At 31.3% G+C, this 72,089-nt stretch overlaps 6 protein-coding genes across 8 annotated transcripts in view; 2 read left to right on the top strand and 4 right to left on the bottom strand.

Annotated features, from left to right (window-relative positions):
• Positions 1-29,640: 29,640 nt before the first annotated feature.
• On the top strand, positions 29,641-37,763 carry LOC109787986 (early nodulin-70). The gene is made up of 12 exons (XM_020346629.3): positions 29,641-30,111; positions 30,587-30,635; positions 30,722-30,929; positions 32,914-33,088; positions 33,168-33,239; positions 33,320-33,568; positions 33,684-33,810; positions 33,921-34,207; positions 36,552-36,745; positions 36,951-37,036; positions 37,261-37,337; positions 37,486-37,763. Exons 1-12 carry the CDS (start codon positions 29,767-29,769, stop codon positions 37,624-37,626), a joined length of 2,010 nt encoding a protein of 669 aa, XP_020202218.2. The 5' UTR covers positions 29,641-29,766; the 3' UTR covers positions 37,627-37,763.
• Positions 37,764-47,837: 10,074 nt separating this feature from the next.
• Positions 47,838-54,705, top strand: LOC109798902 (sulfate transporter 2.1). 2 transcript variants are annotated; one of them, XM_083071420.1, is made up of 13 exons: positions 47,838-47,882; positions 47,952-48,014; positions 48,635-48,683; positions 48,793-49,000; positions 49,149-49,323; positions 49,856-49,921; positions 50,007-50,237; positions 50,551-50,677; positions 51,245-51,531; positions 53,193-53,386; positions 53,506-53,594; positions 53,882-53,958; positions 54,330-54,705. In XM_083071420.1, the coding sequence occupies exons 1-13, from the start codon at positions 47,853-47,855 to the stop codon at positions 54,453-54,455; spliced, it is 1,722 nt and encodes a 573-aa protein (XP_082927546.1). In that variant the 5' UTR covers positions 47,838-47,852; the 3' UTR covers positions 54,456-54,705. The 2 variants fall into 2 exon arrangements, with proteins under 2 accessions (XP_082927546.1, XP_020214927.1); XM_020359338.3 differs by lacking the exon at positions 47,838-47,882 and having other exon boundaries at positions 47,955-48,429.
• A 2,940-nt stretch (positions 54,706-57,645) lies between these two features.
• Positions 57,646-61,778, bottom strand: LOC109800268 (bifunctional aspartate aminotransferase and glutamate/aspartate-prephenate aminotransferase). The gene is made up of 10 exons (XM_020361045.3): positions 60,905-61,778; positions 60,591-60,834; positions 60,363-60,456; positions 60,125-60,228; positions 59,644-59,892; positions 59,444-59,557; positions 59,185-59,268; positions 58,590-58,760; positions 58,383-58,496; positions 57,646-57,956 (listed from the first exon to the last, which is right to left on the bottom strand). The coding sequence occupies exons 1-10, from the start codon at positions 61,006-61,008 to the stop codon at positions 57,816-57,818; spliced, it is 1,419 nt and encodes a 472-aa protein (XP_020216634.1). The 5' UTR covers positions 61,009-61,778; the 3' UTR covers positions 57,646-57,815.
• Positions 61,779-61,924: 146 nt separating this feature from the next.
• On the bottom strand, positions 61,925-64,661 carry LOC109803392 (Tetratricopeptide repeat (TPR)-like superfamily protein). Of its 2 annotated transcripts, XR_003803444.2 has the most exons (3): positions 63,415-64,661; positions 62,544-62,594; positions 61,925-62,379 (listed from the first exon to the last, which is right to left on the bottom strand). XR_003803444.2 is itself a non-coding variant. In XM_020364942.3 (2 exons), the coding sequence occupies exon 1, from the start codon at positions 64,493-64,495 to the stop codon at positions 63,416-63,418; it is 1,080 nt and encodes a 359-aa protein (XP_020220531.1). In that variant the 5' UTR covers positions 64,496-64,656; the 3' UTR covers positions 61,925-62,379; position 63,415. The 2 variants fall into 2 exon arrangements, 1 of the variants encoding a protein (XP_020220531.1); XM_020364942.3 differs by lacking the exon at positions 62,544-62,594 and having other exon boundaries at positions 63,415-64,656.
• Positions 64,662-66,114: 1,453 nt separating this feature from the next.
• Positions 66,115-67,520, bottom strand: LOC109796516 (heavy metal-associated isoprenylated plant protein 23). Its single transcript, XM_020356187.3, has 2 exons — positions 67,190-67,520; positions 66,115-66,739 (listed from the first exon to the last, which is right to left on the bottom strand). Exons 1-2 carry the CDS (start codon positions 67,347-67,349, stop codon positions 66,441-66,443), a joined length of 459 nt encoding a protein of 152 aa, XP_020211776.1. The 5' UTR covers positions 67,350-67,520; the 3' UTR covers positions 66,115-66,440.
• Positions 67,521-71,758: 4,238 nt separating this feature from the next.
• LOC109796507 (Eukaryotic aspartyl protease family protein) overlaps positions 71,759-72,089 on the bottom strand; it is a 4,217-nt gene continuing 3,886 nt past the window's right edge. The window contains exon 10 of the mRNA XM_020356179.3: positions 71,759-72,089. This exon is cut by the window's right edge and continues 163 nt beyond it. Coding sequence (XP_020211768.1) covers positions 72,020-72,089 — 70 coding nt within the window. The 3' untranslated portion in view covers positions 71,759-72,019.

Genomic DNA, 72,089 nt, shown 5'->3' with positions numbered 1-72,089 from the left:
ATTGCTTAAGACTTTGCTAAAGGATCGAAGTATGAGTTGAAGAGAATGATGGTGCTGAGAGCTATTACTAAATTCCCAACTTTGGTGGAGAAAGCAAAGGTTGTGGAGAGGTTAAAATGTGACAGTCAAGTTGTGAACAAAATCTTTAGGTCCTTTTTAGATAAGTTAGTACTTGTACTTATTGATGACATATTTATCTATTTGAGATCCTTTGATGAGGAGCACATGGAGCATCTAAAGTTGGTGTTGGAGATTTTGAGGGATAAGTAGTTGCTTGCTAAACTCTTCAAGTATGAGTTTTCATTGAATAAGGTGAGATTTCTATGTCATGTGATCTTCGCTAAAGGGATTTTTGTTGATCCAGTCAAAGTAGAGACAATGTTGTAATGGGAACATCCTCATATTATTTCTAAGATTAAGAGTTTTGTGAGGTTGACGAATTACTATTAGAGATTCATTGAAGGATTCTCCCCAATAATAATGCCTCTAACTCAATCAACTAGGAAGGATCAACAATTTGTATAGACTGAGGAATGTGAAACATGTTTTTAGGAGCTGAAGAGGAGGTTGATGATGAGTGCATGTAATGTGTGATTCTATTGTATATTTAACACTCTTTTTGAAGTTATTGTGTGCATTTAACAACAATTCTTCTCTAATTTTAGTAGTAATTAAAAGGAAAATATTAAATAGTATGTAGTGAATTTCTAATTAAAGTTTTCTCTCTCTTGTGTAGGGAAAAGTAACAAAATTATAGATCCATGACCATAGCGCTAACTCATGATTACAATTGTGAAGAATGGTGAAAGAATGAACAAAATCAGAAACCCATAACTATATTGGTGATTTGTTGACCTAACAAAAAAATAGTTTGATTTTTATTAAGCACATCAAGTTAACATTAGTAAACGTACATAATTTAACTACGTACATGTATATAAAAAATACAAATTACAACAACCACAAAATGAACAAAATATATGTATAATATAAATTAAAATGCAACTTATGTCTTATCATTTTCAAAACTCTCTTTCAAATTTTTAACATAATTAAATTTTTAAAAACTTTAATTTAGATATTTTAGCTCTTTTTTCTTTCTTTCTAAACTACATGTATTATCTATAAGAAACAATGTTCAAGATTTTATATAATACAAATTACATATTCAAAGTTCAAATTCATAACTATCGGTTAAAGTATAATATAATTTCATTCCAATTGATCTTTGCAATATACTGTTAGAATTTAGTTAAACTAAAATAATATGCTACTGCATCAAGAATGGCATTTTATTTTGTTGCCAATTATTTTATGCTTATATACAATAATTGAAAATAATGTTTTTTTTAATCAATTTGAGTAGTATATATATAGTGTTAAAATAATCAAACTACAGATAATCGAGGATTCCTCATAACATGGCGATAAAATAATTGGGAGAAGAGACAATTTTGGCGTTTTAAATGAAAACTTTAATTATCAATTCCTTAGGTATTACATATCATGGAAAAATACTAGAGATATCTCTGTTTGATTTCAGTACATCTTAAAATATTTTTTTTAATTGTTATGAGAATTAAACTCGGCATTAATGAACTTATATATTCTATAATTCAGTAATTTTTTAAAGCAAAAAGCACAGTAACATAACTTATTTTCTTAATATTTTTATAAATATTATATAATTATATTAATTTAAAAATAAAACTTAACCCTCCCTTTTTTTTCGAGGCGAGTACAGAGCATACTTGCTTCAAATATAAGCTACCGAGATCATAATACTATCATAGTATCAAGAGTTTTCGAGAGAGAGAAAGAGAAGTGATTTAGAAATCCATGAGTAAAGAAACACAAGAGTTTTTATTTCCAAACTTGCTTGTTACAAACTGAGAGAGTATCCCCTTATATAGACTCGGAAGAGCTCTTTTTATGATAAGTGGCCGACATCTTTTGCACTAGTGCCAATCCTATTAGCTAATTAAAAGATAAGCATGAAAAGGGACCCTAATGGGTCTGATTCATACAAATTGACGAACTAGTCTGACTAAGATGATAAGAACGAATAAAGAGAGGGACCCACATAGGTCTGACTCACACTAAAATACACACTCTATTATACAAATGGTGGCAGACAGTCTATAAAGCAGATTCCCATCATTAATCTCCTTTAATGATAGGCTCGTGATTAGGAGAGAGATTTGGATATGATACATGTGAGTCTGAACAATTATTCATCATTGATTCCTACATGGTAAAACTTATAGTTTCACCCGCGTTTAGTGACTCTAGTGTGCTTCGTATCCTGTTGTCATATCATCTTTTAAAAAATGAATTAGGTTAACTTAATTACAATCACAATAATTTGTGTGGTATATGATTAACAACTGTAATGTAATTTGTTCAGGATCTTTCTTCCAAATTAAAAATGCTTTTTTTAATTTGGATTTAAAAAATAGTTTGCATATTCGGCAATAATTATTGGTCTAGCAGTCTCAATTATTGGGTGCATTGCTAATTTGGTTAATTATAATATAAAAGTGGAACCGAAAACGAAAAGTATAATAATAATAACATTTGAATTATTTTAATGCCTTGAACCAAAGATATATAGTATAGGATATGTGGTGTCGTCACAAGATGGACCCATCAACATCATTCCCGTCAATTATGTTTACAGGTGTTCGTTTTTAATAGGTGATGGGTCTTTGTCTAACATTTTTTATTATCTTTTTTCAATGGTAGCCTTAATTTGTTCAACTATGTATTTCTTTATATTTTTCCATGAGCATATCAAAAAAGCAATATAATTCCCTAAGATTATCGTTCTCAATTATGTCTGCATTAATATACTAATTAACTGCATCAAATCATAATTGGCTCCTTAGAAGAAAATTAATAGATATTAGTTATTGGAGTAAATTATATTGTATTTCATGAGATTGCATGAACTTTTTTAATTAATGCTTAAGCTAGCAACTTATTTAGTAGGACATAATACAATGTTTTTAAACAATTAAAGAGACTTGGTATAAAATATAAAGTGTCAGTGTAATGTTATTTAAAAAATTAAGAAAGTTATTATAAAGATAGGGAAAAGAAAAAGGATATAGAGATAAACTTGACAAAATTTTAAATAATGTTAATGTAATTGTTAAGCACTCGAAATTATGGGACTCGAAAAGGGTTTGACTAAGGGCATTGCCTCAAGACTACCATACATGGAAGACTTATAACTAGTCCTAAAGGGGGGTACTCGAGATAAGGTCGAATTGAGATTTGAGAGCATTCAAGATGGAAACAAGACTTCACATGGAAACATTCAAGATAGGGTCGAACATAACGCACTTCGGAAAAGTCGAACAAGGAAATGGCTAAGCCAGAAGCGGTTATCAAAATCAAAGGAGAGAATAAGAACACGTGGGAAAAGCGGTTTAAAGAAGTTATTATTCTGAACCACGTAGCAAATGTAGTGGGTAGCAGTTATGGGTTAAGAGCATACGTGTACAGAATTAACCACTCATTATGTCTCTATAAATAGAAAGATCACGGATCTCTTCAGGGTCGGAAATTTCATACTCACATTTCTGTAAGCACTCTCTGCCTGCGCATATGGCTTTCGTGCACGCATCTGCTGGGTATCAATTTCTTGACCACTTTTCTTTGCTTTTTAGGAGTAGAATTAGCATAGTTCTCTTAGTTATTTCTTTTAATCACGTAGTTATATTACTTTGATATTGTAACTCTGGAACATGATGCAAGTTGAGCCATGATTTGTATTGCAAGTATTTTAATTATTCATTCTGTTCATCTTTACATTTATATGTCTGGAAATTATTGCTTGTTAATTATTGAAGAATCTTTAGAAACAAGTAATCACTGAATCTTCCTACTACTCCTCCTCTCGTTTTATAAGACTAAAACTCAGAAACATCACATATCTAAATTGAAACGTTTTTCGTGCTAGTCTAAATAAAAAGAGCCCATAAAACATAATTCCACCGTAAACAAATTGGCACGCCCAGTGGGACTCGTTTAATTTAGAACATAATTGGACTAGTTTTGGGTATGTATGTTGCATGAGACTTAGGAGTGGAAGAACAATGTCTACGTCTAATAGAGAAACAGGCACTAACAACAATAATCACGTAGATGTAGAACAAGCAAATTCTAATCCTGATAATGTGACTAATGTAACCAGGGGGGCAACGTCTTCATCCCCTGTGTTACTCGAAAACACAGCTAGGCAAACAAATGTTACTCAGGAACTAGCGAATGTCACTAGAGAGTATCCCTGGGGTATGCCACAGAATTGGCGAAATACCCAACCTGTGCATGTCGAAATGCCAATACCGCTAATAGGACCCAATTCACAAATGCATGTATCCCCACAGGGTTATAATCCTGGGCCGAATGGCATGGGTTTTGTTATGCAAGACCCGTATCAGCATGTAGGAACAAGTCAGGAGGGTTCATTAATTCGACAAGGTAGTTACATGCCCACGGGTATTAGTAATCAAGCAATGATGGCCCTTCGACAACAAATGGACCATAGTAATCATGACATGGTCAATTTGTTGTCTACTCAGATGCACAACATCATGACACCCCTTTACGAGCTAATAAACAAAATAGGAGATAAGTTGGGTAATGGGACTCCTTCGAGAGCAATGAGTGTGAATCTGAACGATACAGAAAACCCTGGGGGGCATGGAAATTTGCAAAACATAGTTCGACCTAACAGGAACCCTAATGATAATTTAGACCAAATGGTAGAGAGGATACTCAATAGACATGGATTCGATATAGGTCGAAATGAACGTCCATATTTTGTGTCAGCCTTCCCTGATTATATCACACAGGTAGAACTACCCCGTGGAGTAAAAGTCCCAAAATCTCGAAATTCGCGGGAGAATTAACTGAGTCAACAGTGGAACATATAGCTAGGTACGGGGTTGAATGTGGGGATTTAGCAAATAATGAATATTTGAAAATGAAATATTTCCCTAGTTCATTAACCAAGCATGCTTTTATATGGTTTACCACTTTGCCTCCTAATTCGATACATACTTGGGTACAGTTAGAGGGTAGTTTCCATGAGCATTTCTTTAGAGAAGAAACGAAGGTTAGTATAGTCGATCTAATGAACATTAAAAGACAAAATAATGAAACGTTAGATGACTATTTAAATAGGTTCAGGCATTTGAAATCTCGATGCTATATTAATATACTTGAACATGAATTAGTTAGAATTGCAGCAACAGGATTAAATTTTTCGATACGCAAGAAATTAGTAAATGAACAATTGAGGGACATGGCCCAACTTGCTGAGAAGGTGAGAAGGATCGAACAAATTAAATGGGAAAAAGAAAGGTTGAGAAAATTTGACAAATTTGTTCGAAAAGAGAAAGTAGCGTATTTAGAAAATTCTGATTTTAGTGAAGATTCTAACTGTGAAGCTTCGAGTGAAGATTTTGAGATTAATTTAGCAGAACTACGTCCCAGACCTACGTACCAGTGTCAAACCAGGGGGTAATATGGAAGGGAATTCGAATAAGAAATACAGTTTCGATATAACCAAAGCAGAATACAGGATACTCGAATAATGAAACTGAATACCAAGCACTCATTACTGGACTTGAGATTCTTAAAGAATTGGGCGCTAAAGATGTGGTAATTCGAGGAGATTCACAACTGGTCATCAAACAATTAACTCGAGAGTATAAGTGTTTAAATGAAAAGTTAGTTGAATTCAAGACGCGAGCTGTGCAGTTATTTGACACGTTTGATGAAGTAGAGTTACAACGCATTCCTCGGGACTCAAATCTTATTGCAAATGAGTTGGCTCAGATAGCCTCTGGATATAAAATTAGTAAAGAATGTCTCGAATATCTGATTTATACAGAGAATGAAGTGTTAGACCATAGAGAAATTCTAAGTATAGGTTCAGCAAGTCAACAAGATTGGAGGAGCGAATTGATCGAATACTTGCGAAATCCTAATATAAAGGTCGAAAGGAAAATTAAACTCCAAGCTCTCAATTATCTCTTACTAAACGATGAATTGTACAAAAGAGGCTTCGATGGAGTTTTGTTCAAATGCCTTGGAACTCACGAGAGTTATATAGCTATGCCAGAAATACATGAAGGCATTTGTGGAGCACATCAAGCAGGTGAAAAAGTGAAATGGGTTTTGTCGAGAAAAGGTTTGTATTGGCCAACTATGCTTAAGGATTGTATCGAGTTCGCACGAAGCTGTGAAGAGTGTCAAAAACATGGACCAATACAAAAAGTACCTGCAAGTGAGTTACATTCGATCATTAAGCCTTGGCCATTTCGAGGGTGGGCAATTGACATTATAGGGCAAATACATCCACCACCCTCGAAAAACCACAAGTATATATTAGTGGCCATTGATTATTTTACGAAATGGGTTGAAGATATTCCATTAAAAGAAGTTGAGCAAAAAGATATAATTTATTTTGTGGAAGATCATATTATCACAAGGTTTGGGATTCCCCAAACAATCACTACAGATCAAGGTACAGTATTTACAGGTCAAAAATTTGCTCAATATGCCCAATCGAGAGGGATTAAGTTAATAACTTCAACACCATATTATGCACAAGCAACTGGTCAAGTGGAAGCTGCTAATAGAGTAGTGATTGGCTTAATCAAGAAACATATCTCGAACAGGCCTCGAAACTGGCATGATACTCTTGTCCAAATACTATGGGCTTACAGAAATTCACCTCGAGATGCCACGAAAACTACTCCGTATAAGGTAGTTTATGGACATGAGGCCATCCTTCCTATTGATATTAATTTACAATCAATTCACATACAAAAACAAAATGAATTACCTATTGATGATTATTGGAATTTAATGTATGATGAGTTGATTTCTTTAGAAGAAGAAAGGTTAATTGCGTTGCAAAATATTGTTCAACAAAAGGGAAGAGTCGAGAAATCATACAACAAAAGGGTTAAAACACAACAATTTCGAGTTGGGGACTTAGTGTTAAAAGTGATTCTTCCCATGGATCAAAAATCTCGATATCTAGGAAAGTGGTCCTACAATTGGGAAGGCCCCTTTATAGTCGAACAAGTTTATTCAAGCAATGCATGTGATTAGAGAATTAAATTCGAATGCAAGCAAAGTAATAAATGGAAAATACTTAAAGTACTTTCATAGAAGGGTAGAATGCTGATTGTTCAAGGATAGACAAAGGTGAAGATAGAAAAGAGAAATCTAATTATTACAAAATTTTGATCTAAAATCCTTGAAAGCCTTATAAGCTTCATCCAGGCTTTGCCTTCGAGCAGTACATTGAGCCTCCAAGTGTTTCTTTTGTTCCAAGGTCCTCGTAAGTCGAAAAGATATGGCCTTGCCTTCAGCTTTGAGACTTGTTTGACGTTGTTTGATTTCTTGACTCTGGACTGTGATACCATCTTTCTTCGAGCGGGTTTTGTCCAATTCATGTTGAAGAGCCTTGATAGTTGTTTCTATATCTTCCTCCTCTTTTTGTAATTTTTGCAAGGAAGAAATTAGTTCTGCCGTTGAGCTCTTGATGGAAATCAACTCCTCACGAAGGTTCTCGAGCTTAACACGGTCGTCCTCGCTTTCGATTTCAATCTGAGACACTTCCTGAAAGGCAGTGGACCATTGAGCTCGAAGATCCCATGCGAAGCTGAAGGGCTTAATAAATTCCTGCAACTCAGAATGAACCTCAGGAGGAAGATCCGAATAAGACAATAAGTCTTCAACCATCTGTTCCACTTCTGTCTTAAACGTAGGAAGGAGAAAGGCTTGATCAAGGTTTTCGACATACGCTTTCAATCGGAAAGAATCAAGCAAAGGTTGATAAGATGGAATCTCAGAACCTTGCTCGATGACTTTTTCTTTTCCTTTTTCTTTTTCCGACCCAGAAGGGCCACTCGTCCAATTGTTCAACACCTCGAAGATATTATTAATATCTTCATCCTCGTCATTAAAGAAGCTCATCAGGTCCAAATCTGGGGAAGGAATTGATGAAAGGCCCTGGACGGAAGAGGTAGTATCCTTTTGAGTTGAGAGAGAAGTTGCGAAGGGTCTTGGAGACTCGGTCGAATCTATACAAAAAGAGACAATAGAGATATAAGATAATTTTGTTCAGAATCACAATAAGGATGTGAAGTTAAAAGAAATATACCCTTGTTTGGACTCAAGGGGGGTTGGAGCGTGATAGAATCTTCACCTTGGGCAGACTCTTGCTTAGGCTCCTCATTCACCAGAGGGTCTGATTGAGGAACCTTGTCTTCTTTAACCTGAGGAGGAATCTCTATCGAAGCCAAAACTGAAACCATCGTAGCAACATCTAGTTGAGGGTTGGTTAACTGCAAGTAAATCACAAGGTTAGGATAAGGTTTTGGGAGAAAGATCAAATAAAAAATGAAAAGTGAACCTGTTGGGTTGTTCCAGTAACTAGAGGCACATCTCTCGACACATCGTGAGAAGAATCAAGTTGGATGACTTCGACATCCTACAATAAAAAAGGTGTTAGAGAAGTCAATGGCATAGGGAAAATGAAATCGAAAAATTTTAACTTACCGTTGACACCGATTTCATTGCATCTTGAAGAAGCTTCACAGTCGGAGGCTTCTGGGATTTCTTGGAAAGAGAAACTACCATTTTTCCTTTCCCTTTATCCTGCTTTTTAGTGGTCGAGACCTGAAAGTGAGGACAATTGTATTATTAAGAAATGTGAGCAAGAGAGTAACACTGGTATTTGGGTTGATTCACTTACAGTGTTGGTACTGCCTGAGTTCACTTTTTGTTTCTTTGAAGTTTCGATACTCTGTAAGGTAAAGGCGGGAAAAGGTAAGATGAAACATTCGAAAAGTTTTAGTAAAGAGTGAAATCGAAGTGAATGGTACCTTAGAACGTAAAGAAACTTTGTCAGCAGCAGTCTTTCTTTTTCGACCTTTCTTTGATGTCTCCTTATCTTCGTCATCCTCACTCTCCCAATTAGGGGTTTGCTCAACATGTTGTGGAACGCGTTGAGGAATGACGGCTGCAAAATTCGAAGAAAGAGATGAGATAAGTTCAAATCAAAATCGAAGAAGAGTGGTGAAAGACATTTACCAGGAGGAGGGTTAACGTTATTGACCCAACATAGTGGCCACCATTTGCTTCGAGGAAAATCATACACGGAACATCTCGCATAGGTAACTCGATCCTTAACAGGAATCTCTTTGCGCTCGAGGTAAAACGGGTCGAGTGTCTTCACCCAAGGAGGGTGAGATAAATGTTTAACTAAACCAAAAAGAGCATTCGGAAGAGGAGGTATGTGTTTTGGACAAAATTTTTTGAAATCAGTTTTACCTCGAAGGTTTATTACCTTTTTTGAGCGAATGTTCCTTTGTACCATTTTCGATAACGAGACCGAAGCGTCAAAGATGGTTCGATGCACATTGTCAGGTCGATAACAAACCTTAAAAAATTGTTCGAATTGATAAATTATAGTTTGATTCTTGAAAGTACCTGTTTGTTTGGGACCCTGCGAAGAAAGTGGGGAATTAATCAGCTTTGTTAAAAATGTATCGAAGTCGATCATTTTGTCAACATGATACTCACACCACCAACGAAGAAAACATCGAGAAACTAAGAACGAAGGGGAAAAAGAGCGAGGCGTGAGGTGAAGCTGTTTTTCAGGACGTAAGATGAACTCCAAAACTTCTTCGTAGTTCCCTCTCTCGACACAAATATCAGAATCTATTTTTTCTTTACGTCGAAGAGGGAGAGGTTTCATCTGACAAAGTCCAAATTGTCGAGCGAAGAGTTGAGGTTGGTAAGGGTAAATTCTGACATCTTTTTGACGCATGCCAGACATAATCACATCCCAAGATAGGAATCTAGACCAGATCTCGACAGAATCAGGTGTCATATTCCAGACTTGATTATTGTGGCGAAGCCAAGTAGGACCTATCAAAGAGGTACGTATGAACGGAGCCAAATCCTCACTAAATTCTGCGAAACTGAAAATTGCAGAAATATATTTCGAGAAGTTGTCAACCAGACGTTTTCTAGGAGTAAGTGTGGTGAGGCGAGCTCCTTCGAGGGCACACGTTGGGGCAAAAGATGAAGTCAGTAAGAGCTTGTTCTCCAAAATGGCGTTCAGCCACAACTGTAGTAACCATAGAGGCCCAGATAGGTTTCGAGGACCAGATTCTCGAAAAAGACTTTCCGAAGCCTCATCGAGACATGTATACAGAGAGGCTAGCAAGAGTTTACTTAAACAAATTTTCTTTTTAAGATGTAAGGCCTGAGCTAAAATGTAATAATATTTTGGAACCTGAAGAGAGGGAGTACAGAAGACACATGCGGATAACCAGTACATCAAAAAAGCAATATGTTCAGATTCTGAAACAGGGGTGCCAGGTTGTCCTACATGAGCATTGATGAAGGCCAGGTAAGTCTTCTTGTCCCAAGTAATCGAAACTTCTTTGATCGAAATTTCTTCTTCGACAGCATCAGGGTAGAATCTATCTCCTAAGGGGGTTAAACCGGTTATGGCCGCGATATCTAATAGTGTGGGACTAACAAAACCACAAGGAAACTCGAAAGCACGAGTCTCTCTGTTCCAAAAGAAGATTGCAGAAAGGAGCATTTGAGGATCGAAGAGATGAAGATCAAATTTGGCGAGTTGAATAAACTCAAAAATGCCAGCTTCTACCCAAGAAGGACCCATTGCTTGTTCTACTCGAAGTAACCACTAAAAATGTCTATCTTTAAGAGGGGAAAAAGCCCTAAAAATCTTAGTGGTATCGCTGAACAAAGATAAATCTATTTCCGAAGAGTAGATGAAGGGTAAGGACGACTCGTCTTCAGGTAACAAAGTATTCCCAAATTTTTTCTTGTTTTGACCCATAAACGGACCTAAAAAAGCATGAGTACTACCATTGGCAAGAGTAAAAGGAAGAAGTACCTGGGACTGATAAATTTTAAGGCTTGCCTCCTCCATGCCTGGGATAGGGACGAAGGTATCGTCCCCATCTTTAACCTTGCACATTTGAGCGCCAGTCATAAACAAGGAACCCGCCTGGGTTGAAGTGGTGGTGGCCATAGTGGTTAAGGGAGTGTTTGTCATAGTAGCCAAGACGGAAGAAGAAGCAGTAGTAGGAGTTGGAGATATAGAGGAAGCTACGGCGGCGGAAGTGGACGCAGCAGAAGAAGCCATAACGAACAAAAGCAAGAACAGAGAGAACGGTCGGAGAAGAAGATCAAGAACCAGAGCAAAAGAAGGAACAATGAGCAAGAAAACTTGGGCACGAAGGAAGAGAATGGTGAAAACGATTTAACCCTAGGGTGAAAAAAGGTTTTAAATGAGGTAAAAGGGCCTAGGTTGAAATGGGTTGGGCTGGAAAAAATTATTTGAAATTTAAATTAAATTTTCAAAACAACCGCCAAAACGTTTCATATCAGAAGACAAATTTATGGAAAAATGGAAGTATGCGCCGTCAGAGCCATCAATGTCACATCCAAATGGTCAGTACCTTAATTAATGACGAGAAAAGGTTTTCATCGAAGGAATGATTAGTTAACATCAAGAAAAGTGAACATCAAGAAACAAATCGAGGAAGTATCGAAGAACAACCTTGATAGGAATTTAGTTCTCCCCTAAGATGCTCATCGAAACGAAATTCCTAGGGGGGCATTTGTTAAGCACTCGAAATTATGGGACTCGAAAAGGGTTTGACTAAGGGCATTGCCTCAAGACTACCATACATGGAAGACTTATAACTAGTCCTAAAGGGGGGTACTCGAGATAAGGTCGAATTGAGATTCGAGAGCATTCAAGATGGAAACAAGACTTCACATGGAAACATTCAAGATAGGGTCGAACATAACGCACTTCGGAAAAGTCGAACAAGGAAATGGCTAAGCCAGAAGCGGTTATCAAAATCAAAGGAGAGAATAAGAACACGTGGGAAAAGCGGTTTAAAGAAGTTATTATTCTGAACCACGTAGCAAATGTAGTGGGTAGCAGTTATGGGTTAAGAGCATACGTGTACAGAATTAACCACTCATTATGTCTCTATAAATAGAAAGATCACGGATCTCTTCAGGGTCGGAAATTTCATACTCACATTTCTGTAAGCACTCTCTGCCTGCGCATATGGCTTTCGTGCACGCATCTGCTGGGTATCAATTTCTTGACCACTTTTCTTTGCTTTTTAGGAGTAGAATTAGCATAGTTCTCTTAGTTATTTCTTTTAATCACGTAGTTATATTACTTTGATATTGTAACTCTGGAACATGATGCAAGTTGAGCCATGATTTGTATTGCAAGTATTTTAATTATTCATTCTGTTCATCTTTACATTTATATGTCTGGAAATTATTGCTTGTTAATTATTGAAGAATCTTTAGAAACAAGTAATCACTGAATCTTCCTACTACTCCTCCTCTCGTTTTATAAGACTAAAACTCAGAAACATCACATATCTAAATTGAAACGTTTTTCGTGCTAGTCTAAATAAAAAGAGCCCATAAAACATAATTCCACCGTAAACAGTAATATACTCTGACTTTATTAACTTGATTTCGAAATGTATCTTAAAGAGATAATTGTGAAGCCATACTAAGTAGCTTCTGAATCGTGATAATTTTTATAAAAAAAAAGTAAATTAATACTATTATATACAAGAGACGCTCTTCTTGGAACACAACAATAAGTTTCGATGTAATTTCCTCGAGGAATTTTGAGATATAGGATTCGTTTGTTTAGTTTTTTTTTATATAAAAGCATTTTTTAAATAAAAATAAGTACTTTTTTTTAAAAAACTTTTTTGATGTGTTTCTCTAATTTTTATTTTTATTTCAAATAAGCATGTTTCTACTTTATTTTTTAAAAAAATAACTCCTATCTATTTCTTTAAAAAAAACATTTAAGCCACATATAACAGTTAGAAACACAAAGAAGACAAATATTTTAAAGAAATAAGAAAATATTACACAATTTTATTTAATGTGATCTGATTACACATATTTTTATCCACAATATCGTTTCATTAAATTTTTATCATCTCAAACTGTATTACAAGTTTTATAATGAAATTTCAGAAACACTCCATACAAGTTTTGGGAAAACTTAAGAAATCTTATTTTCTCATGCTCCTCTTAGCTCATTTAGAGCGTGACCCTCTTTATAAGATGAGTGATACATTTTATCAGAAGAGACTTTATTTGTTAACCTTCCCTCTTAACATTATAAGAAGAAACGAATTTTTAAAATAAGTAAAATATTTTAATTCTAAATAATATTCTAATCAATAATAATAATAATAATATATTTCTATATTTTAAACAATACCACATAAATTAAAAATTAAAAATTTGAATTCTTATCATAACCATTCCTTCTTCAATTATAAAATTTTAAATTTTATTTTTAGTTCTTGTTATTGGAAATGCTTGTCTAGCTTCACCACTAATAACAGGCCAAAAAGAATGCACATGAAAAACATAATATAGTGACAACAATGAAGTGTATTTTAAAACTTTATATAAAATAAATTGAAATCAATTTATCTATTTGACTATAATGAAGTAAAATATAATGAATATATTATTTATTTTGTTTACAACATATTTTTTTTTAATAGAAATTGATGATATAGACTATTCTTGAAATGATATAAAAGATTAAAGATAAAATAACAATAATTTTTTTAAGAAACTAAAAGTAAAAAAAAAGAAAAAATTATAAGGACAAAAATTGAGTTTAAACTTATAATTTATTATAAAATTTACATGCAATTTTATATCTTGTAAATTTATGAGAGCCGTCCAACTCTTCAATTATTTATTTGTTATTATTATTATTATTATTATTAGTTTATTACCTTTTTATTATTATTATTATTATTTTATTAGTCTTTTATTATTATTATTATTATTATTATTATTATTAGTTTATTGCCCTTTTATTATTATTAATATTATTATTAGTATAAATAACCGTTTATCGTGACTTCTTACGTGATTACTCTACACATTTTCTAAGTTTTTTTTATTCATTTACTTTTGAATACTCTATTTGCCTAATGTCGTAATCGGGATCACGACGGAATGACGCTAACATTTCTTTTCAATAGAACCGTCACCAATATTTTATTTAAAGGGAAAAACATTGGAAAACCCTTTAAAAGATAATCTTTAAAATTAAAGTTGGGTTCGAAAGTCGATTACGTGTAGGGAAGGTATTAGCACCCTACAACGCCCGTAAAAACAGTACTTTAATTAATTGCGCAAAATTATATAAATTTATAAACATTTATTTTATTCCTCAAAAAGGTGTATACATATATATATATATATTTTTTTTAAATATGAGAGATGTTTCTGTTGTATATTTTTTTTATTAAAAAAAACATCATAAGGATTTAGGTTAGCAAATGGCTAATCAATAAACCCCTCCAATAACATGAAAGATAGAATTGTTATTCAATCAAATGTTATTGATCTTTATTTGTTGATAATAAAATATTTACATGATATTAAAAGGTAGAAATGCTATTCAATTAATATCATTAACCATAAAAATAATGTATACGTAAAGCAAAATTATGTTTATATTTTTATACTTTTATCTAAAGAAATAGATTTTGCATAAGGATTCAAGTTAGTAAATGGCTAATCAATAAATCCCTCCAATAATGTTAAAAATAGAAGCGCTACTTAATTAACGTTATTGGTTGCAACATATCTTTATTTTTTTAAAAGAATAAATTTGTTAAGGAGAGTTTAAGCTAGCAAATGACTAGTCATTAAATTCCTAGGACCTAATAATGTTAAGGATAAAAATGTTATTCACTTAACATTATTATTGGTCGTATATTAAATATTTTTATAAATAATAATCTTAAAGGCAAAAAATCATATTCACTATGTACAAACAATAAACTAAAATAAATAAATAAATAAACAAAAAATAAAAGAAAGAAGGAAAAAAAAAGTTAAGAAAAGAACGATACCAAATGAGATGAATCTTCGAATATGATGATCAAGAAGGTGCTTTTTGGCTACCTTTCACACTACAGAGGTGTCTCACAGATCTCAAGAGGGAGAGAGAGAAAAAAAAATTCAAGCTCTAAAGAGTATTGGACGAAATTTTTCCGGTCCTGAAAACTGTGCCCAACGCGTCTATTTATAGACGTCAGACCTGACCAGAACGGCCCGTTCCGAAATCGGAACGGCCCGTTCTGGATCATACCGTTACAAGCAAAATGTGACTCTGGAACAGAACAGCCCGTTCTAAACGTGCAACGGGCCGTTCTGGAATTTGGAACGGCCCGTTCCACGTAAGGAATTTTAGATCCTTTCAGTCACTTAGAACGGCCCGTTCTAAATTAATAACATCCCGTTCTAAGATCGAAACGCCCTGCTCCTGATTAGGGTTGTAGGTCTTTTAACTGACTTGGAACGGCCCGTTCCCATCTTGGAACGCCGTTCTAAATTAGGGTTGTTGTGTTTTTTTGCTAACGTGGAACGGCCCGTTCCGAATTTGGAACGGCCCGTTCTGGTTTACATAACACTTTTTTTTCTTCAAATTTTCTTGTTGTCATATGGTGTTGCCTACATACTTTGGGAGCTCCTCCTCTTTATAGTAGATGTGCATTTCATTATTTTTGTGAGTCCGGATAAAATTGATTATTCACATATAATTATTTACAATTTTTTTTTTATATTCGTTATCTGGGTTCTATTAGAATGCTTCTCCTAGCTCAACGTGACTGGGCCATTTGGAGTGGTTTTTTTTATTTTTTTATTTTATTTTTTTTAAGTTTTGAGTTATGTGGGTTTATAGTGCAACTCAAACTACCGAAACGAAGGAGAAATGATGTATGATTCCAACATCCAAGTGAAGCATGTAACCGCAATGAATAACCACATTAGTTAACAAATGCCTTTTGAATTCATTTGTATTTAACAAATACATTTTTAACATATTTCCATCGATAATTGTTTTTATTATATTTTTCTTCACATTTACCATAACTTAAAAGGAAGCATATATTTCTCCAATTACGTAACAAGCCTTTTAGAAAATAATAAAGGCCACAAGAAACAATTAATGAACAATATAAATTAAGTATGTTATTGTTAGTCTGAGCATTGTATTTTTTTTTATTTTAAAAATTATGTAGTTTAACATTTATAAATTTTCCCTTTTTTATTACTTTCTTATTCATTTATTTATTTTCCCTACTATGTATTATTCTTTTTTGTCTTGAGCAGTAAAAATTAGAAATGCTAAAGAATTTTTTTTAAAAGGAACTTGGCAGTATGTGTAAAGTACTTTTCTCAAACATAGGTGTAATTATTGTACCAAACAATATAAAAGACCTGGTGAGAAGTAAATGGATTCAAAAGGTCGAAAAGCTCAACTCTATCTTCTCATAGATAAAAGATTTCTATTAACAAGTTGTTCTACGTGTTGGGCCTTTGGGATGCTTATCTTATCATTCCAAGAAGTGTCTTGATGTATACATGCAGAGTTGAATTTATGCAACTGTTAGCATATGATTGTTATTCCTTTTCTCATTTAGCATTGTATTTTCCATATACAAATAAAGAGAAATATGAAGGCTATCATTCAGTATTTTATCGGTCTATTCCAATAGTTTACTAGTTGGTAGCTAATAATTGGTGTGGCTTGCCATGCCTCCCAAAAATACCTCCAAGGATCAATATCCCAAGCGCATTGAGGAGACGTTTCATGCCTCGGTAGAATCATTAAGCATTCTAACTACCTAACTAGACAACAATCTACAACTCTAGAGTACTCAACACGAGTCTTCTACAATCGCCAGAGTTCTTATGTGTGCTCAAGTTGCTATTAGCTCGATTGGTTCTTCTTACACTCCACCCAATTCCTTCATATCACAATCAATCTTTATTGATATTCTCTTTGTTCCACCTATGAATTTGAACAATCCACCAACCTCTATGTCATTATTACAATTTGTTTCCTAACATCTTTTCCATGGATCCCTCGCCTCTTTTCCAATTTTCCCAACCTACGTTTACAACTATACCTCATCGACTTTCGATCACCGTAGTCCCCATTTTCATCAACCCGCACACTCGATCATGTCTTTGTCTATATGACTTCCAAAACTTTAAGTCTTACCTTTTGATGATTTCAACCCACTAGACTGGTTTTTTCAAGCCGAACAATTTTTCATGTTCCACCAAATACCATGAGATCAACATCTTTCTATCATTCCTTTCATATGAAAGGAGAAATACTTAGTAGTTGGTTCAAATGGATGCATTGAGCAATCATCTCTTTGATCGGCCTAATTTTACATGGGCTATCGAGTTGCATTTTGGATCATTATCCTATAACAATCACATGGCCGAGCTCTTCAAATTGCACCAAATTGACCTTATTTTTGAATATCAAGCTCAATTTGGAAAATTATGTAATTATATTGTGGGTCTACCTTCTCTTGTTATTTTAAATTGTTTCTTTTTAGGTCTATTATCATTGAAGCTGTTGGTTTAACAAAGCTCATAAAAGACAAACTTCAAGATTCTAAACCTAAATATTTTAAGGGTTCGACCACTTTCACTAAGTAACCCAAAACTTCCACAACCACCTCAGCCACTCTTACTTCACCTATCAGTTATAGTCATTTCTTATCTTATTCCTTGCCTATCAAATGACTATCCCAAGCTCAACTACAAGAATGACGAACAACTAGATTATGCTACTACTATGATGAAAATTTTCATCAAGGTCACAAGTGCGCCATTCCTAAATCCCTAATTTTGTTGGCATAATATCACTTTGCCCAGCAACCCTTGTCCACCGACCACCTTGAGCTTGCCCAACCAATGGCCCTCGATCCCCTACTTGATTCCACTCATTTACAATTATCCCCACAAGCTCTTATTGGCCCACCATCTCTTTAAACTTTAAAATTTTAGGGTTCCATCCATGGTATTTCAGTAATGATCCTTATCGATTTGAGGAGCTCTAACAATGTATTACAACCAATTCTAGCTTCACATTTACACCTACATACAACTTCCACCCCTTTGTTTTTGTGATGGTCGATAATGGTAAGCACATTACTTGCTCGATCCTTTGTCGAAATACACCTTTGGTTTTTTAGAACCATATTTTTCATATTCCTTGTTATCTTTTACCTATACAAGGAGAAGATATGGTGCTTGGTATTGAATGGCTCCAATCTGTAGGACCATTAGAGGCAAACTTCTCCATTCTTGCCATCTTATTTAAACATAACGAGTCTACTATTACCATCAAAGAAGACCCTATGACTCAATGCATTCATCCCACTTTTAACCAATTTTTCCACCTTTAACACATTGATTCTGTCGCGTCACTCCACTTACTTTCCTTTCAATCCTTACAAGCACCAATAAATAACTCATCTTCTCAACCTTTGGGAAATACCCAGCTTTTAGACATTTTTTCTTCACCTTTTCAACCACCCAATGGACTGATAAGTGTCTAATTAGTTTGATGAAATTTAAATTTGACTTATCTAGCACACTTTTTGTATATATATTGATATAATTTTGGCAAATACATTAAGAATCAAAGAGGGGCTCTTAATTTACATTATTACATGGAGTGATGAGTTTTTGATCAGATTTTCCTCTTATTCTGTAGTTTTTGAAATCTGGAGGCAAATGGCTGAGCGCCTTGAAACGGCTGAGCGCTTTCAAGCCAGAGAGCTCAACAAATGCAGCAAAGGAGAGGCGCTCAGCCACTCTAAGGCGCTGAGCGGTTTTGGCCCGGGAAGAAGGACTGCTCTCTGCCTCCTAGGCGCTCAGCAGATATGAAGCGCCCAGCCCCTTGTGCTTGCTTAACAATGAAGAATCTCTCGGGCGCTCAACAGATTTGAACGGCTCAGCCCTTCAGATTACTTCATGGTGAAGAATTCTTCAAACCGCTCAGCCGTTTCAAGGCGCTGAGCGGATTCTTCTCTTTCTTGCCTACTCTGTTTTAATTCTAGCACTTATAAAAGGGCAGAGGAGAGAGAAAATGGGGAATCACAATCTGTACGAAGAGAAGAACAGAGAGGAACTAGGAACAGAGCACTTTGGAGCTCGTGAGGACGCGATTCTTCAGAGGATCTCTTTCTTCTACCTTTCATCTTGCTGTTTTGTGATTCCCTTTTTTCTTACTCTCCTCCCTCACAACTCCATTGCTTTCAATCAAAGGCACTAAAATTTTCCTCACAATTGTGTATCTCTCAATGATATGTTGTGAAGGGTGAGTGTTTCTCTCTTTTCATGCACCAAAACCTGCTAAGTCTGCTTTGTTATTCATCTCCCACAAGTCTATTGTTAGAACTAAACAGGAATCACTAAGGACTTAAAGAGGGTTGTAATGTGGCCTGGCTATCAGAGATTTGGTTTTTCTTTGGGAATCTAAAGGCCTATTTGACAAGAGACATTCTCACTCATATAGGTTGATGTCAAATTCTTGCACTAGCTTGAACTCTCTTGACTCTTTATGTCTCATCCCTCTTTTGATTGAATTTACTGGTTCCTTCTCTTTCAGAATATCCACAAATTGATGAAATGGTAACAAGGAACCTTAATTACAAAATTAGCTTCTAAATTTTTTTATTTTTTATTTTATTTTTTTTAGAGTAATATATATACATAAATACAACACTTTGCCTGTACAATTCTAACCACATGAATACTACACACATTTTACCCCCAACTTGGTTCAAACCCACTTGTTTCATGAGAATGTCTCTTACCATCAAGGCTCAAGGACAATCATGGTTTTTCTTTGTAAGCTTAGGGGTTCTGTTTAGGGTCCAATTTGCTGATCAATGGTCAATGTAATTCATAGGTTTGCTTTTTGGCTACTGGCTAAGTAAAACAACTGCCTTAGTAAATTCCATGCATAGCTTAACTGTAACTCATGGGAGACTCAAACAAAACTGACCGCATGAATCAGTGATGACTCTCAAAGATTGAATTTTACTGTTTGGCCCACTCACTCACACGGTTTGGTTAAGTGCCCTAGACATCAACAACTTCAGACTCATTTCAATTTCACTTGGACACGCTTGAAGCACATACTTAAAGTCAAAAATGTACAACCACTTGTGCAACAATGTAGATTTCTAGATTAGCAAACAGTGCTTATTGAAAACTTGAACCATGAAAATGCTCATTCTAGAAAGATTATCAATTTGATTCCCAAAAAGAATTTTGTCATCACCACAAGAGGACACAAAACACATCAAATACTAATGAGATATTTGCATGAAGGCACAACAGAAATCAAAAGAGAGAGCTTGAAACTTACCTTGAATCAAAGAGAATGATGGTGTGTGTGGAAGAGAAGAAAGCGAGAGAAAATGAGAAGACCAAGTTTGAAAGTATTGGGAATTAAAGACAAATAAATGGACAACTTCTTTTCTGTTCTTGGATTGGTCTTTCTCAAAAAAAAAATTTTGAGACGCTGAGCCCTTTCTAGGCGCTCAGCCGTTTGGGTGCAGTGAGCAATATAAAGAAAAGCACTGAGCGCTTTGAAAATGCTCAGCCGTTTGATGCAGAATTCTCAACCAAAATGTTTTGCTGATATGAGGGGCTGAGCCCTTAAAAATGGCTGAGCCGTTTTCCCCTGGGAGGAAAATTTAACTAAAAATGAGATACTGCAGCCAAACGGTTGAGCCATTTTTAATGGCTGAGCCGTTTTGTCAGTTTTGTAAACTTACCTGGAAGAGGCACATTTTGTTCTCCTTTCACACTCTCACTTCCAGTTACCTTCAATAAACTATAAAAAGCATAACACAAGAGAAAAGAATGTTGAAGGAACAAAACATTTGATAGAATGCATCATCAAAACATCAAATCACAAACTCAACTCTTCAAAAGTATGACTACATATGTAAAGGATTAAACTAAAATGAAAATGAGAATTCAAACCAAAATGGCTGGGTTGTCTCCCAGTAAGCGCTTCTTTATTGTTAATAGCTTGACACTTCACTCAGTCATGGATCATTGAGAAGAATTTGTGGTAAGTTTCTCAACCTCACCACCCAGATATGACATAATTCTCTGTCCATTCACCATCCAAGATTTTCCAGAATTTGGCTCTTCCAACTCCACTGCCCCAAACGGTTTGACTGATTTGATAAAAAACGGGCTTGACCATTTGGACTTGAGCTTTCCAGGGAATAATCTCAGCCTGGAATTGAACAATAATACTTGTTGGCCTGGTTAAAAGTTTCTCCACACAATTTTCCTGTCATGGTAGGATTTCCCTTTATTCTTGTAAATTTTTGAGGATTCATAAGCCTGCAAACGCATTTCTTCAAGTTCATGAAGTTGCAGCTTCCTCTTTTCACCTCCAGCTTTAATATCAAAATTCAATGTCTTCTCTAATGGTGTGGCTAATGAAATTTTTTTTTCAGCTTCCAAACACACTCCATCCATCGCATCCACTCTAAAACAATCTTTCTTGTCATTTGGGTGTTTCATAGCTTCAAAAATATTAAAATTCACCTCATCACCATGCACCCTGACCTTGAGTTTGCCATCATCAACATCTATAATGACCTTAGCTGTCTTCATGAATGGCTGACCTAGAATGAGAGGAACCTCAGAATCCTCTTCCATGTCCATGACAACAAAATCAACTGGAAACCAAAATTTATCAACCTTAACCAAGAGATCTTCAACAATACCATGAGGATACTTAATAGATTTGTCAGCTAGCTGCAGAGTCATCCTGGTAGGTCTCACCTCCACATCTCCTATCCTCTGTAACATAGATAAGGGCATAAGGTTGATACTAGACCCTAAATCCAATAATGCCTTGCCCACGGAAAGATTACCAATGGTGACTGGCAAAGTGAAACTCCCTGGGTCTCTAGATTTTTGTGGAAGTGACTTCTGAATTATAGCACTGCAACCTGCCTCTAACTCCATTGTTCCATCCTCACTCAATTTTCTCTTCTTTGTCAGAAGCTCCTTCATAAATCTTGCATAAGATGGCATCTGTTCCAAGGCCTCTGCAAATGGTATGTTGATTTGTAACCTCTTGATTATATCAAGGAACCTTGCAAAATGGCGTTCCTTGTCTTTTTTGATGGAGCATGTGGATATGGTAAATTCTTCACAGGAGGAGGCTTAACAACTTCTTTCCCTTTTTTCTTACTCTCCTCCCTCACAACTCCATTTTTCCTTCCATCATTTTCACTCTCTTTTTTATTTTTCTCAATTTTTTCTGCCTCTTTATCCACCTCCATCTCTTTCTCACTTTTCAACTCAACTTCACTCTTATCTTCATCCACTTCATCTTTATTTTCTCTCAAATTATCACTAATCCCCTTTCCTATCACAGTGCCTCTCCTGGTTGTGATTGACTGACAATACTCTTTAGGATTGACATGTGTATTGGCTGAAAAATTATTGCTTTGCTGTTTTGCCAATTGCTTAGCCAACTGCCCTATTTGTACTTCTAGATTTCTGATAGAAGCTTCAGTATTTTTCTGATTAGTTATAGAAACCTGCATGAATTATGTAAGAGCTTCCTCCATTTTTGATAACTTGTCTGATTGATAAGAAGGTTGATTCTGATATGGCTTTTGTGGAGGTTGCCTTTGTGATGGCCCTGCTTCTTGCTTCCAACTAGAATACTGATTTTGATTATTCCTCCAGCCTTGATTCTGATTGTAATTACTAGAGAAATTCCCTTGCCTTCCTGGATTATTCATATAATTCACTTCTTCTTCCTGGTCTGGTTCAGAGATGGTGCAATGTCCATTTGGATGATCACCTGCACAAAAATCACATCTCATTACCTGTTGAGGGCATGCAGATGATCCTACTTGAAGCTTGGACATCTACTTCTTTAACTCTTCCATCTGCTGAGAAAGAAGCTTATTCTGAGCTAGAATTGCATTTTGAGTATCCAGTTCCAGAATTCCCCTTTTTGTGGGCTGGCTCCTATCATGGTGAGCTTGGTAATCACTGGCTGCCAAAGCATCAATAATAGTGATTGCTTCCTCGGAATCCTTCATCATCATAGAACCACCTGCAAAAGCATCCAATAACATCTTTGTTTGCGGCCTTAACCCATTATAGAACATGTTAAGCTGTGCAACATCATCAAACCCATGATTTGGGCATTTTCTCAACAAAGATTTATATCTCTCCCAAGCCTCGCACAAAGGTTCATCAGAACCTTGAGAGAATGTTGCAATTGCTGATTTAGCACTTATATATCTGGAAGGAGGAAAGAATCTAGCCAGAAACTTCCGCTCTACATCCTCCCATCTGGTCAAACTCTGATTTGGGTGGGCCTGCAGCCATGTCTTGGCCTTACCTGTCAAAGAGAAAGGAAATAATCGCAGATATACTGCCTCTTCATCTTCTCCAGGCACACCCATAGTGCCAATAAGCTCATAGAAAGAAGACAGGTGTGTATAGGGATCTTCATGGTCCATCCCTGCAAATTGATTAGCAGTTATGAGAGATAGTAATGCTGGTTTCATCTCCACCCCCTTGGTTGGCCTGGCTATGCTAGAGAAATGCCTAGGACCCAACTGATGATTATATTCTCCTAGGAGTCTCCTTGGAGGATGATGAGGTCTATCACCACCACCTAGTCCTTCTTCAGCCATTGATTCAGGAATAGAGTGTTGAGCTGAAATTGAGGTGGAAGTACCCTCCTGTTCCTGTCTCTCCTGTTCAAGCTTCCTTTGTCGCCTTCTTTTGCTATTATTTTTCCTAGCTATTTTCTCAATCTCTGGATCAAATAGCAATTGCTTAGCAGGAATTTTACCTCTCATACAAAGACTGACTTAAACAGAAAAGTTAGAACAACAGGTAAAGAATATATTTAACAAAATGAAACAAAACAATATATACAACAAGCTACAACTAGAACAATAGAAATCACAACTATCTTGACACAAGTCCCCGGCAACGGCGCCAAGAAACTTGTTGGTTTTCTGGGCAAGCGCACCCAAGTCTCTGTAGTATGATTAAAAGGTTGTCGAACCTCAGGGACTTGTGAGATAAGCTATGATTTCTATTATACTAATTGATGCTTATGAATGTAAAACTTGGGTAATTACACATATTCAATTTTTGATATGGATGATTGATCAAACTTAAGTAACCAAAAGATAATTTAACTTGCGGAAAAATAGATATGAGAAACAGTTTGGGATTAAATTCATCAATCTCCCTCCTATGTATTCCTAATGATTCTATCAAATGATTCCATTACTCATTGCCATTGAGTTCTCTATTTTCATTCAAACCCAATCCCTTGGCATAAGAAATTCTGCGATATTTAACTCAATGAATGATTCCTCACTTCATTCAGTTCAATATCTCGCATTAAGAATCAGAACTTGTTGCAACTATTAATTTCAAGACCATCCCTGGCTCTCAAAACTAATAGGTGATTTGTTTCAAGTCTAGATTCAGAAAACGTTTTCCAACCAAATTCTAAATCCAAGATCAAAGATAAATGATCAGTTTATCAAAGCGTTAAGATCAGAATACAAATCACTGACATTGAGTAATAGATGAGATATATATATAAATCAAAGAGGAATACACAGGAGTTTGATGACTACATTAATCCCAAACCTAGAGCTTTAGCTCTCCATGGTACAAGAAATCACAAAACAACAAGATGAAAGGTATAAGAAAGAGATCCTCTAAAGAATCGCGTCCCCACGAGCTCCAAAGTGCTCTGTTCCTGGTTCCTCTATGTTCTTCTCTTCGTACAGATTGTGATTCCCCCTTTTCTCTCTCCTCCTCCCTTTTATAAGTGCTAGAATTAAAACAGAGTAGGTAAGAAAAAGAAGAATCCGCTCAGCGCCTTGAAACAGCTAAGCGGTTTGAAGAATTCTTCACCATGAAGTAATCTGAAGGGCTGAGCCGTTCAAATCCGCTGAGCGCCTGAGAGATTCTTCATTGTTAAGCAAGCACAAGGGGCTGGGCGCTTCATATTCGCTGAGCGCCTAGGAGGCAAAGAGCACTCCTTCTTCCAGGGCCAAAACCGCTCAGTGCCTTAAAGTGGCTGAGCGCCTCTCCTTTGCTACATTTGTTGAGCTCTCTGGCTTGAAAGCGCTCAGCCGTTTCAAGACGCTCAGCCGTTTGCCTCCAGATTTCAAAAACTACAAAATAAGAGGAAAATCTTTTCAAAAACTCATCACTCCATGTAATAATGTAAATTAAGAGCCTCTCTTTGATTCTTAATGTATTTGCCAAAATTATATCAATATATATACAAAAAGTATGCTAGATAAGTGTCTCAAATTTAAATTTCATCAAACTAATTAGACACTTATCATGGACTTCCTCCCCCTCGACCTCATGACCACCACATTAATTTGGTTCCATCAACCCCTTCAGTAAATGTGTGTCCCTATAGATTCTCATATTTCCAAAAGGAAATCATGGCTTACCTTATACAAGAAATGTTTCAACAAGGGATTATTATTCTTAGTTGTAGTCCTTGCTCGTCACCGATGATTTTGGTTAAAAATGATTCTTAGAGTTTTGTGTTGACTATTGAGTCCTTAATGTTATCACTATCCATGACAGGTCTCTTATACCTACAGTGGATGGGCTTCTTGACGAACTGGGCCAAGCTATCATTTTCTCCAAAATTGACATTTGGTTGTGTTATCACCAAATAAGTTTATTTTCCCCTGATACACTCAAAATGACTTTTTGTACCTACGATGGACACTATGAATTTTTAGTTATGTCTTTTGGATTATCTAACATCCTTTTTACGTTTCAACCTGCCACAAATGATCTTCTTAGACCTTTTTTACACAAATTTGTCTTAATTTTTTTTATGACACTCATTTACAACAAATCTTTTTTATTATGATCATCTCAATCATTTACATATTATCCTAAAGTTACTTGTTACTATCAATTTTTTGTCAAAGTTATTAAATGTGTTTTTATAGTTTCCAAGGTAGCTTATCTGGGCCATACTATTTTTAGAGTTGGAGTGGCTCCTAACCCTAAAAAATAACAACATCATTGACTAGCCCTTGCCACAATCACACAAATTTATGGGGATTCTTAGGTCTTACCAATTTTTATTATCGCTTCATTCGAGTTTATGCCACTCTTGCCTCTTCTCACATTAATATTTTAAAATTAAAATTATTTAAATGGTTTAAGGATGCTAACATTTCCTTTACACAATTAAAAAATGCTTTAACATCTACTTCAATCCTAACGTTGCCCGATTTCTCTCAAGTTTTCAGCATGGAAATAAATGCCTCTACCAAAGTTATTGGTGCAATTCTATCACAAGAGGACCACTCCATTGCCTTTTACACTAGAGAACTATATGCTATAACAAAAGCAGTTAAAAAATGGCATTAATATTTGGTGGGTCGACATTTCCACATACTCATAGACCAACAAAGTTTAAAGACTATTTTAACACAAGCTAATACAATGTCAAAAAAACAAAAATGGACTACTAAATTGATGGGATATAGTTATGAGATCTTTTACCGACCCAGAAAACAAAATCAAGTTGCTGACACTCTCTCAACCTGATTTAGATTTAGTTTTCTTCATGACTACATCTTCCTCAGTTCCCATTATCCTACACACCCTACACCAATATTATCAATCTCATATAAATGGACAACAATTTTTCATAAAAAGTTAAAGAAGACATTTCTTTACATGATTTTTTTTCATGTGTCGAAAGGGCTTGTGTTCTTCAAAAATAAATATATTTGTTCTTGAGTTTCAAGATCTTCATCATCACTCATACTGAATACCACTCCACACCTTTGATTGGATATTTTGGACTTAAACCCTATAGTTGCTCGCTAGATAGCCTCATTTTATTGGACTAGCCTTCACACTTCATTCCCTCTTGCATCACATGCCAACATAATAAATATTTACCAACAAAAAAATCTGGTTTACTTCAAGCCCTTCCTTTGGATACAACAATCTAGGTGATTTGTGATCACTTAACAAAGTTCATGCACTCTGTTGCTCTGCCCACTCATTACATGACTCATACTCTAACCCTTTGTTTTTCAGTTGAAATTTGTCACCTCCATGCTGTTCCTCGTTCCATCCTAACAGATAGAGGCCCTATATTTCTTAGTTCATTTTGGAAAGAATAATTTAAGGCTCAAGGCACCACACTCAAATATACCACTGCCTACCACCCCCAAACAGACAGCCAAACAGAGGTTTGGAAGCTTACTTACGTGACATTGTTTTGTTAGTGACTACCCCAGGGAATGGTACTTTTGTTTACACTTAGTTGAATACTAGTACAATTCGTCGCAGTGGTGACTTCTTTCCAAGGCCTTTATGATCGTCCAACAAACTCATAAGATACTATGGCCCTTTCATGATCTCCAAACACATCAGTATGGTTGCATATGAACTCCTTTTTCCTTTTTGAATCCTCGTTCTCGAGTTTCCAATAACATCGCCCCTTCATCCAATCTGCACTTTCCTTTTTTCATGTGTCACGTACTAAACACATTCAATTTCAACCACATCTCTCTTTCACCCTTAATTCACCACTACAGGATGTGTCTACTTTTCTCAACACTTCATCTCAATTAATAGCACACTAAAGGCCTAGTTAGAAGCAAATGGATCCAAAAGGCCCAAGAGAAAAACTCAACTTCCCTTATGGTTAAAAGATTATTGTTAATTATTTGTTTTATGTGTTGGACCTTTGGGATGTTTATTTCATTTTTTCATCTAGTGTCTTGATGTACCAATGTAGGGTTGATTTTATGTAGTCGTTAGCATATGACTGCTCCTTTTCAAAAAATTAGCATTGTATTTTTCATATGAAAATAGAGAGAAATATAAAGAGTATTATTCAGTATTTTATTAATCTATTCCAATAATTTACTAGTTGGTAGCTAACAAATAATAACAACAATAACACATTTTTTTCTCTCATTATTATTTTTTATTAGAAACTAATATATTATGATATAAGGAGCAAATAATCGTGGGAAAAATTGTGGAGAAATAATTATATAAATACGTGGTTTGAGGTTCATTACTTAAAAATTAGCTTTCATTTTTCCAAGTCTCTAAAAAAGAATTACTAAATAATTTTACATTACGTTTTTTTCATTTGTGTCAAATTAGCCATTGTTTCAAAATTAAATTCAACTAATAACTATCTATAAAGGCTTAATAATTATGCAGTGGGAATATAAAACATTATCAACCAATAAAAACTATTGTTATATGACATTTTAGTTATTATTAATTATTTATTGTAAAATTGATCAAACATATTTGATAGGACAATGCACTAATTAATCAAACCGCTTTATACGGAGCATATTAGTTTTGATTTTTTTTTCAATAATGGTTCATTTTTTCTTTATTTCAAAATGTTCAGTTTAGTAACCAATTTATATTTATATGATTCAATTTTCTCAAAGAATCAAACCAAATCATATCGAATACTTTATAAAAGTGGTTCGATTAAACTGAACCATTTTTACAAAATAATTTGGTTTGATTTTCTTCTTAAAACAATTTGATTTGTTTAGTAATAGACTAATTTTTTTATATAGTTTTTTTTGTTTGTAATTCTTATGATTTGTGATTGGATGATACGTGTATAATTTAGTTTCTCTCTATATAAATATGTTTATTTTAAAAACACAACTCGATGAATTTCGACTTAATTTTTTACCTTTTTTTTTAAGTTATCAACGATTTTTATCAAACTTTAGTAATGCACCAAACCAACTGAATTAAAAGCAAAAATAAATAAGTGAAAAAATGATTTTTAGCTCGCAATGTCTCCTTAATTGCTTAACAGGTAGATTCACAGAATTTCACACCCCGCAAATTGTAATATAGATTAATACTTTCTATGGACCTTTTTCCTTTCTGCATCAACAACAGACAAGTTTTTTTTTTTTTTTTTTTCTGATATCGATATATATATATATATATATATTAAAGGATGTTTTATTTTACTATCTTTGAAAAACATTTTTTTTCTTAATTAAATGATGGATATTTTCTTATTGCAAGATTAATTATTCTTTTATTGGTTGTTAGGTCACACAGAATTATCAAACGGCAAATTTAATTTACACATGATTAATCATAAATTCGTCAAATATTTTTGAACAAAGTTTCTTATTTTACATCATATTACACAGAAGTAGTTTAAAACACCAACAGTAGTATAGAGTATCTCTTGTGTTTTTTCCCCTCCTGTTTGTGTGTGTTTATTTAGCTTAGAAAAAGAATTTAACTCATTAAATTTGTATAAACCGTTAAAAAATATTATTCTAATTAGAAAGCGGTAAGCACCTTAATTTATTTTAATATGAAGATGCCTGCGTTGTGCAATAATAATATAAAGAAATAAATAAATTTTGTAATCGCCCTCAACATCAAATTGAGAGACACATATGTATTGAATTCAACTTGTAAAATAATGGGTCCAACTGGATCCTTTTCAATTCAACTAATCAGATTCTTTTACGGTGATTCCTCTTTATATTCTATTCACATGGTTTTTAGTGGCTCATCAATATATTTTACACAAGCATTAGTGATGTAAAAAGTATTTTATAAGTTATATTAAAAATATTTTAGTGGTGCATGGGGTGTATAACAAGTAACAAGTATAACTAGAATGAGGGAGTACTAGTAGGTAGTGAAGCAACATCTCTGCGAGCACTAGGTTCCTGATCAATGTGCAGGAGCTCTAGTAATTCAGAGATGGTTGTTTCGAACAAAAGCACGTTAGAAGAAGTTCTTGACATTGAGAAGAATAAGATGCATGCTCAGTGGGTGCTGAATCCTCCAGAACCACCTTCCATGTTGCATCAGATTGTGGACAACGTCAAGGACACCCTCTTACCCCATCCAAATCCAAACGCATTCTCTTCTCTCAGGAATCAGCCCTTTTCCAAACGCGCTTTCGCCTTCTTCCAGGACTTGTTTCCCATTCTCGCTTCCTTCCAAGACTACAATACCCACAAGCTCAAGTGCGATTTCATGGCTGGTCTTACCCTTGCAATCTTCGCCATTCCTCAGGTACGATATAAATATATCTTCTTATGCCATTAATTTTAGCCTTCTTCTCCTGCATTATTACTAATATTATCGCATTAACCAACTAGTCATCCATATCATCATCACAAGCAGAAAAAAATAGAAATAAGAGAAGAGACCCATTAAAGACAATCAACTAAATTTTCCCACGAATAAAGCCAAGAAATACTTTTCACTGATAATATAATTAGAAAAATGTATCAAGTAAAATAATAATATAACATGATCAACAAATAACTTTATCCATTAAGAATGTGGTTAAAGATGAGTTTGAGTATGTGAACATCGATGAATTAATCTTTAGCTTATTGCTGGAGATGACCTATATTCACTAAGAAATGCACATTGATTATATAACATAATGAAAATGACAAAATGCAGGATGATATTACTTAAAATTTGTAATTTGGACCCATGATATAATTACTGACTTACTCGACTAAATTTGGTGTTGCAGTGTATGGGAAATGCGACATTGGCGCAACTAAGTCCTGAATATGGCCTCTGTAAGTTGCATGAATAGTTACATTTGAGTTAGGCATGGACAATATTATTGGTTCTAAATTGTGGATGATGGTTTACTGATCTGCAGATACGAGCATTGTGCCACCTTTTATTTATGCGTTGCTAGCGAGTTCAAGGGAGATAGTGATTGGACCTGGATCTGTGGATTCACTGCTAATTTCCTCAATGATTCAGACATTGAAAGTGCCAATTCATGATTCTATTGCATACACTCAGCTTGTTTTCACAGTTACTTTTTTTGCGGGCATCTTTCAAGTTGCTTTCGGCTTCTTTAGGTCAGTGCTATATATCCTCTTACTTCTATTTACACTTGTAAAATCAAAAACCTTTGATATCGTTACACTTTTATATATATATATATATATATATATATATATATATATATGGTTTATGTTTGGAATGTATTGCGACAACCGCTACATAGTGCTAACCACGAATATAATGATTAGGCGAGCACCAATCTCATGAAAATAGTATTTTTAATTTTAATAAAATTTTAAAATATCACTTAAAATGATAAAAAAAATTATTTAGGTTTACATTAAAAATATTTATAATTTATTTATTTAATAAACAAAAAAAATATACGTAACTAACTTTTAGGAAAAATATTAGTTTTTAAAAATTTAAACAAAATATTTTAACGGTACAAATAATTGAGTATTTGAGAAAAAAAATTAAGAAAACAATAACGTAAAAATAAAATGTTAAAAATAATTATTTTAAAGAAAATTGAAATTTAGGAAAAAATATATTTTAATATAAACAATTTTAAATTAATTTTTTATTTGAAAAATATAAATATTATATAAAAAAAAGTGTTAAATAATTATGAATTCACATTTTTTTTTAATATCAGAGCACGGTAATAGATATGTATTATTATGTTCTTAAAAATTAGAACTCTATTATTTTATATAAGGGGAAATTCTCATGATTTAGGATAATAAAAATATTAATATTTTTTTTATAAGAAAGTTTCTAAATAGAAAAAATAACAATTAGTGAAAGTAAAATAAAATTAAATAAAGCAATGACTGGATTAAGTTACGATGAAGTTAATTATGTTATTTTGAAGAGAACCTGGTATTTTAACTAAAATTTATTTTAAATAACTAAAATTTGTAACAATTAAATATTTTTAATGTATAAATTATATTATACATTAAAAGTTTTATATTAATTTTTTAATATAATATTAATTACTTATTTTTCATTTATATCTTTATAATATTTTTAGAAAGTAATTATTGTATTGTTACTAATGTATCATTTATAATAAAGAAGATTAACCATAAGATTAATTTTATAATATTATCATTTATTTATTTATGTGTAAAATAATCTAAAATAACATGAGACAGAGGGAATATAATAAAATAAAATATGAAAGTGAGAAATTAAAGAGATAAGGAATAAAATATTGAAATATATTGTGATATACCCCAAAATTAACTATATATAATTATTTTTATAAAAGTCTTAAAGTGAAATTTTTTTTTATAATTTATAATAATATCTTTTTTATAATAAAATATATTCTTTTAGAAATAAAATTTTTAAAAATAATTATATTTATATATCCTTTAAAAATAAACTTTTAAGTTATAAAATCTTAAAAATATATATATAAAAATAAGTTTTTCTGAAAGGAAGAATTTGTTAAGTGTGAGTTTCTACGGTACCCTCAAAGATAGAGAGGTTTTAGTACATTCTTTTATGTAAACTTATAAAAATTAAAAAAAAAATTAATTTAATTATAAAATAAATAATCCAAATTATATTTATAAAATGAAAAGTAAGATAAAATTATAGAGATTAAAATTATAAGATTTCAATAATGTTATAAAACATTAAAAAAAAAAGAATTAATAAATAGTAGAAATAAAAATTTATTAAAATTACAATATAGAAATTTAAAAATTTAAGACATAAGACAAAAATATACTTAAAAAATTATTAAAATTAAACTATTTAAATATATAATAATATTATTACAAATAAAATTAAAATATATAAAATAAAATAAAATGACTAAATAATTTAAAATTTTAAAGAATAAAATATCATAAACATTATTTAAATAAATTATTAAAATATAAAATATAAAATAAAATTATAATTACTCTACCGGTAGCCTCTCAAATAATATGATAATATGTTAGTGAAGAAATTCTCTTGTGGAGTTAGTTACTTATGTTGTGAAGGGCGCGTATAGTTATTGTCATGGCATGGGTGATTGACATTGTTACATTACAGGTTGGGTTTTCTGGTCGAATATCTTTCCCAAGCCACCATCGTCGGCTTCTTGGCAGCAGCTGCCGTCGGCATTGGACTTCAACAACTGAAAGGATTATTTGGGATCGTTAACTTTACCAACAAAACTGCTTTGTTTTCTGTCCTCAAAGCTGTTTGGACATCCTTCAAAAACAAAGTGATTAACAAAACTTCACTCATTATTTCTTTTCCTACTTCCTTAATTATTAATCTTTCTTTCACTCACATTTTTTCAGTCAGAGTGGCACCCTTACAACTTCATTATTGGAATCTCATTTCTCTGTTTCATCCTATTTACCAGATTCCTGGTTAGTACTGTTGCATATTTTATTTTTATATCTGAATTTCCTAAACTTAAAATTAAGTATATTGTTGCGTACCCAAATAGGGCAAAAGGAACAAGAAACTCATCTGGTTGTCACACGTTGCACCCCTCCTTTCTGTTATTGTATCCTCTGTTATTGCATACAAATTAAATGTTGGAGAGCATCACGTGAAGGACTACAGAGTTGAAGTCTTGGGACCAATTAAAGGAGGTGGCTTTAATCCAAGCTCACTCTACCTGTTAACATTTGATGCCAGAGTTGTGGGTCATTTGATTAGAATAGCCTTCATCATTTCTATTATTTCACTCACCGTAAGTAGGGTGCCCCCATATTCAAAATCTATTTATTTTCCTATTAATTAATATAATTATATAATGTTTCTAATTATTCATATATATGTGCCTCTTTGTTGTTGTACAACCATAGGGATCTATTGCTGTTGGACGATCATTTGCATCTCTAAGAGGACACAGTATTAATCCCAACAGAGAAGTGGTATCCTTGGGCATAATGAACATAGTTGGATCCTTCACTTCTTGTTACGTTGCATCAGGTAATGTCCATAGTGTTATCCAATTATAATAACTTGTGTACACGTCTTATTCCTTGTCCCATTGATTAATTGGAGAATGCATAGTTAATTCTAAGTTTGTAACCATGCAGGGTCATTGTCACGTACGGCTGTAAACTACAATGCTGGGTCTGAAACTATGGTGTCCAACATAGTGATGGCACTCACAGTGCTCATGTCACTTAAATTTTTGACGGGGCTTCTGTATTTCACTCCGAAAGCAATCCTAGCAGCAATAATTCTTTCGGCTGTGCCAGGACTGATTGACCTAAACAAAGCATGTGAAATTTGGAAGGTTGATAAAATGGATTTCCTTGCTTGTGCTGGAGCCTTCTTGGGAGTCTTGTTTGCATCTGCAGAAATAGGCCTTGCAATTGGGGTATATTTCAGTTTTTTTCTTCTTCTCTAAATTCAATTTAATGTTGAAAGATAATTTAAAGTTGATATGGATTCCCATTAAAAAATATCAATAATAATAATAGTAGCATGAAGTCCTTGGTCAAGAATGGATAATGGTCCTTGGCCATGCATGCTTTTTAAGAAGCTAATAAATGTACTACTTATTTGACTAATTTAGGTTATAGTGGATTATTTTTTCCTATGTTTAACTCAACTTTTTCAGGGTATTTTTTACCTTAAAAAGGCAATGTTGGATTCAACATGTTTTTACTAAAAAAATCCTACTTTATTTTTAAAGATTTAATTTTAATTTTTAATTTTTTAAACCTAAAATAAAGTTGATCCCAGAACACTCTGATTAGGATGTTGTTCGTGTTTCTCTCTAGCTGTTGCATAGACAATATGGGATCAATAAATGTTCCCTATTGCTATAGTAGTTTTTGTTCAATTATTCTTGGGCTTTCTAGCCCGGTCCATGTGTTATATATAAAATAAAATCTATTGGAGGGCTCATGGCTTAACTGGTCATAATGCAAGTTTTTAGTTAAGTCTGTATTTATTAAATCAACACATATTTTAAAAGCTTATTTAGCTAAAACAAAAAGTGTTTTGAACCACTCAATATGCCCATTAAATCTAGTAGAGTGAATTGTTTTTTTTAAGAATAATAATGATAATAATTTCGTTGTTATTATATTATTTTTATAATATCTTTAAAATTATATTTATCAACTTATTCAAAGGCTTTTAAGTTAATTAATTTTTAAAAGTCAAGTATTAAAGAAAGACTTATATAAAATAAGCAACTTAAATTCAAGTTTTAGGTTTGAAAAGATGAAATCTAACCTAAACTAATTCATTTCTGCCTTGAAAGAGGAAAATTATTTACACATGATGACATTTATTTAGATATTGGAAGTATTACTTTGTAAGTTATAATTAATTATTAAATATATTGATCGCATCTCTTAAAGGTGGACGAGTTACATTCATTTTTTTTATCATAAAAAATTATAATGCCCTCCCTTTTAAATTATTTTTATATTATAAATTATATTAGATAATTTGGAGTGTAGACTTCTCGTTCTCCTCACTCTCAATTATTTATTCTTAACATTCTTTTCCTCTAATTCATTTGAATGTATGTTTCATATATAATGCTTTCGTAAGAATACTAAGGTCGGTCTAATAATCATTACAAGAGGATTGTCGTATAATAATACACACCCTATACGTGTTATTAAAAATTATTTTTACACACATAATAAATATAATATATGTTGGTATATTGTTAAAAAATGTGAATATATACTATAATAACTCATAAAATATGTTGTTAAATCTCATTTAAAATCAACACTAAAATTATATGTAACTATATATCATATATATATATATATATATATATATATATATATATATATATATATATATATATATATATATATATATATATATATATATATATATATATATATATTGTATCTATAGTGACATTTTTTGTATATCACTATATGTAACATTTCTTATAATAGATAATAAATATTGAAATAATAAAAATAAGATTTAGATTTGAATTTTATTGCCATCAATATAATTATGGTGAATAAAATTATACCACTTCCATACAATTAGCCAAAAAGTTTTTCTTTATATAAACCATCCATCTCCAACTACCTTATCTTATATCTTTATTTGTATATTTGTTCTTCTCAATTACTTATCCATTTCAGTATGCTATCCTTTAATTTATTTCTAAATTAAATTTTAATATATTTTATAAAAAAAATATCAATAGTTAAGAATATTTTTTTTACCACAGTTTAAATTATTCACTATAAATTCAAAATGTTACTTATATATTCAAAAAATATTTATTTATTGTGAATTTCAATCATGATATAATTTATATATTAAAAATAAGTATTTATTAAAAAAATTAATTATATAAAAATAAATTACCCTTCCCTATAATTTTAATGCGGATATTCTTCAGTACACATTTTTGTCTATGATTTTTAGCCGTCATCAATAGTTAGTTTTAACTTTAAAGTGTTTATATTTAGTTTTAGAACTTTCGAAAATGAATAAATTTATTTATTTATGAAATTACAGACTAAATAATAAGAATATCGAACATAAAAAAAATAAAAATAAAAATACTGTTTTTATAAAACTAGTTGTTGGTATCATACTGAGAATGGCAGATAAAGAGATAAAATGTCTGTAACAGGGCAAATCATAGCATTTCATGATTGAAAGATGTTTGTTTCTTGTGTTAAAATAGATTACTCATAGTATATTTGATTGTTCTTCTAGTGCAGATCGCGATATCATTTTTGAAGATAATTATAACCTCAATTCAACCTGCTATAGCACTTGTTGGAAGGCTTCCAGGAACGGATGCATTTGGCGATGCTCAACAATACCCAATGGCTGTCAACATTCCTGGAGTTCTCATTGTCTCTTTAAAATCTGCTTGGTTTTGTTTTGCAAATGCAAACCTTGTACAAGAAAGGTATCTCTTGTTACCACCACTTTAATTTGCACTTTTTCTTTTAATTTCTTACTTTCAGTCGTTGAATACTTTTAAGATTTTTTTATTAAATTTTTTTTTTATTTTTATAGGAAAATTCTCAAAAAAACACTTTTGACTTATATTTAAACTCTACCTATATTATTGAACATTAATGAAAATTTTGGTACAAATTATTATTAAACAGGATTGAGAGATGGATGACTAGTGAAAAAGTCAAGGATGGCAAAGGAGGAGAAAACACCTTCACACACGTCATTTTGGATGCCTCAAGTGAGTATCGCATTAACCTAATAAGTTAATTTAACATATATAATCTTGTGATAGAGATTTCATCATTTAGTAATGTAACTAAAACAAAATATATGTAAGTGTAGAACAAATTTCATATTAAAAATCATTTTTTTTTAAATTGAGTTAAGCACAAGTTCTAAGGTCTTGCATATTAAATTTAGGAATGCCCTTATGATGCTGACCAAAGAAAAATAACATGATAGGTCTTACGAATATTGACACCGCGGGAATTGCTTCTTTGATGGAGCTCAATAAAAATTTGACTTCACGTGGAATAAAGGTGAGTTTTTTTCTTAATTGAATTGTGATACTTTCTTTTCATGTTGCTTGCAAATTGCAATTGATAGATCTATTTCACACATTTTATCTTTTTCCCTGAAGCTAGATTGCCATAAACTCATCTCCTATATATCCCTAATTTTTTTCAGTTAGCAATCGCTAACCCTAGGTGGAATGTAATTCACAAACTAAGATTAGCTAACTTCGTGAGCAAAATTGGAGGAAGAGTTTTCCTTTCTGTGGGAGAAGCAGTAGATGCATGTCTTGGCTCTAAAGTGGTTCCTGTATAACCAACAACATTTGCCTTAATTTCTATGGATTAATTGTTTTTGTATTCAGAGTAAATTGTCAAACTTTTCTTAGTTATTAATTGTGTCATAAATATTTAAAATTTAATTCATAATGATGTTAACTAACAAATATTGACTATTAGTTCCTTTTTTATATTCATAGTTTATATATAGATATATATGTTAAACTAATTTAGAAAGGTGTATATTGTATACCGTTCATAAATTTTAGAAAAGTAATTTATATACTTTTAAAAAATTTAAGACATATTCAACTAATTATAAATAATGTTTAATTTTAACCCTCTTCAGTGTATAATGTGATGTCTAAATTTGGGGTTCTAGACCAAAAAATCATGTGCAAAAAGCCAAAAAAAAAAAATTGTACATGCATGTTTGGGAGTCACTTTTTAAGGGGAAAATACGACCTTTGATTTTTTTATTTATTTATCCATTTGAGTTAGTGGTACATAGATTAAGACATGCAATTAACGTTTTTGGTTTATTTTTAATTAATTTTAAGCTTCACGTTATATCTTTAAAATTTATTTATTTTACTTTCAGAGTTTAATTGGTTAGTTGTCTTAAATATAAAAGTGTTTATGAATCCTCTTCTTTTTTTTTAAATGTATAAGTTATGATTTTTATCATTCACAAAAAAAATGTCTCTATTTTGCGTATCGTTTATGAAATTGTAAAAGAAAATTTTAATTAAATATAATTCCTCATATTTTTTTAAATGTATTAAGTGTGATCTTAATTTTTTTAAGATGTTTTCTTAATATTCTCTTACGAAATTACGTGTACAGTGTACACATATTTATAAATGAATGGCTAAAATGAAACGATTTATTTAGTGACTAAAAACAAACATTATCTATTGATAGGGACTAACATATTATCTTATTTATAGGGACGGAATAATTTTTAAAATTACTTTGAAACTTCATGTTATAACTTTATTTTTTAATATTACTCTTATTTATCCATAAAGTAATGTTATATCGTTTTATAATATTTTCTCATTAATTCTCCAAATATCTTATAAAAAAGAAATTGAATAAATACATTTAATCTTAGAAGCATAAAAAAGTATTAATAATATTTTAGTTAGATTTTAGATTTATTGCTCGCATTAATAATATATAGAGTATTATACATACTCTCATTGTTATTTACTAGGTGACATAAGGGTATAAGAAAAAATGTATTAATATCTATCTTTAAACATGATTTTAAACATCCAAAATTGAGAAGCTTTAATTTCTTAGCAAAAAAATATTCATTGCTAAATACTTACATTAATGAACCCTAATTAATAGTAATAAAGAGATTAAAAATCATAACTAATATTTTTTAAACTTCTAAATAATTAAATAATTAGAAAAAAATTATATTTTGTGAAGTAAAAAAAGAAATAAAAGTAGTAATATTTATAAAAAAAAATTAAAAACGAACTAAATTAAACGCTCACTTATAGTAATTGCAGGACTTTCATATCAAAAATATTGATAATTTTTTTTTAAAATTTTAATTTTTTTTACTAAAGAATATTTTTGTCAAACATGAAAACTAATCTTACTTGGATAATAAACACCAAATTATAATTTTACTCTAAATTTTCATAAAGGTCCTTTTTTTTGTAAACTTTGAATATTTTTTTCCTTTATTATACTGATAGAGATTAATTAATCTTACTCACGGTAGTATAATTATTGTTAACTCAAAGAATTTTGGCATAAATGGTTTGGACAAAGTGTAAATGTAAGATGCAAAACCACTATGTTAATTGAACGAGTTTGGGCTCACCAAAACACTAGTGAAAAAGTAGTATGTCACATCTACCAATTACAACATTTTTATACGCCAGAAAGTGCATTCACGGTGACTCGGGATGTGGCACCACTGCCATTAATTTTTTATTTTTATTTTTATAGATTTCTACATCAATTAAATTAATCGATGTTATATGTGACTTTTAACATGAATAAACAACCAATGTTAAAGGTGTTAAAATATTGTATTAGCGGGAATCGTTGTAGATCTAAAATAATTTAATATGTATTACAACAAAATGTACTTTTAATAGTATTTAATATGATCAATAAAAATTATTGCATCATAATATTTTTTAATTATTTTATTTTAAGTTATTGCGAGACTTGTAAGATAAGTACAAATATTTTTTAATTATTTTATCTTTAATTATTGTAAGATTTGTATTCTCTACTTATATATTTTATAAAATAGTTTATGTAAGATTTAAATTTTTTCTAATACATCCCTCAAATTTAAAATTATTGAGTTTGATAATGGTGAGTAATTTGATACCAACTTAGAATAGTAAGTTATAGGTCTATTTGAATCATACAAAATAAACTTGTAAGGTAAGAATTATCATTTGTTTATATAATCTTTAATTATCTTATCTCTAATCGAGACTTAAGTTTTTTTCAATAAATAATTATTTCTAATAGTAAATTTTGATATGATATAAATATATTTTCAGTGACCAATATAATAAAATATAAATAAAAAAATAATTATTATTAAATAATTATTGATAATAATAAATTATGTCGTAATGATGATAGAATTTATTTTTCTACTAATATTAATATTTGTAAATATAAAGCACTCATTGAATATAGTTATATGTTTATGGAGACATGTGGTATCGAAATTAAAATGGGGTGATCTGTGTAATCCTTACGCAACATTGTATGGCTTCCATGTCATTCATTTTCTCGTAATCTCTGATTCAATGTGGGGGGTTAGGGTTTTAGACTTTTAGTGTTGTCTTGAAAATCTTGTCTACATTCAATGTATCGGAAAGATCTGGTGTAGGCGCGCCTATTTTAGTGGACCAAAGACAAGTTGCTCAGAGTCAGATGCTTTACCTCATTCTTAATTCATCACTCACTTCTACATAATGCTTACATTCTACGGAGAATGTTTTATTTTACCTTTTCATCATCCTTTACCCATTGTCTTTTCATAATGCTTTCATTTCTTAATTCTAACTACCACTTCTCACATCATATAATTCCACTCTGCTATACTTTAATTTCACTAACTTTCTGCTTCTTTCGATTACCAATCATAATCACGTTTAATTCGGTTCTTAATTATTTTTATTTTTATTTTTTATAAATATAAGAAAAATTATAAAAATAATCTTCATACTTTTAATTATTATAATTTTTTCTCATCTAATCACTACACTAATCTTAATAATTAATTTGATTGTTAGTTTTGTTACGTCTTGCAATTTTCCTAAATTAATTATAATGTAAATAAATTGAAATTTCTAAATATAGTTAATTTAACGAATAAATTTAAAAAATATATGTAATATATATTATATATTATACTTATACTTTGAAAATGTTTTAATTACTTAATTTTTATTGAAATAAAATTATTTTTTAAAATCTATTTTAAAATATTACTCATAAACACAAACTAATTTTTGAAAAACATTTTTCTTTGGTAACAATTTAACAAACATAAAAAAATAAAAAAATAAAAAAACTAGATATTGGGTTAAACTAATAAATTAACTAACCGTTCCTTTATGGATGATTTCTAGTATCTGTCATACCTGATGTCTCTCCATATCAATGTCCTGAGAATTTAAAAAAAAAAAAAAACACTGATGACGAAGGTGAGATCCATGAGGCCGTAACGTAATATCATGAGAGTGATAAGAGCGAGAACTGTGTTTGGGTCAACCATTACAAATTTCATTTTGAATCATTATAAATAACAATATTTAATATAAAATGAAAATTAATATTGTGACGAAAGAGATGCTAAAAAGAGAAATGAATATATATATATATATATATATATATATATATATATATATATATATATATATATATATATTCGTTTTACTCCAAAAATATTGTTATTTAGTGATACATGCTATATAATAAAATAATTTTTATCATTAAAAATTAGTTTTATCTACATTGTAAATATGATATATGTTGATATGTTGTTAAAATGGATAAATATAAATCATAGTTTTAAAAATGGATTGGTCATCAAACCGATTAGGGTATTAGGTCAGTGGGTTAAAGGTTGAACCAGTAGGTCATTAATTTAACCACATGACCTGACTTTTATTAATTTTTTAAAATAAATATTTATGTTATACTTATAAATTTCAATAAATTCATATCCTATTTTAAATTTCAATTTCCATCTTATTTAAAATTATCTTTATTTTTATTTTGTATAAAAAAATATATAAAAAGATTACATGTTAAATTGTATATTAATACAAATTAAAAATATAAATAATATGTACATATATAATAAACTTGCAATTGATATCACAAAATAATATATGTAATATCTATATAGATATGACATTATTAAATATATAATTAAAATTAATAATATACTATAAAAAATTATTTAAGTTTTATATATTATAAACAAATACATTAGAATAAGTAGTCATTATTATGTTTGATAAGATTTTTTGTTCTTTAATTAACAGCATTCAATTTCGATTGTTATTTTTGTGGTTTGTGGTTTGTTAAAAAAAAGTTTGTGGTTGAACCAGTTTGATCCACCTGTTCATTAGTTGAACTGGAAAATTGACCGATTCATTCTGATTTAAAATGAGTCAAATGCATAACTGATCCCAATTCAAGGCTCATACCGACTAGACCACTAATTTCTGGTTCAACTGGTCCAAACCAAATTTTAAAACACTGGTATAAATTATAGTGAGACACAGTATATGTTATTGAATTTTATTTAAAATCAACACTAAGATTGATTGTAATTATATGTTAAATAAAATAATACCTACATATATTATATTTATATAGATATTTGTATGCCACTATGTATATCATTTCTTATAATTTTATTTAAAGAGATATTTTAGTGTTAAAGTAAAAAAATTTTGGTGAGTCTTTACTAACATTTAATTAGACAAGTAAAATTCTATGTCAAATTGGATATTACTAAATTTTGATTAACCATTAAGTGACTAGTTTGTTTTGACAATCTTTGTCATATTATTGGCTCTCTACCTGTTAATCATGAAATGTCATTTCATATATATATATATATATATATATCATTTTTGTAATAAAAAAGGTCAAAACAATTTTTTAGTTTTTATAATTTTACTTACTTTACCTTTTAGTCTCTAGCTATAGTTTAAAATGGATCTTTTAATTCCTATACTTATCTTTTTCAATCTTTTCTAGTCTTTATAATTTAAGATAAATTATTTTAGTTTTTATATTTGCAGTTTTTGAATCTTTTTAGTCATATTGTTAATTTTTTTTGTAACATTGTCTTTTTTATATTGACGTGATAAAATTATTAATTCAATTTTGTATATTTAATGTCAAATTTATTTTATTGTAGTTATTTTAAAAGTTTTTTGACACTCCATGTCTCTTTTATATCTTTACTTTTAACACTTATTATTAGGACATCTATGTTTTTATCCTCACAAATTAATAATTTTTACCGTGTCAACATAAAATAGACAACATTAAAAAAAAAAATAATTCACTATAAGAACTAGAATGATTAAAAAATTATCAATATAGGACTAAAAAGATCTATCATAAATTATTAGTACTAAAAAGATTAAAATAGATAAATATAAATACTAAAAATATTTATTTTAAATTATAGAAATTAAAATGTAAAGTAAAAAATTAAAAATTAAAAAAATATTTTAAAAAAATGATATGTTCTTGATATGGTGAGTTATGGTGGAGATGAAGTTTGAGTGGACTCTTCATTTGAAAATGCCTACTTTATACTCTAATCATCTTGCTTTAAACTTTCTTATTTTTAATTATGCTAATGCAGGATTTGTTCTCTACACCTTTTCAGTGTTCAGTTGATTTAAAGCACGGTTTGATTTTTTATTTTTAGTTTGAATTAGGTCAAAAGTTTTATTTTTTATTTTTAATTAAAAATCCTAATTTTTTAATTGAGATTAGAAAAGCAATAAACCTTTTGAGAGAAAATTTCTATCAATAGAAAGTAGACTATTTTTAGTCTAAAAGATTACAAAGTTTATTTATGTTTTTAGTATACATCCATGAAGCAATTTAGATAAAAGTTCCTATAAATTAAGTTGATCAAGTTTAAAAAGTAATAAATATAAATAACATTAACGAAAAAAATTAAGAAATAAAATCTCTTTAATCTACAATCCAATTCAAATCCAAAAATTATATTAAAATTGACCTAATTAACTACAATAAAAAGAAATTTAACTAGCCAGACATAAAAAAATATAAAAAATAAACAAAAACATAAATAGAGAAGATAAAAATATAAAAAAAAACTCCATAAGTCAATCTTAAATAGATGCAAGTTTTCCATCATTTTCGTCTTTCTTGTATCCATAAATCTCTTGCATTGTGTTTTGTATGATTTAAATAGCGAAAAAATTAAAGGGAGATCAATGAAATAGATGAGAAATAAAAATGTCACTTTGTTTAGTATCAATGAAATTTGTCAAGTCAAAAAATAAAAAGGAGTGAATCCCTTAAAAAAAAAAAATTATTTCTTTACAAATTTGTGCAGATATAAACATTGGACAGTTGAATTCGTATTATATTCAAATATATGTAACTCACAATCCAATAAATTGATTTTTTATACTGAAATTGTATCGTATTCGAATACATCTTACTCACAATTGTATTGTATTCAAATACATGTCACTCGCAATCGAATTCATGTTATTTGATTACATTTATTTCATTCGATTAAATAAATATTTTATTATTCGATTACGTTTATTTCAAAACTTTTTATTTGAATACGAAAAATTTTCATTTGAATGAAACTTTTTATAATTATTTACTTATTAGTTATTTATTTTATTTTAAAATATTATTTAATTAGCTATGTAATTTTTTTATTTAATTGATTAAAATAAAATTTATTTTATTATTATTATTTTTTACTCTATTTATTTATTTATGATCACGCTTATTTCTCTTCAACTAAATAATTAAACTTTCACTTTATTTCTTATTTATTTTTATTTATTTATTTATTTTCTATTTTTTATTTTATTTCTCACCTTTTTTTTTATTAAACACATTAAAGAGCTAGATCATAAAATAACATGATGTCTCAAAAAATCAACCTGGTATCGTTAATCCTTGTTTGTCATTTTTTACAAGTGAGTTGTGTTTTTGGGCTCATGCTTTTTTTTATAATTAATTTAATGACTCATATGTCATTTGGCCTCTTTTTCTTAATTTATTTGATCTTTAATTTCTCTTATTTATTTCCTAAAATAAAAAATAAAAAATTTCTAATTAAGTCTACTAATGAAATGAAAATAAATCATTTCTTCCACTCTAATACTACAAAATGCATTAAGGGCCAATTGAGTTAAAATTGAATATACATAACTTAAATATCTTAAATTAATAAGAAAAATTATGTTTGCAATCAAATCAAAACAGTCTACATAATAAAAATTAAATATCATTAAAATTTATAATAATTAAGTGACTTCCATAAGATTTTGCTTCGAAACATAAAATTATATTCGGTCTGAAATCAAAACAATTTACAAAATTTGATCAAATATATGTTGCAAAATCAAGTTATATATTTTGATCAAATTATATTCGTACCAAATGTAAGTTTATAACTTTTAATTTCATCCTTCTTGAGTTAAATATGTAAAATTAATATTGTAAAATTTAAAGAATAAAAAAATTTGATGGCTTAGAATTAGATTAATTCAATGTAAAAAATAATAATTGAGAATGGGAATTGCAAGCTTGTAGGGTTGTAGCAAACCTTAGTCTACGACACGCAATTCCCAAACAACACTATCGTGGAAGAAAAAAGAGAGGGCTGTGTGTAAGACTATAAAGCTAGGCTAAAAGATTGATTATTTGACATAGTTATGTTATTTATTTCAGTGCTTTAGACTTATCAATATTTTAGGTTATTGATATTTCTTTTTAAATTTTTAATAATAAGTAAAATATAAAATATTAAAATTAAAAAAAAACGGACTTGTCTGATTTGAATCCACATAAATTTTATCGGATTAAATTAAAAAAATATATATTTATTTTAAACTTAAAATTTAAAATTTAAGCCTTATAATTTTTCGGACTGATTCAAGCTAGTCTAACAAGTCCTATCCATTTTACTACTCGTATCAAAATTATCTTTTATAATAATTTAAAGTAACACTATATTTAACTATAGTGAATACAAAGTGAATTCCCTTTCCAACTCCTTGCATGATTTGATCGTATAAAAAATTAAAGAAACAAAAACTTCTTACATAATTTAGTGTTTTGGTCATTCTCATTTGCATAAATTGTTGTTAATTTACTATTCACATTAATATTTTTATCTTTTATATCAATAGTTTGACTAGATTCTAAAATTATGTATCAAGTTATCAAAAATATTGAAATCCATATACATACTACAAAATATGTTACATATAGTAACATATAAAAAATGTCATTATAAATATATTATATATAGATATATAACTATTTGATATATAGTTATATATAATTTTAATATTGATTTTGAATGAAATTTAACAACATATGTCATTATAATATATATATTTTTTTAATAATATACCAACATATATTGTATATATTATATAATTAAAAATAATTTTTAATGATAAATATATTATATTCTTATATGATAATTTTTTTATAATGACGTCAAGAGATTTTATTTGAGTTGTAATGAAGTTATAAGTACGAGTATATAAACGATCTTAATTTCTTGTATATTTTTTTGCAATTTTTTTCAATATTTTTTTTAGTAGCAATATGTATAATTAAAGATCACATAAATAACTATAACAATCAAAATTCAAATAATTGATCAGATTGGGCCACCCCAACTCCAAACTTAAACAAATAATTGTCTCTAAACATCCAAAAGAGTGAAACAGCTAAAACTTAATTGGAGTTATACATGCCTAATTGCACATCTATTGATTCAAATAATAATAATAATAATAATAATAATAAAATAATAATAAAATGAGTGAAGCAACCTCGCTCAAACTGATTTCGCTTTGATTAAAAAAACTAAATATTCTTATTATAAGATAATTTATAATAAATATTTAGTTCTTTTTATAAAGTATCTTATATTTCTTTAAAAAATATTAAATTATTTTTTCTTATTAAAAATTATGAGAATATGTGTATTTTTCTCTCACTTCTTAAGCTCTCTCCAATTAACATTTATCATTTTTGTTGATATTAGTGCATAAACTTTGATATATTTTTATCTTTTATGAAAATTTAATGATAAATAAAAAGGATAAAATTAGTAAATTATAATTTTATTTTATAAACTCAATATATCATCTAACATAACTACTTGCATTAGTCTATATAATTTGATTAAAAGTATTTTATAATAAGGACAGAAGGAAATAATTAGAAAGCATGGAGGATTAGAACAAAAATAACTTTAATAATTCATTTTTTTATTTTTATTATTAATAGAATAAATTTTGCAAACACTAAATTACAATGTTGAAATACATTTTAATTTTACATAAATTTTACTTCTTTCAATCAAGAAATACACTTTAAAGATAAAATTTTGATAATACTATAATATTATTCTCATATATATATATATATATATATATATATATATATATATATATATATATATATATATATTATTCAGTGTTTTGTCCATCTTTTCCCTTTCGAAAGAAAATAAGAAATAATTCACACATCTCAATGGACATATAAATATCAACTATATTATAAATTCAAATTTCGTCTTAGAACATCGATGACATTTAGAATAAACAACATTGCATTCCTAATTAAATCAATTTTGTAAAAACAAGCTATTCTTAAGAAACTTTTGAAAATATGTTTAATGATTATCTCAACTTTCTTAAAAGTTAAGTAATATTTCATTTAATTACTTCATTGATTTTTTTTTAGTATACTTACATAGGAGACAATCATTTGCTCGACAGCCTAAGATTATTGTATGGGAAAAAACTCTTTCTTTTAAGTATTTAACATAATCGTATAATTAATACTCAAAATTATAACCATTAATTGGTCAAATTAAAATAGTCTGATATTGTTGGTTTAAGCGTTCTGTCGTGAAAATTTTATTTTCAAATGTGAAAGTGAGAAACTCTTATTCTGGTGGCATTAAGAGTGTTTAATTAATGTGAAATGTGTCCAACTTTACTCGATGATCCCCATGTTAGTTCATCTCTTAATATTATATAGTATTTTATTTGGTGTGAAATGTGAAGCAATGCTTTGTTGTAGGTCTATATAAGGTGCTTTCTAACGCCAAGTCCTTCAGCTCGACATCTTCCATTGACAGCACAGGTAAGTAAGTTCTGATGAGAGTGTAGTGAGAAAATATTGGACGAGACAAAGTTCTCCCAAACACTTCAACATGGCTTCTTCAGCTATGGAAACCTGCAAATCATTGGAAAATGATATGCACATGCAGGTGGACATTGAGAAGAATCCGCAGGAGCAGGATGTAAGGTCTCAGTGGGTTCTTAACGCTCCTGAGCCCCCAAGTCCATGCCGTGTGGTTGCAGATTCTCTCAGGAAAACCATTTCTCACTTTCAACAAAAGTTTTCCTCTCTCACTGATCAACCCTGCACCACACTCCTCCTTTCACTTCTGCAGCTGATTTTTCCTATATTTTCTTGGGGCAGAAACTACACTGCTACCAAGTTCAGGAAAGATCTTCTTGCAGGCCTCACTATTGCTAGTCTCTGTATTCCCCAGGTATACACACATTCGGGTCTGTTTGGACAAACTTCTTGATTTATATGAGAGAGCTTCTATATATATGTGCATAGAAAAACTTATTTTATTTTTTGTTCTTATTTTTTTCTTCTATAAGTATTTATGATTCTTAGCTAATCTACCACTAGCAATTGATATAACACTACTTCTGCTTATTGTGTGTTGTTTTCAATTTTCATTGCAGAGCATTGGTTATGCCACCTTAGCACATCTTGATCCTCAATATGGACTTTGTAAGCCGTTTTAATTTTTCCCTACTTATTATTACAATCAAATTTATTTCATAATAAATTTAGTAGTTGATATTGGTTACTAATATGTGTAATAAAATTATCCATTTAGATACAAGTGTGGTACCACCGCTTATCTATGCTGTAATGGGAACTTCAAGAGAAATAGCAATTGGTCCTGTAGCTGTGGTTTCTCTGCTGTTATCATCAATGGTTCAGAAATTAATAGACCCTGCAGCTGATCCAGTGGGTTATACAAAGCTCATTTTGCTTGCAACTCTCCTTGCTGGTATCTTTCAAGCTTCATTCGGACTCTTCAGGTGAACAATTAGTATATACCATATAATTGTTCATTTCATTATTATTTTTATACTTTTAACATATTTAAGGTAACTAACTAGTATATATAGTAGTAGTGATTTAATTTACAGAATGGCTGATTTATTTGTTTCCGTTTGTAATGAACAGGTTGGGGTTCCTTGTGGATTTCCTATCCCATGCTGCAATAGTTGGATTTGTGGCAGGAGCAGCCATTGTGATTGGGCTTCAGCAGTTGAAAGGACTCTTAGGAATCACCCATTTTACCACCAAAACCGACATAGTCTCTGTCATCAAAGCTGTCTGGGAAGCAGTTCATAATCCTGTATATATACTACTTTCCATATATCTCTTTACTTTTTCTTATCCCCTATAAATTTGGAGCTGGTGGGGAACTAACACTGAAGATAATTTTGAACTTTTGGGACCAGTTAATTTTGGTACACATTTGAAACAAAAGGATAAATATGAAATTATAAACACTTATAAAATCTCTATTAATACGAGGTCACTAAAAATAAATTTAAGAGAATTTAAACTTAAAATAAATGATATCATATAGAGTGTAAATTTTCGTTGCACGAAATCATTATACTTCTCTTAAAAAAAATATTTCTACAAAATAAACCATCACTTCCATTTATTAGGCATCGAAGTAATTTTTTGGTAAAACTTTTAAATGGTTATATTTTATTAAAGTTAATAAGCTTTACCATAATGCTGTCATTATAATTTCATCTGTCCAAGCTTCCAAATTAAAGGCACAACACAAGAAATGAAATTATTAAAATTTTCAATGAAGAACTAATTAAATATAGTTTCATAATATTAATGCTAGCATATGTGTTGAATTGCAGTGGAACCCTCGAAATTTGATCCTCGGATGCTCGTTCTTGGTCTTCATCCTAACGACGAAATTTCTGGTGAGAGATATAACTGAACTAGCTCTAACCAATTCTTTCTGGCTTTTTCTAATTTCTAGTTTGAAATATGTCCTAATAATTCCAGGGTAAAAGGAAGAAGAAGTTGTTCTGGTTGGCATCAATCGCTCCTCTTGTATCTGTTATTCTGTCAACTCTAATTGTGTTTTTGACAAGAGCTGATAAAAATGGAGTTAAAATTGTGAAACATGTGAAAGGGGGATTGAATCCAAGCTCCATCCATCAGTTAGACTTCAATAACCCCTACATTGGAGAAGTGGCTAAAATTGCACTAGTGGTTGCTGTCGTTGCCCTCACTGTGAGTAGCTCATTATAATTCTAATTTTGATTAATTTGGTTCCTACATTATATTAATGGTATAATGTTAATCATTTGTTAACTTAACACATAATAACTAATAGAAATGTTTATGTGAATATGTGCTAAAATATTTTCATATCAATATTTTTATTAAACATTAGATGTTAAATTATTGAACTAAATTTATACAATTAAAATAACACAATTTTTTTAATAAAAAATGAAAGAAGGTAAAAGGTGACCATATTTCCTTTTATTTTTGTTTATTTTCCATTTCATGTTGATACAAGTTGGTGCTTTACCCATGATAGGAATCCATTGCTGTTGGACGATCTTTTGCATCCATCAAAGGATACCAACTTGATGGAAACAAGGAGATGATGTCAATAGGTTTCACAAACATCATAGGATCTTTTACCTCCTGCTACGTTGCAACTGGTATAGAATAATTCTTTTTTCAAGTATATACATGATTCTCAACTAATACAGAAGTGAAAATAACAAAATTGGAGTTGTAAGATTATTTATTTTCAAATGAAAAAAAAATAAGTATAATATAGATAATTAATATCATGTGATAAAAGAAGAAAAAAAAATAAAGACAAGTGTTTGAAAGTATATATATAGAGAGAGTATTCATACATCATTAGTCAAAGACAATATTCCAAAAGAATTTATAATTACGATGCTATTCTGTTACAAACACGTAAGTTAAATTTTACTGTCTTTCTTTCAGTATCTTTCCAATCTTTTATGACCACTTTCCTAAATTACTTTTGGAAAGCATAAGAGCAATTAATATACCAAACTATAAAGAAATAAAAATCCAAAATCATTAAATAATCGAATTGAATCCATGACGTTCTCCTCCTTTGACCTCTTCTTATTGGAAAAATAAACTAAGAATACTTTTGAGAGAAAATGATTTTGGCAAAGGGCCACCAAAACACAAAATTATTTTAATTAATGTTATTTATGTTTAATAATTGATGTTGTGGCATGCAGGTTCGTTCTCCCGCACTGCGGTTAATTATGCTGCTGGGTGTGAAACTTTAGTGTCAAACATTGTGATGGGCATCACAGTGTTGATCTCATTGCAGTTTTTGACAAAGCTCTTGTATTATACTCCAACAGCTATTCTTGCTTCTGTCATCCTCTCTGCTCTTCCAGGACTCATTGATGTCTCTGAAGCTTACAAAATTTGGAAGGTTGATAAGATCGACTTTCTTGCTTGCATTGGTGCCTTCTTTGGAGTACTGTTTGCTTCTGTGGAAATTGGTCTGCTAGTGGCGGTAATCATTCACACTCTCACTTCTGAAATCACTTCACTCCCAACCAATTGGAATTCAGAGCATTCAAAATTTTTTTACATTAATTATCAATGGTTATTTAAAATAAAATAATAAACATGTTTTTAATTTTCAATCTTAGACGAATTTATAACTAACTGAGAGCATATAATATTTTCAAAAATACCCTTATCTTTTAAACATACAATAAAGGGTTCTAGTCGAGTATGAAAAAATATTAGTCGGGAGCTCTCAAATTTATGTCTGTATTTTGAGGAACTAGTTATTAGTTTCCTAAAAAATACTCTTATTCACCCGAAATAGATGAATTTAGAAGACATTTTGATAGTTAATTATACGAAAAATCCGAAAGAAGTATGATCTTTATGCAAAAAAAATGATTTATATATAAAATTCTTTTTAAAAGAATTGAAGAGGAGGAGACTATATATGCAATTGCCTCTTGCTTTTAGAATATTTAACGTTTTACACTTTTTTTACAACTATATATAAATGATGTCAGATTTTGCTGCTATCCTTGTTATAATGGGGTTTACTGGTTTACAGCTTGCCGCTACTGTTACTGTTTTAAGAACGTCACAATGTATATGGCTAGTGATAAGCATTAAGCACTTCTATACTTATGTAGTATATATATATATATACATTGAAAGAGCGCTCTCAATTATTTAAAATTGATTACTATATTCTTGAAGAATCAACATCAGCATCTTTGCGCAACATTGCGTTTGTAATGTTTGTGCCATCCAAAATAATAAATTATGTGTTTGTCAAACTTATTCTACATTAAATTAAGTTAAACAATCCGTCATATAATGATTCACATAATTTCTTATGTACTTAAAAATGGTGGGTACTTTAAGATAATTGTTATGATGAGGTAAGTAATAAGACAATAAATTACATATAAATGATAACTTAGGTATAAATTACACACACATATATATATATAGTTGTGAGGGCACCCAAACTCGGATTTACTGTTGAACATTATGAAACGCAATAATATTTCAACAGTTCTATATGTGATGGCAGTGACACTCACTATGAGTGGATAGCTCGAAACTTATTATTAGTTGTACTGTTTAAGAGTATGTATTTTAGCCAAAATAAGAAATTCTAGTATTCATAATAATAATCGGTGATGGCATGGTCCAAAGCCTAACTTCTCCATTATAAATTAAGCATTATGCCCCAACACTTCAGTGGACCCACTTATTTGGCACTAAGTGTGATGCAGAATGAATGTGCACCGTTGAAAAACTGCATATTGTCTCTGGTTGGGATATATTTATCTTGAAAATTAAAGGCACCTAATAAATTCTCTATATGGAATGATATTCCAAGCTAGGGTTGCAATCACTTGACTGAGATCTTTAATATAATAAATTTTCAAACAAATCACTAACACTTAAAGGTATTAGCCCATATATTAGGTCAAATTGTTTCTTTGTTCCATACGGCATAGATAGAGTAGTCCTTTTCTCTTTTGGAAGTAACAGTTACATACAAAAATTCGTCGACAAATTATTAATTAACATTCCACAGTTGCCATCAGTGAAAAGAAAACTATTGCTTAGGATTAAAGGATATTATGTAAGATATTAGAGATGAATAATCCATTATATTCTCTTAATTCGCAGGTGGTGATATCTTTTTCAAAGATCATTCTGATATCAATTCGACCTGGCACAGAAACTCTAGGAAAACTTCCAGGAACTGATTTGTTCTGCGATGTGTATCAGTATCCTATGGCTGTTAAGATTCCTGGTGTTATGATAATACGAGTCAAGTCTGCGTTGCTTTGCTTTGCAAATGCCAGTTTCGTTAGAGAAAGGTATTTGCTACATACAATTAATAATTAAGTACTTCCATAGTGGGAACTGGGAAAGATCGATTAAATTTTAAATTAATGTGAGAAACATGAATGATCTAATCTTCAATTTTGGTTTCAAGGATCATCAAATGGGTGACTGAGGAAGAGTCAGAAGATGACAAGGGAAATTCAAGAAGCACCATTCAACTCGTAATTCTTGACACCTCCAGTAAGGGTTTCTGACTCTCGTTATTAAACTATGTAGAGGAAAAGAAAATGAAAATTAATAGAATTTATTGCACCTTTTACTTTACTATATAATACATAGTTTATTTATATTGTAATTGCATGTAATTCTACTTTATTAATAAAAAAGAATCAATTCTTTCAAAATTGATTCTACCAATGTATCTTATTAGAAAATATATATAAGACTGCTGGTAAGATAGTTATGTGGTTATTAAAAAAAATTATTTATTATTATTGTTATTGATTCACGATGTTCTCTTGCGATAGATTTGGTGAACATTGACACCTCTGGTATTGCTTCTCTAGAGGAACTGCATAAGAGTTTGTCTTCACGTGGAAAACAGGTAACTTCTTTTTGTTTTAAACATTAAGGTATATATGTAACCAATATAGTGGTTGCTTCTATCGCTTACCTAAAAAGAATCATAAACTAATGATGAGTTGTTAATTAGGTGCATTTCTATTAATATAAATATAGTAAATTTATGATAAAAGTGTAATATATCATGTTAACCCAAAAAAGTATGGATGTGAAAAATTGACACAAGTCCAGAAACAAAATGATGACTAAACCAACTTTTTTTTTTTTTGTAAATGTACGTGGCTATCAATTAATTAAAGCTAGTTAATTACATAAATAATTTGTATTTGTATATATCTCTATGCTATTGTGCGTACCTGTTGAGATAGTGCGTTTTGTTTTGTTGATTCTCAGTTAGCGATTGCGAACCCTAGGTGGCAAGTCATACACAAACTAAAGGTGTCCAACTTTGTTGGCAAAATCGGTGGCAGAGTCTTTCTCACTGTTCAAGAAGCTATTGCCTGCAAGACCCGCTGCTAATTCCAACTATATATGGTTAACGCCTCAGTTTCATGTTTCATGTGTCATGTGTCATGTGTGGGAGAATAAAAATATATACCATGTAATATCTATTTGTGGAAAATCATAACAGTGCTAGCTTGTATTTCCAGTCCCAAGTACTTTGTGTACGAAACGGGACACTAGAATAAGTCATCTTGTGTTGGAGATGCTGTGACTTTCTGTTCATCTATACATGTGTGCTTGCTTAATATATAAATACCAATTTGAAGTGCCCTGTGTAAAATTACTGGATAATACTTTCGGTCACTATTGGTGGAAGATTTTTAAGTTGAAAGCTACTGAATCTATTAATTCATTACCTTTTAATAGCATGGTTTTTAATAAAAAAAAATGATAATGGTACAAATATGTTTTATAAAATATTTTAAAAATACAAAAGTAAAAAAAAAAAAAAAAAAAAGAGATGATGCATGTGGTAGGTTACATTTTATTTTTTGTTTTTTAATCTACATTAGCTGTTAAGAGCGTAATTATATTTTAAAAAAATGAAATAAAATTCTTGGGTTGATAGCAGAATTGAAAAACAGATAATGTACCAAAAAAAGAGTTGAAAAACAGATAAATTTAGAGTTTAGTGGTTGATGTTCTTAGACAGAATAGCATCTAGATTCATACAATACGATGATCATTAATTTTCCTATGTAGTTTAGTGTCCTAAAGCCACAAAGCACTAACTTTATGCCCTAGCTAGCTTTTTGTCTCTCTAACCATTGATTACACTAGGCACCGCTGCACGCCTTCACAATCTACATTCTAGATTTTGCTAATTACTACTACTAACTTGTTATAGTTCTTCTATAAAAGCTTAACTTGTCTAGATTCAATGTATGTTGAGTTTTCTCATTTTATTATACTCTTTTTTCTGACATTGTTAAGCTTTTTTTTTTTTTTTTTTGCCTTATCATTATTATATAGAATAATAAAACTATAAAACATTACTTCAGTTGGCAACACGTGGTGAGCTTGTGAAGAAGACTTGAGTTTGATTTTCGCACAATATACTTTTGAGGAGGGACAAAGAGCTATAAGGGTGATCTTAATTATAATGGTATTAAACAAAAATAATACAGAAATATAAAAAGTTTAAAGGGAAGAATTGAACAAAAGCTTTTTAATTTTTGGTAACAAAAAAAAATGTATTTACTTCGAGATACTGTTTTACTACCATGGCGAGTTAAATATATTTTAATGATTCTCTATACAATTCATTGCTGTATTGGAATTTTGTATCATTTACGTTATATTTACCTTAATTACGGTGATGCTATAAAAAAAATAGAAGTATAAAAAGTTAAAAGGGAGAATTGAACGAAAGCTTTTTAATTTTTGGTAATAAAAAAAATGTATTCACTTCGAAATAATTCTTTTCTTCCATGGCGAGTTAAATATATTTTAATGATTCTCTATACAATTCATTTTGCTGTATTGGAATTTTGTATCATTTACGTTATATTTATAAAAGTTCATATCGTGGATCATTATTTTTTTATTAAAAGAATGAAATAACTAATCTCTTTAATTTGGACAAAAAGAATGTCAAATCTTTATTTTTTGATGCATCGGCAATGTAAAATATTTTATATTATTATTTAATTACAAATTATTATTTATGATAAATTGTTAGCTTTTATAATTAGTAAGTAAAAAAATCATATCAATAGTGGTTTGTGATTGATAAATAATGTATAACTATTTTATACTTAGAGTGTATCACTATTAAATTTATATTATAAAAAAAATAATGAATTAACTCAACTATAAAAATACTAATCTTTAAGTATTTAAAGAAAAGTTTAACTCAAAAGATAAATTCATTAAAAAGAAGAGTTTTATAATGTCACAACTTTTTTTTTATATAAAGAAGGACCCTTTTGGAGGGAAGAAGGGACCAGAATAGGCCATGGGTCCCTCTATTTCTTTTAATGTATATAAATTACTATAAAAATAATTTTATGATCTCTTAAATTTATAAAATAATATTAAAAATTGATAGATGAAAACTATGATATTAATTAAGATTTGGGAAAGAAATGGAGATAAATATAGATACGAGTAATACTACACAATATACAGAAAGAGAGATAAAGAAAAATCATCCAAGAGTTAATGAAATATTTATGATATTGAAATGTATTTCTTTTTGTTGTCTCAAGTATTTCTTATTTCATTAAATCGAAGACTAATTTTATTCGTGTCTTGTGACAGTCATTCACCTAACAAGTTTATGCATATGAGAAAAATTTTAACCGCTACATCAATTTATAATGTTTGATGATGAGGTATCTACATGAAAGTTTTTTTTTTTCCTCATCGCTTAGCCAAATTTTTATCTGTGTCATCTAGCAGTGCATATGGAAAAAAAAAATGTTCTTCTCTCCAATTTGCCTAGTGGACTATACAAAACTTGTGGTCTCTTTTCCAATAATAATATATATTCCCGGACTTTCTCACGGTAATCTTTGAAGATGCAACTCAGTAATATCTTTTTTGAACGAGGCATTTGATGGAGTTTAAATGTGAAGGAAAGTCTCGTATGAATAATATTGGATATGTCGAGAAATATATAAAATGAGAAAAATACATAAAAATGTCCTAAGATTTTGATTTAAGATGTGATATAAACATATTTGTGTGATTTGTTTACTAGCTAATGGTGGAGTGCTCCCCGCTTCCCAACATCATTCATCTCAGCAATTCTTGAATGAGAATGATTGAGTGGTTGTTTAGAGATTATGGCCCATGGGCTTTACGCAAGAGGCTATTTGCTTTTCAGCATCCTGGGTTTAAAGGATTTAAATGGGTGTTATTACTAAAGTTACCAATAAAATATAAGGCATTGTTACCTCATTTTTAGTGGCTCATCTACACCAACTAAAGAGAAAATGCTGCAATTTAATTTGTCTATTTGTGAGTGATTTTAGCTTTTAGGGTACTCAAAGTGCACTTATAATAACCATTGAACTTTGATACTAAATTCTTTTTTTGAAACAAAATAACTTTGACTCTGTTCATTACAGAGATGACAAATGAAAACCTATATTTCCAACACTACTACTATACTGGTAATATTTAAACGTAAACGAGGCTATGGTAATTAGATGTGGAGTCAACCACAATGCATTATTTTCTTAAAATAATTCCAAATATCTAACAATGTATTCTTGCAATTTTTCCTACTCAATAAATGCAATACTCTTCCATATAACAATTATTTCATCACATATTAAGATTGTAAGAAGATATAGGAAGAGAATTAAGCATTACTCAAAAAAATAGAACACAATAAGTAGAAGAAAGAGTGCACTTGATTAGTATGAATTAAACAAGCGCAGCAGAGCTTAGAGGGATAAGTGCTTTCTTAATTCTCTCTACGGCTGTCTCTAAAGTTGTAAGGGATTCTGCATAAGAGATGCGGATGCAACTATCATCTCCAAATGCACTCCCCGGCACCAATGCAACCTGTTGCAAAATCAAAACAGCAAAACACTAAGTTCTGACTTAGGCTCCTATGTACTAAGTTTTTCCTCTCTTTGAAGTTTGAACTTCATACACATAGATACTTGAATGAAGATGATTAATGCTTTATTGAAAAGCAACATGGATGAAGATTTGGAGTCCTGCAGATATATTTCAATCTTTGATAGTATGAGTCTGTACTCTGATTGAATACAAACTTTAAAGAATTTTTTAGTTTTTTTAACAGAAAAATCTATTTATTTTCGGTTGAGAAATTCTTAAAAGCTCTCTTATAATTCTATATGTACTAATTGATGAATTCATGACTACTTTTTAGAGAATTGGGGGTGGGGGGAGGGAGGGAATCACTTAAAAGTTTTCAGCTGATAAAATATCACTAAAATCTTAAAGGCAATAAAATGAGTATACCAGGCCCTTGTCCAGCAGGTATCGACAGAGGGAGTCAGAATTCTCAATTATACCAAACCCTTCAACTTCCCTTCCATAATAAGAGCTGAAATCAATGAATAGATAAAATGCCCCCTGAAAGTGAAAAGAATAGTACATTTTTCAAGAACAGAAGAGACAAAAATTAGAGAGTATAAAGGTCAAGCAACATTCTTAATAAGTTCACACCTGTGGTTCAGATATTTTGACACCATCCATTTCTCTAAAGCTTTCAACCAAGAAATCCCTTCTTTCCTTGAAGGCTTTCACCATGGTAGAAACAGCCTCCCCACCTGCATAGCCTAGTCCTAATGCAGCAACCCCAGCTTTCTGAGATATACTACTTGCCCCTGAAGTGAGCTGTATTCAACAAAATGTGTTACATATCCCCAAATATCAATAGTTCGTTACATGCTATCTATAGTAGAGTATCAATTGTTAGTTAGAATAATTAGTTAGTTATTCAGAAAGGGTGAAATATTGGGCGTTAACCTTGTTCTTTACAATTTCATTAAAAAATACAAATTTTCTTTTCTTTTCTCATTTCTAATCCGGTTCCTAACAAGATGTGTCAGACATTATATGTTGCATTCAATATAATAGCAACACTAGTCCAACCCTCCAAATGAATGGTGGAAATTTTCTGAACAAGTTTCCTCTCAAATGCCAAATCTAGTAAAACTTAAGCTTCTGTTAGATGTCTTGGAGCAAAAGAAAATCAAGATAAATTTTATATTGAGTTGTGCATAACTCAAGAAAATGGGAAATAAAAAATACTGCATACTTGGCTTTGAATCTTTCCACATGCTGCAACAAAATGTTTTGGGCCAGCAATATACCCAAGCCGCCAACCAGTCATTGCAAATGTCTACAAGAACACAGTTGAGAATCGTCATAATTCAGACCTGAGGCTCTCTACATTGTCATAATTTACAAACATTCTAAGAAATATAGAATTTGTATTGAGAAGAACACAAAAACAAGGGATTAACAACACAAACATCAACATGTCCAAAAAGAAAGTTTATAACAAATAGACCAACCTTAGAAAATCCATTCACAGTTAGTGTTCTGTTCCACATTCCAGGCAAAGATGCAAAGCTTGTGTGAGTTGCTGGTGCATAAATTATGTGTTCATAAATTTCATCGGAGAGAACCTATATAAAACAACAATAGAGATTTTGAGAGGAACTATCATTGAGGAGAACACATTTAAGTATCTATCATGAATGTAATTCTGTACCAGAAGCCTGGGGTGGTTTGCTACAATTTGGGCTATATCTTCAAGTAATTTCTTAGAGTAGACAGATCCTGTTGGGTTACACGGTGTACAAAGAATAAGTAGTCTTGATCTTTCGCTAAGGCTGGCTTCAAGCAGTTTGGGATCCAAAAGAAAATTGTTAGATATATGGGTTGGAAGAATCACAGGTGTTGCATCAGCCAGTCTTGCCATTTCTGGGTAACTCACATAGAATGGAGCTGGAATAATAACCTGAAACATTCACAGCACAAGGTAAATGAAACCCTCCACAACTTGCATAAGGATAAATAAAGCCATGTCAATAAATTCAGACCGATTACAGAATGATATTATTACAATTTGCAAGTATGTGTTCTCTTACTACTTGAAGCTGCACATATTATTGAACTCAATTTGTTTCTCCACCTATTAGCTGCATAAGTAATTGGAAATGCTTATGGTAGAGTATTAAGCTGTTTCATACCTCATCTCCTGGGGAACAAACTGCAAGCACTGCTTGAACAACACTTTGCTTGGCTCCATTACTGACCAGAATCTGATCAGGAGTATAAGTAATTCCATTCTCCTCTGCAAAAACAGTCCTGTCACATTGTCAAACTCCCAATCTCACAATATAATAATAATAGTAATAATAATAATAATAATAAAAATAAAATAAATAAATAAATCAAACATGCGAATCATCTGAATTCTGAAGTAACCTTTTAGCTTATGACAAATTGCTTGGCGCAATTCTGATGTTCCAGCATTGGGGGTATATCTCGTGTAACCTTCACGAATTGCATTCATCCCAGCCTACCATCCCCATACATGTCATGACATGATCATGAATTCATGATAGACTCAAAAAGAAAAGGTACACTGAATAGGAATAAACACTTCTATTGACAACTTAGCAAACAAAGGGAAATTTGCATAGAATATTTCACCTCAGCTATAACAGCAGGTGTGTCAAAATCAGGTTCTCCAGCAGCTAAGCGAATAACGGGAACTCCAGCTTGTAAAAGAGCAGTGGCATGATCACTTATGGCCATAGTTTTGGAAGGTTTCAAAGCATTAACTCTCTGGCTCAATGACATATCAACATCTATGTCATCAAAATCATTCGTAGTCTTTGCCTTTGCCACCAAAACCCTTCTGTTCAGCTCCACGTGTTTTCCTTTCTGCATGGATCTACAAAGGCGATGTAAACATTAGCAACTAGTGATGCTAAAGCTGAATGACACAAGGGAATTGAAGTCACCTGAGAGGAAGGGTGGATAAAGATGGAAAAACGCAACGAGAAATGGGATATTGGTCTCCAAAAGAGAAGGTGGAGATGGCGGCGTTGTGTAGTGCATTGGCCATGGAAATCACAAGGGTGCAATATAGGTAGTTGGGTAGGTAAATGAGAAGAAGCTATGAAACGTTGAAACACCAAGGAGAGTGGATTTTAGAAGTAAGAAGAGGAGAATGGGGTTGGTGGATGAGAGTTGGCGCGGGCTATGTGCGATGTAAGTAGTGAAAGAAGCAAAACTATGGAGAACTTCTCTTTTTCTTCAATCTTTGTAAACGTAAACAAATACTTTCTTGTTCGTGTTGGTCAACAAGTCACAACGTGGAATTCAATTTCACCAACGTAAACGTAGACCGTTATTAAAACTTAAAAGTAAAGGAAAACAGTTGTACAAGTAGGTAGAACAATTGCACAGCTGCGTAATAATATTTAAAAAAATAGCCATAGTCAAATTTGAGTAATGTACTTTTGTATGCTATCTAAAATTTAAAATTTCTCATTTTAGTCTCTAAAATATCAAAGATTATTATTTTGATTTCAAATTTACAAATTATCATTTTAGTCTCTATAATTTTTTAAAAAATATTATTTTAGTTCTTGAAAGACAAACCAACCCGATATCAATTCAATTAATCCATTAATTTCTCCCTCGCTTCTATATGGGTAACTCTTTTAACTTCAAAGGTTATTAATAACTTTATATCCTATTTTCTTAAACATTTACAGCATTTTCCATTCCACTTTATTATTACTTTATCATTTGCTTCATGCATCTTGCTCAGGAAAAACTTACTCGAGACATATTAAACATCAACCGTAATCACTTCTACCAACAGAAATTCAAACAGTGTTTGGCCACTTTGTGAGAAACAAACCCCTTGTCCTACATCCACAAGCCACCTTGATCTTAGTACCATTTTGGCTTTATTACATACCATTCTGTTATGCTCCTCCCAAACGCCCAAATTCATTCTTCAAGACATACAATAGCCTAAAACAGTACACGTTCATTCAAACGAGAACACACGAAAATTAGCAGTCCTTACAGTAAATGGAATGGTCAGTTTCATAAAAATTTGGTATTACATTTCTATCTCATTTTCAACCAATCATATTCAATAAACAGAAGTGAGGTCCTATGAGGAAATAAAAGCAATACGTGATATTTGCAATCTTGCAGTAGAGTCAAAACGAATAGGCCAACTAATATAGTGAGATCTTCCTTTTTGCGGCAGGATAATGACATAAAGAATCCATATTTGCACCTCTTCTCCAGGCATCATACTGGATATCCCATAGGGTCACCAACGGTGTACATGGCCTGGAAGGCTAATGATTGATCAGCAATTACCGTGATTCTTCCTACTTCATGCTGGCGAGTTTCATTTCTAGGTGTTTTACGCACCCACTAAAGCCACAAGCACACCACATCTCCACTAATTCTGCATATAAATAGATTATTAGAATTAACAGGATTTTTGGTAAGAAATATTCAAATTGATTTCCAAAGCAATTTCTGCAGATTTGATTACAATTATCTTCTAGCCATGAAGTATGAGTGAAGCCTTTGTTACACAACTTAGACTTGAGAAAGGCTAGCACATACCTTCCTCCCCACACCCTCTCAACACAAAATGAAGTCCAACACCATTTTTGTCTGGCAAGAAGAGAATTATTTTTTTACTTATGACTTTGTCCTAACAGTCTAATACCAATATTAAATCAGCAAAGCAATTAAAGACATAAGATGAACCAAGACTCATATTTTCAAATCAAATCACCGATCAAAAGAAGCAAATTGGTCTAACAGGACCGCATAAGAGGGGCAGGAAGTAGTTTAGCACAAATCAAAACTCAAAAGTCTCCACGGAGTTATATATCTAAAGGCCCTCCCTGGCACCTACATTAAAGAGACCTTAACCACATACAAACTATGCTCAAAGTTTACCTGCACTACCCGCAGACACTCCAAAATCTTGATATTTTCAAGCTGAGATGGTTATTTTGCATCCCTCAAACCAAAAGCAAAAATCAAGTGGAATCAAACTTATATTGGGCCACAGGAGCATAGGATAAGATATTGCACAATCCACCCACAGCTTAGTACAACATGCTTCAAGTACAATACAACAGGATGCAATGATGCAAGAACATCTTATTCCATCAATTAGACACATAGACATGCCAAACAAGCTATTCAAAGGTATACAACCAAGAAAAGCATCATCCTATCATATAAATGAAATAGGACAAAACTTAGATCCAATTCCTTAGGCACTTTCGATGTTATTCCCTGATATAGGTTTGCATTAAAGATCAACAAAAATTACTCAGGTAAAACTCCATCGGATAACAACACCAAGAACACCTATAAACTGTATGTATCTAAATTTTGTCTATGAAACAAGGCACAAATTAGTGATACATTAGAAGAACGCCAATTGCAAGAAAATGAAAAGAAGAAAGCAACCACGTACCTCATGTACGAGTACACGATGCATCAAAGTCATCAGGAGCAACACGAGCAATCCAACTACTAAGCGTCCTCTTAATATCAGAGTGATTAACATACGCCAACTCATACATACTACACAAATTGACAACAAGCGTCTCATTGAGCGCCAGAGTGGGAACTCTCTCAAGCGCACTCTCCAACACCTTAATAGAATCCGAAAGGTCCCTCAGATACATCAAACACAGAGCCTTGTTGTTCACCGCCACAACATCCGAACTGTCCCTCTCAATGCACTCCTCGAACTCCCTCACCGCAGACACGTAATCTTTCCCAACCAAATACACCAACGCCTTGTTCCTATTCACAAGGTTCCTAAACTCAACCTCGCTCAACGACCCGTTACTCTTCCCCTCACTCTCCACCTTCAAAAACGAAACTTTCGCGCCCTCAAGGTCCCCCACCTGCAACTGCATGTACCCGAGCTGCGAAACCAGTAAAGGGTCGGAGGAACGAGAGAGAAGCTCCTTCATCAAGCTCAAACACACGCCGAACTCCTTCTGACTCAAATGGTGCCCAATTATGCAATTCACCACAAAAACCTCTCTTTTCCTCCAGAGAGAGAGGGATACATTGAGGGCGTCGTTGTTCTCCTTTTCCTTGATTTTCTGGCGAACGAAATCGAGGAGGGTGTAGAAGCGGTCCATGCCTTGCTGACGTTGCCCTAGTTTGATCGGAATTAGGGCGTGGAGCCACCGGAGGGAGAAGGGGACCATGGATCCGACCCGATTAGGGTAAATTTTGGGGTAGGTTTCGTAGCGGTAGTGGGAGGATTGGAGGTCTTCGAGGGAATCGAGCTCTGCGGAGGCTTCGTTGAAACGACGCAGTTTGGTGAAAGCGAGGGCGTTGAAGGCGAGGTAGGTGAGGTGGTCGTGGGGCTTGTGGAGGAGAGAGAGTGCTCGCGCGCGTGAGACTTTGTCGATGATGGAGCGCCACGCGCCGCGGTTCGCGAGGTCTTCGAGGGAACTCATGTCGTGGCACTGGTCGTCGATTTGCTTCGAGAACGGCTGGGTCTCGGGATCGGAGGTTGCGGGGTCTGAGTCCATCGCCACGCCGTTGACGGAGGCACGACGGAGGCGTAAGCGGAAAATAGTTCAGTGGAGAAGAAAGGAGCAGCCGTTGTTGGGTTTAGCTGGCTTTCTTGGTTAATGGTTTTTACTGGGCCTGGTCCACCATTTTAGGCCCATCAAATAACATTTCATTTATGAGATTTCTTTAACTACCGAAATGGAAAAATGGAGAAGATAACAAACACGAGTCTATCGTGTTTAGTTTCATGTATCATGTATTCATGTGTTGAATGTGTACTGAATGAGAAATAATTATTTATTGCTTTTACCTATTTTCCATTTTTGACAAGAATTCACCTGTTAAACTTTTATATTTCCAACACAATTTTTAAGAAAAACTAAAATATTATTTAAATATCAACTATCTAAAATATTATTTAAATATCAACTAATGGTTTTAAATGATCCAATTTTAAATCAAATCTTTTTTTTCAATGATAATAAGATCTGTTCCAAGAATACATATAGTTGACTTAGTAATCTCAAATTCAATTCTCGCTTGTTTTAAAATAAAATTTGACAAGTAGAAATTACATTCCACAAACTCATATTAATTCTTAATTGCTAGCTTTAAAATAATAAATAAATTATGTTGATGAAAAAAACAATGACCCAATTTTAAACACTCAAAATTTTATTGAAATGTCATCTAAGATAATTTTAAATAAATGGAGACATATTTAATTTTATGTTGAAGAACTGGTTTTTAAGTTTTAAATTAATTATGATTTTAAGTAATTAAATCTTTGCATGTTATGTATTGAAAAATAGTATATCACGTAACAAAACATGTTATAGTTCTATTTGGATAAATTTATCTAAATATACTGTTAAGAAAAATAAATAAATAAATTTTTCATTACTTAAAACTAGTTTGTTTATAAGTTAAAAATTAATCGATGAAAATATTATAGGATTTTTTTTTATAAATTAACTTATTATTAAGATAATTTAATTTTTGGAAAAACTTATTCAATTTTTTTTTTTTTTTTTTGTAATAAGTGTATCTGAAAAAATTTATTTAAGCACACCAATGTTTATTTATGTTACCATTTCACATAAAATGTTTCATGATAAAAAAGTTTCTTGTTTTTAGAATAAAAACAACGAAACATTAATTACTTCATTTCTAAATCAATTTCAACCTAAATTAATTTTATAACACGCCTAAACACATTTTAGTATAATCACTTTAGCTAGGGAAGCTAGTTTTTAAAAATAAAATAATAATAATAATAAATAAATAACCCTCAAATTTAGAAAGTCTTTGTTCTGGCCAGAAACAGGCGACTTTCTGTTTGCTTTCAGAACTGAAATGCAACAAGAGAATTATTATAATCATACTGAACAATAAAAAATAAATAAATAAAAGTGTTCAAATATGGCTCATATGTTGTCTCCATAATTGATAATTTAACCACTATTTCGTGAATTCATCCATAATTTTTAATATGTTCATAGAGATTACTGTAATTAATTCTCCGTGCAAATCTGTGATTCTATGGTCACAACTTGTCATCAAGGAATCTGGGTAAGGTAAAGTCTACTTACAGGGTTCAGTTTGCCTATAGCCCTGCAAAAACTAAGGACAAACCTTGAAAACAAAGAAGATCACAAATCATACGTAAAGTCTCTGAATCTGAAACAACATAACTCATCAAATCAAAGGTTGCCTCCCTAAACAAGTAACAACCAAACCCAAATTCAAGTCCCAAACATCAAGACTACACACTGCAACAACGTCTCTTCACATCCTCTCAATGTATACACTACACAGTATACACTATAGCAAATACCTTAAAACAAAATAAACTAAATTTTGGACTTGAAAAATTTACATGCCCGTGCCAAAAACAGTAAAACACCACTTGTTTTATTTTTCTTATAATAATAATAATCTAAGTGTCTAGTGCATGTATGTCTACATGATAGAACATGCATTTGGGTTTTCATCACTAAACATGGTGGTGTAAGGATCTTCATATGTTGTCACGGTTCCAACGGTGGCAAAGTAGTCCACTCTTCTCACATACCCCGGAGGAGCCCTCTTGTCATAAGCTTGAACAGTGTAAGGATGAGCCACCATGTTGTAAGGCACGTAAGGCCAAATCTCAGCCTTCTTCTTTGTTGACTTGGCCTTCTTTAGGACCTTGTTTGGTTCCACATAACCAGTTACTGTCACTTTCTGCTGTTTCCTGTTTATCTCCACCGATTTCACTCCTGCACTTACACCACCATTCTTTAATTTCATCACCTTCATGTAAAATATTATAATTTTTTTTATACAAGTTAAAAGGAAAACTGAGAGCTTCTTTATGAAAAAAAAAAATATATATATATATCATTTTTTAATAGAAAAACCCTCTCAAAATACTTTTAAGTCATATACAAAAGATTCGCCATATATTTCAACAAGTGCCAGCATCATATTTTTTAACATACATGTAACAATATCCTTCAGTTTACGAAAGAGTTGGCCAAAACTACATGATCTCAGATTATGTAACAATAACATGTGGTTCTGAATAAATTTTAACAAATAAAATGTATGCTTAAGAAGATGTTTTAAAGAGTGAGATGTTATATTTTTTTATATATTATTACACGAAACTAAACTCACATAGAAGCTGATTATGAGTAAGAAGAAAACTGAGGGAAAACTGAACGTACCATCTAATGAAGAGAGAGCTTTCTTAACCTTGAGCTCACAGCCCTCACAATCCATCATCACCCTCAACTCTACGGTCTGAAATTGCTTTTTGTTCTTGATGTTGTACTGTTGATGGTTGCCACTACCCATGAAGTCAGACCAGTACTCTCCAACTCCCATTTTTTGTGTACTTAATATCAGAACCAATGAAATAATTAATGGTTACGAAAGCAAGCTGGGAAGTTCTTGAGAAGAGAAAAATAGTAGGTATCAGATTGATGGTGGGAACGTTGGAAGTGAATTTATATATATAGAAAACCAATGTCCAAAATCAAAAGTTGCAAGGAACTTTCTAGCAGAACAGAAAAAGATTCCTTACTTACCTTCTAATGATCAAAAACCAATGCTGCTCTTTGAAGAACCTTTTTTACTTACCATGGGATATTTTTACCACACATGCATGCCAACTTATACCGAAACCAAAAAACTATTGGCTTGATTAGAAACACATGATTCCAAACAAATTTCAAATTAAGTGTTATTAATTTATTTTTTTTATTAAGAGTGGTCCTGAATTACACCTAATAATTTGTGTGGACCTTTCACCATATTCAATCATACTAATGAGAAGGTTGTGGTCCCTACCTACGCCAGTAAACAAGAGCCTTCGGTACCTTAAAATGGGTTCTAACTTCTCAATGGAGAAAATTTCTACATGGGGTTCAAGAAAGTAGAGAAGGGAACACGTTATGTATCATCTTTCATTCGGAAAGAAATAGTAAAAATTGCTTGTGATTCAGTTGACACTAGACAAAGTTATTTATTATATATATAAAAGGAAATTGACATGTCCAATGACAGCTAGTGAGAACTCTCTCTGATTGAGGCTTCAATTCAAATTGAAGAGCAATAATTTATTAAGGACGAAAGAGAAAGCAGCCACCGACTCCCATGTCCGAATGAACAACATAATGCATATCAGATAATGACTGCGACTGAATTGAATTTGAAGTGCTGTAAATGGCTAGAGCCTTTTTTACTTTAACCCTCCATTAAAATTTCCTTCAAATTAAAGCCAATCAACTTCACATATATGTAAAGTTTATGTTTTACAATAACAAAAAGGTTCGTGTGTAAATACTATACCACAGCTTTGCAAAAGAGAGGTCACTTGGACACGTTGTGGTCACAATTTTCGTGACACTTTCTCATAAAATTTATTTACGTTTTACTTTTAAAACAATTTCCTAAAAGTACTTGTTAATGTTGTGTGTAAAAGTAAGAAGCATTATTTTGTGAATAATTTATTTTAGCTTAATCATATAGAAGTTGAAGTGTCATAATTTTTTTATGCATGTCATGCTTCAATAATTTTATTGGACAAAGAAAAATACCTCATTAGTAATCATCCATTTCACAAGCTACTTGACCTAATGACCCTTTTACCCCTCTTTTTCTGAACCTAGCCAGTTACTTTTACTATTTATATCATTTTCTTTATTTTTTAATTATTTTTGGAGGTCAGGGGTATGGAAAGTATGGGCGACCGTATTCCTGATGAAGAAACTCAGCAAAATAAATAAGTCTCCTCTTTCAAAGTTCTTTTCCATCTTGTTTGAAGTTGAGATATTTGATTCTCAATTTTTACATTTTCGGATAAACCTAAACATTTTAGCTTCTGCTTCTAAGATATTTCTATAAAGGGAACCAAAAGAAGCAGTTTGAATCATTTAAGTAATTCCCACTGCATAATCTTTTTTGCAATCAACAGCAAAACTACAGAATGCCTCAGTCTCACTTTTAGAAAACAAAAGTGGGTGAGAACAGAAAACAGAATCATGCATTATGGTACCACCCTAAAAGCTTAGTTTAATTTGCATAAACATATTAATAATAATTCATGGGAGAAGAAATTAGAAAAATAAAAATCAAAAATCAATTTTTCTCACAAGTTAAAATTTACTAATGTACTTAACTTTTTAAAAAGCTTTTATGTTTAACTTTCCTAAAAGATAAGGTATAAATTAATTTTTTTTTTGTGTGTAGAACTTTTTAATTATGAGAATATTGATTTTTTTCTTATAATTAAGAGCCTTGTTTATAAATTTATTGAAAGTGACTCAAAATCAATTAGAGATGGACTTAAACACTTTGAAGCTCGCCGAAACTGAAAGCCAACGTTGATGTTCCCCGTTGAGAACATGGAGTCATGGACATGAATTGTACTAATTTATCTCAAGATCAAAGAGAGCAAAATGTTTAATCATGCTATAAACTCATTGTGACTATACGAGGATATATCGAGAGATATTATATTTAAACAAAAAGATGATAAACAAGTGTCGTACAGGAACTTAGTGCGTGTTCGATTTTCATTTTCAAACGTAATTTTATCTTTTCTCCCCACGTCCATGTATTAATTTACGTGGAAGCTGTTATTTTTTACTTCTGATTAAACGTGATTTTTCAAGTCGTGACTCCAATTCAAACACGTTCTTAGAATAAAACCTTTATTAGTAATTAATTCCTCGTTGTTGCTTTTAGAAACTTGGCGAGGACACAACAAATTAATGGGATTTCTATTTTTATGAAGCTCATTTGGTTGAATCTTCGTGTGCTTTCTTATGGCTTTTTGGATTCTAGATCCCCTTTGTTTATCATGAAAGGAAGGAACAACTTTAATTAAGAAATGGGGTACCAAGTTACAATAAAAGTCGTTACACGTCTTCTCTGGTGTGTATGTAGTTTCCTTTTGGATTTAAACCTTAAAGGTTGAACAAATATTGAGGCCTTCGAGTCATAATTGAAAAGGGAACTCACTAAGTGTTAAGTATTGTTTAATGTTTAAACTTATACACGCACATCAGTATTTTAAGAATGGAAACTACCAGCTATATAGTTTCTTCTCCATTCCCATGATCATGCGTGTTTAGCTACTCCATTATATTGCCCCCCAACGCCAACATATATATTATAAATGCTGTGAAATTGATGCACACATAAATGCTGAGAAGTTGGTAGGAGCCAACGTTTTCTGTTTTTTTGGTTTGGTCCCAAAATAGTAAATCTCTTTCAAATTAAGGATCTTACTAACTGGTGTCCAGACAATGGTAAACATTTCTCTTTAGTTAATTAAATAAACAAAAAGTTAAAATTTAATAACATGATACATCAGGTTAAACCGTAAAATGAGAGGATCCGCACGTTTCCAACCTCTTTTCAAAGTCCAACTTTATCCAATCACTGAATCACAGCATCCTTTTTTTTCCCCCAAATTCGAACACTTGTAAGTATATTCTCTTTGAACTTTGAAGGAAGAGAGACAAAATGAAAAACAAAACACTTACACCATATTTAAATAAATTTTAATAAATTGCAGAAAGTATATTAGTAGGAATATATTAAAAAGTGAATCGCTAACACTCCATTCTAGCATATTTCATTTTATAATTTTACCATATATTAATTTGTACTTAAAGTATCTTATAAAATTTACGGCATCTCATTCTTCATTTATTTCATGATCCGTCTTGGTAACATAGAAAGTCAGAAAGAAAGACCTTGGCAGCAACATCATTCGTAAAGATGGAATGATACAAGCTAATATTACATATATAACATAATTAATAATAATACCAGTCCAATGAATTCATTTATTTAGTCAACAAGTAGTCCAATAAATTATTTTGTTGTTGACTTAATAATGAATTTAAGTCAATCTTCAGCTGGCTCACAGTCATAGTTGCATGCAATATTTAACAAAGTTGCTCAAAAACCAATAATAATGACAACAGGACTCGGTACAATGCATGTGTGATGTCTTCGTTTATTTGAGAAATACTTTACTTTTAAAATATCTCTCAAAGAAGTTAAAAGTAATACACTTTATGAGTAATTTTACCTGCACAGGTCCAGGGTATTAATATAATTTTCATTTCATTATTTTTGCTTTAATCTTTTATTTAAAAAATATATTTAATAAGTTAATGAGATTAATGGATGGAATTTAGATTTTTCCTAGAGAGGTATGTTAAGAAACATGTACCATTGGTATAGCTTTATATTCTCAACTATTAAGAATTTAACAAATTTATTATCTGTCTATATATAATAGTTTGTATAAAAAGCTACACTGCATATACTATTTTCTCAATGTTTTTTACTCGTTAAGCCAATTGGTTTCTATGATTTTTCACTTATCATAATTAAGATAAACATTACATTTGACTTTCTTAACTAAAAATTAGCATTTAGATTACATTTTGCAGTTCATTTAGTCAAATGAAAAACATTCTCTTAACTAATTTTACTTATTACAGTATTAAAAATGATAAATTTAAATCTGATAAATATGATTTTTTTTATCAGTAATATGATATAAGTTTTTTCGTTATATCAAATATAAAATTAAAAAAAACTACACGTTTCAAATATCCCACATTCAGATTTTTTTATAGAAACTCTTTAAAAGATTAAATGTCGTCTTACTCAACACGACATTTCACTGTTGCAGTACCTATAACTTCAAACAAAATCATCAAACATATAAATTAGTGGATTGAAAAATGAATTAAATTAAAAAGGCAGTCTTAAGGATAACACCAGGCAAATTAATTTACATAACCTCACCCGACCAAAAGCGGGGTTAACATATAAATGGTCCAGTACGAGTGTTAGGAATCTAGCATGATGCTGGCAAGGCTAAAAAACAACAGCATTGGATGGTGTGAGATCTAAAATACTTACATAGCTAGGAGGACAAAATGGATACAGATTTGGATATACATGTAACGCTATCTAGACAGGCTACTAAACATACATATTTAAGAATAAGAGTGCAACGGAGAGTCTCAGTAAAAAGCAGACACGAGTTGAAATAGAAGAAACAAATAGCGGTGCCAGTGTACCCGGCATGATGAA

Source organism: Cajanus cajan, chromosome 3, assembly GCF_000230855.2.
Source record: "Cajanus cajan strain Asha chromosome 3, NIPB_CcT2T_4, whole genome shotgun sequence".
NCBI lineage: Eukaryota > Viridiplantae > Streptophyta > Magnoliopsida > Fabales > Fabaceae > Cajanus > Cajanus cajan.
This window is presented reverse-complemented; position numbering and strand designations above follow the sequence as displayed.

Bases quoted from the DNA above. Each gene is read 5' to 3' on its own strand.
- LOC109800268 (XM_020361045.3), bottom strand. From the start codon at position 61,008: ATGGCCAATGCACTACACAACGCCGCCATCTCCACCTTCTCTTTTGGA. The intron at 60,229-60,362 runs GTTACTTCAGAA...CTGTTTTTGCAG, and splicing joins AATTTGTCATAAGCTAAAAG to AGGAGAATGGAATTACTTAT. The intron at 59,893-60,124 runs GTATGAAACAGC...TGAATGTTTCAG, and splicing joins TTTGTTCCCCAGGAGATGAG to GTTATTATTCCAGCTCCATT.
- LOC109798902 (XM_020359338.3), top strand. From the start codon at position 48,085: ATGGCTTCTTCAGCTATGGAAACCTGCAAATCATTGGAAAATGATATG. The intron at 51,532-53,192 runs GTAATCATTCAC...CTTAATTCGCAG, and splicing joins AAATTGGTCTGCTAGTGGCG to GTGGTGATATCTTTTTCAAA. The intron at 53,387-53,505 runs GTATTTGCTACA...TTTGGTTTCAAG, and splicing joins GCCAGTTTCGTTAGAGAAAG to GATCATCAAATGGGTGACTG.
- LOC109787986 (XM_020346629.3), top strand. From the start codon at position 29,767: ATGTGCAGGAGCTCTAGTAATTCAGAGATGGTTGTTTCGAACAAAAGC. The intron at 33,569-33,683 runs GTAAGTAGGGTG...GTACAACCATAG, and splicing joins TTTCTATTATTTCACTCACC to GGATCTATTGCTGTTGGACG. The intron at 37,338-37,485 runs GTGAGTTTTTTT...AATTTTTTTCAG, and splicing joins TGACTTCACGTGGAATAAAG to TTAGCAATCGCTAACCCTAG.
- LOC109803392 (XM_020364942.3), bottom strand. From the start codon at position 64,495: ATGGACTCAGACCCCGCAACCTCCGATCCCGAGACCCAGCCGTTCTCG.
- LOC109796516 (XM_020356187.3), bottom strand. From the start codon at position 67,349: ATGGGAGTTGGAGAGTACTGGTCTGACTTCATGGGTAGTGGCAACCAT. The intron at 66,740-67,189 runs GTACGTTCAGTT...GTGTAAGTGCAG, and splicing joins AGCTCTCTCTTCATTAGATG to GAGTGAAATCGGTGGAGATA.